Consider the following 65070-nt stretch of genomic DNA (forward strand, 5'->3'; position numbering starts at 1 on the left):
CTTGTCGTTCTTTTCAGAGCTGCCGACCTTTTGCTGGAGTTCCCTTTGTTCTTTCTTTGTGAAGTCTTCGAAGAGTCTCTTTTGGAGTTCACTGGGGTCGCAGTAGTAGTTCTGGATGATCTTGGGAGGTAGATCGTTCAGGACTTCCTCCTTCAGACGACGGAGTAAGAACGGAAGGACTTGCTTGTGGAGGGCTTCGATTGCCAGCGCTCCAGCCTCTTGTTCCTTGGAGGACGATTTGCTGAAACGACTGGCAGAAATAGGCTTCGCGAACCGCTCCAAGAAGACCTTCTCGGTTCCCAAGAACCCAGGCATCAGGAAATCGAACAGCGACCACAATTCCAAGACATTGTTCTGGATCGGAGTTCCGGAAAGAACCAAACGGTGGTTGCTCGTAAGACGCTTCAGCGCCAACGTAACCTTCGCCTTGGGATTTTTGATCAAGTGACCCTCATCCAGAACACAGTAGTTCCAGGTAATCGGATTGAGCACGTCGTTGTCATTCCGGCAGATATCGTAAGAAGTCACAACGACGTCCGATTTTGCGAGTTCGCCTTGCAGTCTCGAGCGTTCCGCGGGAGGTCCAACGTAAGCCACACAGTTAAGGAACGGAGCGTATTGCTTAACCTCCTGCTGCCAGTGACCAGACAGCGACGGAGGACAAATAATCAAAGATGGCAACTTCCTAGCATCATTTGCTTGTGTGCGTTCGAATTCCTCGGCTCTCATGTGGTGATCACTAGCGACGATACAAATGGTCTGCAGAGTCTTGCCAAGACCCATGTCGTCACACAGAATACCGTGGAGGTTGTACCGGTTGAGGAACGCGAGCCAGTTGACACCTTCTTGCTGGTAGGGTCTGAGTTCTGCTTTGATCGCGACAGGGACCTTGAATTCCTCCACCTTCCGGACATCCAGCATCTGTGCCATGAACTTTCTTTCCCGATCACGTCCCTTGAGCATTTCTTCAGAGAAACCTGGGGGGTCGGGGATACCCGCTTCGAGAGGAACGAGCTTGACCAGCGTTGCGAACGATGTTGTAGCCAGCAATCTCACATCATTATCGGAATCGCTCATCCTTCCGAGAACAGGGACAACAAGGAAAATAACATAAGGCAGGATTCCATCTTCCATGACATGGATAAGGTGATAGATGCATTCTACCACTCCTTGTCGGTGGTGTACATCGAACGCATTGTTGATAGATGGAAGAACCTTCTCAACCAACATCGTCATACCGTCGACGTTCATGACACTGCACGCCGTGGCGAAGCACTTGGCAGCAGCATACCGAATAACCGACAATTCACATTGCAGCGCTTTGACAACGATGGGCAGAAGTTCGATAACCCACGGGTAAAGACCAGTATCAAACTTGGGCAGCAGAGCACGAAGAGTAGACAACCCATCGACAACCTCCTGACCAAGTTCGTTCTCCGGATCGCGGATGTTCTGCGGAAATTCCCCAGAAAGAGAATCTCTCAACGGCCGTTCGATCAAAGATGCAAGATTCGGAACCTTCTCCAGAAGTGCAGGACCAAAGTTGACAGTAAGTTGTTCGAGGGCTTCCTTTGCACCTCTGCGCATGACCCTGGCTTCCTTGGCCTCTCTTTCGAACTTGGCTGCATCGGGGTGGTCGCGTCGGTCTTCTTCCTTGCGGAGGGATAGAATGGATTTCTCGAGGTGTGCGTGGTGGTGGAATTCGGGGGTTTCGGAAGTGTCGACGCAGCAGTATTTGACCAAGTTTCCGATGACCTTGTCGACTGGTCCGCGCTTTGCGGCCATTGTATAGTGTTCGACCAGGGATGCGACCGCGGTGGCGGAGCGCTGCTGTAATTCGGCATTTTCTTCCTTCTTCACGCTATCCATCATGCCCTTAATGATATGACCAGGCTTCTTGGGGATATCGCGAAGTGCAACCAGCGCGCCCGCACCCGCAGCCCGGATACGCAGGTCTCTCCGTTCTCTGATCTCCCTGGCCTCGTTGATAGCGGACTCCGTGGTTGCGCGAGTGTCGTTCAAAACCTGGAGAGCCGTAATGCGCTGCGCAGGGGCCAAGCCCTTCTTCAATCGTTCAAATTCAGGGCCGATAACCCGCTCCGCATCAGCCAAAGAGAAAGCACTCGGGCCGGCTTCGGTATCGCCCTGAACGATCACCGCCAGAACAGGCAATTTCGATGACGGAACATGAGCATGGTCTCTGAACGCACTGAGAAGCGAGTGACATTGAGCGCGCGCCACATGAAGGTAGCATGCGACATCACTGTACCACGCCGGGCGATCTCCCTCGACAATCGGGCGGACACGCTCGCATATCGATTCGGTGTACTTGCTGCTCGGTCCCATGAATCGCGCATACTCCTCCACAACCATGGCTGCTGAGAGCTGCGAGGTAGAAGCGGAATTATCCAGGCCTTCTATGACCGGCTGCCACAGACTGAAGAGCTGAGACTTATCCCAGAAGAACAACAGCTCGCCAAGAGCCTTGGAAGCATAGATTTTGGACCGCAGCATCGTATCCGCACCGACCAAGTCGATATCACCCTGCAGCATATGACCATCAACATTGTGGGCTGAAGACGTTGGAGGTGGCGGGGGTGCGTCTTTCTTTTCGAGTTTGCGTTTGCGTCCTTTGCCTGGTTCGGAAGTTGTGTTGTTCGAGCTTGGAGACGATTTGGCGGGAGCGGCAGCACTCATTGGGTAAGGCAAGCCGGAGGGTTTGATGAAGAGCGAGGCGTTCATGGGAATGGGGTATCGAGGAACACCAAATGGTCCCATGGTTAATGTGACGAGGGGCTGAATGCTACTCGACAGCTCTGTCTCTGACTTGAAGCATCCACGGGTTTCAAGGGCCTTGAGCAATTCCGACCAGACCTGGAGAGATTGCTTTAGAACACCCTCGTTGCGCTCGACCAGCAAGTTCTGGAATACCAGGCGGAGTGCCTTGCCGTCTACCCAGTCATTTGTGCCCTCACCTTCCAGCTGCAAGAATGTCATGAGGGCTCGGAGAACAGCGGAACGGACGCTGGTAATCGTGTGGCGGAGGAAGGGATATAGACGGGGAACCAGTTTGCCAAAGGAAGATTCTGGGTTGTCGGCTGCATTTGCTTTCATGGCGTCAAGGACTTCACGGAATGTGCAGAGCTTCGCCAGGAGATCCATCACGGAACCTGTACTGGCGCTAAGATCGTCCTGCAAATTCGAAAGACAGTCCCAGACGATGTTCATCAACAATCCTAGCGAACTTGTGCGGGAGGTGACGAATTCCTCCGCCATCGGGACGAGGGTTGCTGCACTGACGGCACGCACATCGTCATCATAATCGCCCAGTCCTTTCATAACCGCTTGCAAAATGCCATCCATAAGATTGGAATCCTTCACGAGCAGGTCTTTGCGGACGGCCACCAAGTACCTGAGACCAATCATTCCACCGTGGCAGACTTCCCAGATGGGACGTTCGAGGCCCACATCGGTTTGCATAATGATCCGGTACAAGCATTGGTAAACAGCGACGACGGATCGCGGGGGTAATTGGGACAAAAGCGCACCCAGCGTTTGACCAACGGTTTCCCGAATTGGAGCGACGACGTTGTCCGAAATGTAGTCACCAAAGCGGTCGAGCATAAGAACGCAAAGAAGGCGACATGCCAAATCATCCAGCCACTTCCGATTCAGAATATCGTTCTCAACTCGGCTCTTGCCCTGAAAACGCCCGGCACCAGCTCCTTGGACTCGAACAACCTCTCTGAGACCCACAGCTGCACCATGACGGACCTCCCAATTCGGATCAAAGATATCCATCATGAGGAAATCGCACATATGCTCAAACGGCCATCCAACCGGGGTACCCTCCTCTACCAATTCCGGCTCCAATAGAGGCTTCTCCGGTGTTTCGACCCCTTTGAACTCCGTGACGATCTTCGAGTCGTCGTCATCGCCACTTCGATCGAGCGAGAAGTAGTCGGGTTTGGTGTCGCCATTCTTCTCCTCCCCGTTGCTTTCGGACTTGATCGGATGGGGTGTCGACACTGTCGGGGTAGGGGCACTATCTGATGGCTTCCGGGACGACGAAATGTCAACCACACGGACTTTGTTGGCTCCCAATTTGGCACTCTGCTTGTTCTTCCGTTTGAGTTGGTTCAGCTGCCGTTTACTCAGACCGGGCTCTTCACCGTTGGCAGCTTCACTGGGCGATGCGACGGCGCTCTGCAGACTGTTGTCTCTATGGAGGGTAGGGACAGAGGTATCAATCTTGGGAGTCAATGCTGGCTTGTTGACAAGATCATTATCGTCAATCAGGTCCTCCTCGATATACTCGCCCGCGAGTCCCAAACGGGAGGTGAGTGTCTTCTTTTGATGCTGTAACCGCGTTGCCGGATCCATGGACGCCAATGACCACTCGTACTCCTTGCCCGCGCTGCCCAGTAACCGGTGGCCGTATCTGAGAATCGAAGTAAGATCCAACCGTTCTAACCGAAACAACCCATCATCTGTAGGCGACTGATCTTCTGACTTGATCTCAACCTCGTCCACATCCTCATCCACCTTTTTGATCTCCTGGCCGTCGTCTTGGTTAGGGTCGAAGACCTCTGCGTTGGAGACAATCAGGCCGATAGCCTTGGCGGAAGCTGTCCGGGTGTCCCATGACTTGGATCTGAGATATGGCAGGATCCGTCCTAGAAGGTTGAAGAGCTCATCTGGGTGCTGTTTCTGGACATCGGCCAGTTGCTGGGCGGCTGTGTTGCGAATAACCGGCGTGCTGCCAGTCTCGAGTAATCTGTGATCATGTGATTAGTTAACGTTTATTGACTGGCAGTCGCACGGGTTGGCGACGGATACTCACGTGACGAGACGATCGAGTCTAAACGAAAATGGGTTAGCGCGACGTAACGGCAGAACGGGATTGGACGGGCGGAAAAGCCATACCTGGAAGTCATGGTCGTCACTGCGAGTCAAGCATAAAAAACAACAAATAATATTACAGGCACAAAAAGCAACGGGGTATCAACCAGAAAATAAAAAAGACACGAAAAGAACAAAAAAAAAGGCGAAGAGAAAAGTGCCTCCAAACGACCGTCGACAGTCAAGTCAAAGGGATTAAGTAAGAGACACTAAAGCAGTAGGAGGTAAGCGTATGTATGGTATGAAAGTATGTATACCGGGGATGTTACACCCACGACGCAGCCATCGGAAACGGGGGAGGAAGGAATAAAATAAAATAAGACAAATCAATCAAATCCCCAGATAAGCAATGATAACACGGGAGTAAAATACCACCGTGGAATCACGCAGAGAGCGGGCAGGGATAAGTGTAATAGGGAAACCGGCTAAGAGACGCGCGCGCAGGTCAACAACGACTGATGCTCCGTTCGAGGTCACGCCGCCGGGTTTATATCATTGGGGCCTGTGTCGGCGCCATGTTTGGGCCCTGTGCGCTAGTCTGGAAGGGGTAAGGTGTGACCCACGCCCCGTAAAGGTTTTCCTACGGCACGTGACTATCCCTGCCCGCCGTGATCGACGAAATTATGCCACCTCTCTTATTCATGAAGAAGTAGTTAGTTAATGAGAGTACTCTATATACAGAGTAGAGTATTATTCTTCTTCACTATTTATGTATAGAGAGAATGAGGCATGACATGCCAAGATACCAGAATACTATCTGCCGGTCATCAGCACGGGCGCATACTTGAAGATCATTCTGCAGAATGGAGAGTAAACTGTCTAAAATTGCACTGGATTTATGCACATAGAATATGGCAGCTATCATTAGCTTCGATCATTATTCTCAATTCAAGCTCAGCCGCATGGAGCTCTAGTTGTACGCATCCAGTATGTCGCTGCCTTAGGTGTGAGTCATTTATGCCTCAGTAACAAGGCATAAACAAAGTCCCAATCAGGTCTCGCGTATTTCTGATGCCGTCATGATGTTTACAGACTGCGCCGAATACTTGTACATTGTCCATGCTGCGAGCATATAGAAACAAATCCTAACAGTTATCGCAGTCGTGTTATTGAAATTTCCAGTGCGCAGGTGGTTATCCGGGAGTCTTAGTCTACCCAGATATATATATATATATGCAGTCCTGACCCAGAGTACTCCGTAAAGCTCCAATTGAATAGTCCATTCTATACAGTCCCATAATCCATGGCATGGAGTAAAAAACAAAGACGCGCAAACGTAAAGTAACAAAATCACCGTATCCTGGGTATGCGCATCCTCCTTCATGACGCCTTCGCCAATACATCTGCCGACTGTTCCTCATTCCCTAACAACCCCAGACTGCGAATCTGTTCCGCCTTGGGAGCGTTCTCGCGGGGGTGTGCGGCTTCGGCCTTGCGGTAGGCGGCCTGCATCTTCATTGTGCGGAGAGCCTGTTGTCATGATATCGCTTGTCAGAATCCGTTCCGTGCAAATTGTCCATTTCCCCGCGTTCCCCGGATGTTCCATCCTGAACCATCCACGGGCATTGTATCCATTCACTCGTATCTACTCATCCGAGCCAGATATCGGAGCGTACCTCTTTTCTGTGGTGCAGACACTCGTAGTAGTCCTCCAATGCGGGCATGCACTTCTTCTTGCCGGTCTCGCCCTCACCGGAATTGACGACGTAGCAACCGAGGACTTCCTGCCAGAAACCGTAGCAGCGGGAAGGACCTAGAGAATCGTACCGTTAGCCTCCAGGACGTTTATCGGAGAGGAACAGAAGCCGGCACGGCGCCACACCCGGCCATTATGACCGGCTGAAAAAAGAAAATCGACCGCTAAAAAGGCAAACTGAGAAACACATACCGCCATTGAGACCGTAACCAGACGCCATTATGAATGAACCTGAGGAGAAGCACGTAGAGCTGTCAAAAACGGAGGGGTCTTTTTAGCGTGGGAAGCGTAAGAGAGGGAGTTGAGGTTGGATTGCGGACGGAGGTTCGGCTGTTGATTGGTCCGAGCGTCGGCCGCTTGACGTCTCCGGCCACATCGCCCTCTACAGGCAATTAACTCAAATGTCTACGATTTAATTCAACATGGCCGTGCTCGCGGGCCTGTCTGGTGCTCACGCGATTCTTCTGGCCTCGCATCTCTGTGCCAGTGGCCAGATTGCTGCCCTTCCGCAACTCCAGGCGCAGTTTCCCGGTTACCTTCCTTTAGAGCGTGTTCTACGCCTCCTTCTGACCTTCCTTCCCGAAAGTATAGAGCCACAGTACTATACGCCTGTACTTCAGGAGCTTGTTGATACCTCTTCGTCTTTGTCTGTGCTGTCGGAGGACGATATTGATTTGTCGTCCGTCAAGGATTTGTCAGAAGCAGCTGCGAGGAAACGTGTACGGAAGCTCCGTTTACTGCCGCTGAAATATCGCGACGACGACGACAGTGACGATACGACCGACCTTCTGACCCAATTCCTCATCCATCGCGCGCATAGAATCGATGCCGAAACTTCCCTTCAACCCTTTATCCTCGATCTCCTACTGCCTTTCTACGAACGCTCGCCGGTCTTACGCACGTGGCTCATCTCCAGCCTGATACCCCTACTCCGCTTGAACTACGAATACTACCCCGACCAAGATGGGACCTTCACGCTGGATGTGATTGAGTCTATGGATGATCAGACGGCCGTCAATGTGCTCCTTTCGATGACAGGATCGCATAGCGACAACATGGATTTAGTCAAAAATTTGCGCGGACTCATCGGTCCTTGGATTCACGGCAGTCATCGATCGAAACGACGGAGGCTCAACGAAGCGGCGCAGCGTGAATCCGTCACGGTTACTCAAGAACCGTATCGACCGCGAACAGCTTCGCGTGCTGCATGGGGTCCGGTGAATGAATGGCTATTGTCGCGGAGTCTGGTAGACCTGGAGAGTGTTGTGGGTGCCTATACAGACTGGAACGGGCCTCAAGATATCGATCTTGGAGGTTATGGGGATGCAAATGGGCAATACCAGGGTGATGAACTAGCGGATTTGCAAGCCCGACATGGCCAAAGTGGTCTTGCCGTGGTTTACGCGAACTCTGATACCAGTGGGCAGACTTTGGAGGGTTGCGCACAGATTGTCACGCGAATCGCCCAGCAACTGGGTCTTGAAGGATCTATACCCAACGACTCGCCACTTCCTACGGTTACCTATGATACGAATACGATCTCGTCGACGTCGAGAGCGTCGCTATTACAGAACGCCTTATTAGGGTACTCGAATCCCCTGACTCGCCCCTCTGCCACCTCGATATCATTCATCAGCGCCATCCTTTCTTCTCTTGGGATTTTGAGCGAATTGGATCACCCTGTGACCTGTCGCGCAGCCGCAAACATGTGCCTTCATAACAGTGAGGACGTGCAGCTGTTGGATCTGCGCAGCGTCATAGCTTCAACCACAAGAAACGCGAGGTCGGGTCGCGATTGGACGAACATCCGCCAGCAGTTGCTCTGGCTTCACAACTGGCAGGCGGAAGCGCAAACGGAGCGACCATCTTACCACGGTCTTTTCTGGAGAGTCCCGCGGGATGTTGTAGAGACGGAAATCTTGAAGGCGTTGCTGGAGGTCAAGGGTAAGCATGGCTCACAGAATTTGGAACTCTCGGTGCTAATCCCCGCAGAATACAAGTTGGCTGTGAACATTTACACGGATATGAGGGCACCCCTGCAAGCGTCGCAGGTTGAAGCCGCTGTCAAGGACGCTATCACCACAGCTTACGACAATGCTAGTAATGGTAACAGAACACGAGGAGGAATGAAAAAGGCATACGATATCCTGCAAACTTTCCAGCCACACTTCCCCGACTCTGTATCATTCAAGCAGATTCAGGCTCTCATCTCGGCAACACATGCCTTGTCATTCTACTCGCTCACACTACAACACGGGGTTCCGTTCCAACCCGTCAGCATCCGCGTTCACCAAGATCCCCTTTCTCTGATTGAAAAGGTACTCGATCAGAATCCTAAGGGGTATACGAATCTGGATGATCTTCTTTCTATTGGGCGAAACCTGGTTGCAGCAGGGTTTCCGCCCATACTACCGGACAGTGACTCGCACGAGCACACTCCAATTCCTGAAGAGGACGCACCTATCATTGCCGAACGACGGGTAATTTCCCTAGCTATATCCTCCGCCCTCGCTTCCGATGATCTTGACACCGCATACTCCTACATTTTCACACGTCTTGCTACTCAAACACCCTCATCCACCTCCGTCAAGGACGACATCTCCTGGCGTGCGGTCTACAATGCAGGCCGCTACCGCTCCCCCGCCACCTCATCACCTCCCAGCCTCCAATCCCAAATCAACCAGCTCTCCCAACGCATGGAGATCCTTTCCCTTGCATTAGTCCTCGTCCCATACGCCGACCCTCTCCCCGAAATCCTCGGCGCCTGGCGCCGCTGCGACGAGGAAATGAGCGTGCTCCGTTCCCAAGAAAGCGAAGAAGAAGAAATCTGGGACACAAAAGGCGACACCGTCTCCATGGTCCCAGGTGGATTCGGCCCCAGCGACAGCGAACAAGACGCACTCGAAACGAAACAACAGCACGCCAGACGTGCCCGAGCGTACCAACAACAGCAACAGCAAAATCGCTCCCACGAAGAAGCACCCATGGGACTCTTCGAGGTCGCTCGTGGCGCCGCCATGGCCCTTCACAAGAACACGCTTCCTCTCCGCGGGATGGCGGCGGCTGGCTCGTCGACATCTCGTCCTGCGGGACATGATTGGGTGGACGGCGATGACGACCACGAAGCAGACAGCGAAGACCGGATGCGCAAGAGAGATGTTGTTAGTAACATGGTTACTGGCGGGTTGGCTAGTGGAATTGGTTGGGTTTTGGGTGCTCAGCCGGTTAACCGGTGATATCTCCGTCTTTGTTTCCGTCTCTTTTCTTTTTGGTTTGGTTTATGAGGATCATGATGTGGTAAGCGGGCGAATTGGATCTTACGTACTCTGGCTATGGAGTGGCTTTTATGTGCTATGTATACATGCTGTATTTTATTGATGAGGCTTAATAGGCACGAATATGTGTTAAGACATTCTCAACTTTTGATGTCCAATTTTTTCTCAATTATAATGGTTGCTTTTTTATTGATCTGTAAACGCCGACTGAGCTGTCACCTCGTCTATCAGTATACGAAGACAGAAACTGTCTCTCCCAGAGAACGAGGATAATGGAGAATGCCCCGAACATGCCAGCCGTATCCTACGATTCCATTTATTATGGAAGTTTAGCACCCTTTCGACGTTGGTTCCGCCAGTGGTCCTGCTTTTTGTGATATTCATATTATCACACAGCCTAGACGTACCACACACACACACACACACACACACACACACACACACACACACACACAAATATGGCACCGGATAACTGTTAAATAAAACCAGCAGGATCAAATGTATGATGAAAGACAAACATCGAGAGTGCAAAGGCATACTTTTCATCCATACATGATACACGCATGCCCTTGATCTACTCCCCCAAGACCAACGAAACTGGGGAGCTAAATCCATCCAAAAAGAAAGCATAGCTTTTTGCTTCGAACCATGGTACCTTGCCACAATGATTTTCGGGGTCGCACTACGCCCAAAGGTACTAATCCGTACTCCGGCGCATTCTACTGGCCTAAACCATGCCACGCTCCTCATCACCCAGAGGCGTGTTTTCGTCGGGATCCTAGACTCCCTTGATGATCTTTGTCCGATCGGCTAGAAGACCAGGAGACAGTTTTGTGTGTGAAATTCATGATTCAAGCGCTATCAAGTGAGCTGTGGAGGCTTCACACGGCTTGTCTCGTTCGGTGAAACTCATTTCTCGTCGAGAAATTAATGTGACAAATCCTAAAAAAAAAAAAAAAAAAAGAAAAAATTGAATATGAAAGCAGATGTCAGATGAAGCCATTTGAACACACGAACGGAGTCATTGAACCAGTCGGGAAAAGCTTTTAAAATTGTTCATACCGACGCAAAACTCCCCACAGTGAACGCAGCTGTAAACCCCGACTTTTACAAGCCTGCGATAGCAAAAGCCGCCACGGCTATCACCGACTACAACTCCAGTCAGACGTATGTTGTCCGGTGTACCGGACTTTGTCATTGAGACCAGCGCGTTGTCCGCGAAATTAAGGTCTGGTGTCAGAATTTGGAGATTGCTTGGTAGGTGATCTGTCTCTTGATTGCATTTTTTTAAAGTCATTCAGACTAATATTAGCTTCAAGGTAGATTGCAACTTACATGAAAGCTGCGGGAACCTGCTATGGATTCCTTCCTAAGTACAAGTAGACTGTTTTCCTTCAACAGACTCGATTCAATCGGCAGTCTAGATTGGCACGGAGCAAGGGCTTCCGGCCTTGTGACAATGCAGCAGTGATGCTTACTGCATAGAGCTAAACTTCAAGAGGCTGAACGTCTCTGTCCGCATTACTGAGCTTTTTGCCTGCTAACACACTAGTCTGGAACGCTGATCGAACGAAACGCAGTTAGTTTTGCTCCTCGGGATATCTGTCCACCTGGTATGCCTTTAAATATCACAAATCATACTACTAGGATGCTCTTAAACTGTTTCGAGGTTCAATGGTCTACAGATATTGAAAATTGCCCTACGACAGGATCACTCGTGGTTGGATATGCCGTGGCCTCTTGGAATGAAGAAAAGCCTTGAGACCGACCAAGCTATAGCACAACGAATTTTATGCGTTTATTCATTCTTGGAGACATGCTATTCCGGTGTGTCCGCCACACTACCGCCCTAGTGTTGCGCTGACCGTGTCCGGCATTGAACGAAAGCTCTGGGTATGGCTATCTGAGAAATATGGACTCGGAGGCATCTGCAACATTTGGACAATGGTCAAAGTAAGCCGGTACTTGCTGAGTGCACCTATATGGACCCATTGGGATGATGCTCAATGTTGGATGTACAGATCCTGCTGCTGTTAATCTTGCCGTGGAGATGCACGGTTGGATAAAGGCCACTGAGAGCACCTTCATGGCTGTGATTCGTCTCCTTGATTCTTATGCTCAACAAAATCAACGTATATCTGTGGCTCTTGGTACTCTTCTGGGCTCTTCGGTGTTTTTTGTGTACTTTTCAAGTGACAGTCCCTGCCTGTCGCTATGCAGGCAAAGGCTAGATCCAAGCTTTGGATATGAAAACCAGAGCATTGAAGACGTCGTGCCGCTGTTGGGCCTACTAAATGGGAAATTCGGATGGCTCAAGAGGCATCCCGAATCAAGATGAAGGACAGAGGGAGAATAATCTCTACAGTTCCCGCTTTCCACCTTGAAGGCGTTCCGAATCGGGAACGAGGTATGTCAAAAGTCATCAATGCAATGGCATACTTTTCATCCATTGATATGCCGTTATTTATACAGCCTGATCCAATAAGCAAGTGGTCGATATGTAAACCACAACGCTACAGAGTGTTGTAGACACCCTTCAGAATGTCTTTCATCCAGGGACACGGCGACATGTTTCTGACAAACCGAGAAGTATATCGGAAAATTACCCCGAAATACAAAGTTCATGTTATAATAACGTCACAACGTACACGACGCTCATCAAAGCTGGCTAAAGAGCTCAGGATTTTACACAGTGAGAGAACCGCCCTCCTAGTTTGCGTGATAGAGGAACCATCGACAAGCATCACAGCCGATTCGATATCCAGTGGTCGTATGCGCAGAAGAAAGCGGCTGTCTCAAGCTGATTGCCATACTTGAGCTAAATAACACGCACACAATATACGAGAAAGATTTTCGAAGAGAATTACCACCATCAGGAGCCGATAGCCCTGATAGTGTGGGAAGTGCGCTCCGAATGTGTTGTTTAATACATATTCAGTCTTTCATGACAATCCAGCTACCAATGCGCCCCCACCAAAGCGCGCCAAATTAGTCAGCTCCAGCAAGACTGGTAGCAAGAAAAGAAAAAAAGAAAATCCGTCCATGAGGACGAGGCGTATTGCCCTAAAATGGGCCGTAATGGCACGATTAACAGAGATACATTCAACGAACTGGCCCATCATTGAAAACAGTTCAAATGAAACGTCCCGAAAATGCCCAAATGCCCATTGTGAGAGCAGAAAGACTGCCCATCTCCGGACAGGGAATGGATTAAGCATGCACAGCCCACTGAGCATCTTCGAAAGATTCATCAGAAGAGGCTATCAGCGTGCAACAAATTGAATCCTAGTCCAAATAAGTGGCGCTCAAAGATGCTCCGGAATGATACTCGTTTATGGCACCGATATAGACTTCTGGCAAATCTCAAGCAGACGCATTCATGACTCCCGAATTAACCGCAATTCGTTGCTCCAAGTAGTTAGTTTATGCGAAATGCCGTCACCTATTCACGACGCCTACCAGCATTGGCCAAGATGATCTCAATCGTTCTTCAGGTCTGTACCTTGATGGTGGTACAGACACTACAGGGAAACGTAACCAAGTTGATATCCACTGGTCTTTATATTCGGGAAAAAATGTGATTTTCTAAAGCTGACAGCTATTTTTGAATTGAAAAATACCCAGACAGCCTACGAGGAGGACTTTCGAGAAACGCTACCATCCTGAGCCCGATAGACCTGATGCCGGGACGATATGGAATTTTTTTAGGACATGCGAAGCCCTGTCAGCAACAAAAGTGGTTCGACAACACACTATGGACAAGAACGTAATATCATGGCATATCACACTCGAGATCAGAAGACTTCGAGGATTCAGGAATTTCACGCATGATTGGACACAGTACAGAATTCCCTCAGTTGAACCCCCCCCCCCCTCCCCCACGAGCATTCTCCCATATCTCGGTTGATAGCAGATGACCTGTAGCTTACCAGCCAACGATTCTGTTTTCAACCTTCGATGATCTCCGTGCTAGTAGGAGTTGCAAGTTCTGGGTTACCGCTTATGGAGATCACATTCAACCACTATTGAATCCAGGTTGTTCCCCAAACTAAAAGGGGACAATTAACTATTAGTAGTAGACAGAAGCTCTCGCCTTGCTCATTTCGCCTCCCTCCCGCCTCCTCTCCTCCTGTTATGCAGCCCATGAACGCTCAGCACAGCTTTGTTGGCCGTCGCTTCTAACTGGTACAAGATTGGGGAAAGCCAAGCAACAACGGGTGATGTCACTGGGCATTGGTTGAGCTATTCGTCAACTTGGTCACTGAACAGTACTAGAACACCACAAGAGCAGGCTTGTCTGTCCTGTACACCCCCACCAATATCCCTTTAAATTTTAAATAAAGTGCTCGTCATTGCGACTCAGTTGTAACCAGCTATTTCATCTTTAGAGATCGATGTGGAGAGTGAGAACACTCAACTACACAGAAGAGATCCATGAAAGCAATTTTCACCAAACAACCAACACAGCAATCGTGGCTGGCTTGGACGATACCCAGGATGCTGCTTCTGTTTGCGTTTGTTGCAAGGGCTATGAAGAGGTATGTGACCTTTGGAGCATTTGTTGAATTGAGGGAGGGTACATGCATGTGCTGTGCATATAGGATGGAGCAGAAAGAAATGCTGTTGTTATATGGTCCAGCTGGTTTATCTCTCTATTGTAGTGATACTACCACCAGAAACATGTTCTGGGGGTCAGGGTTGTGACGATGATAACAGCTCAGTCATAGGCAACAGGTTCTAAGAATGGATTTACATTCATGGTCACTCAAATGCGCTGAAGTTATGAGAAAAGCACAACTCGACACAGCCTCTGAAATACACATGCTCCTGCTCCTGGCAAGAAAGCCCGAACTCGATGAATGGCTAAAAGCAAGCTAAAACGTTTATGCTCTGCTCGCAGAATCAGGTCTTAACAGCTGCTCTGTAACACACGCAGTATGGAAGAATGAGGTGGAGTGACTTGGTAGTTTAATCAAGTGACGAGAGTATCAATCATGGTTTGCCGTATATGGGATGTACAGAATATTGTTGTCCAGCACACATGTCATCTGCGAGAAAGATCCCGATGCCCATTCATCAACAACTACTTGCCCGTGCCCTCCAGCCATAAATATCGAGAAACCATGGAGCACTTAAGTATAATACAACTAGCCTGTCAAATCAGTCAGCAAGTGCTGCGCCAAGCTAAAGCGTTAGACCTAAAGACACAGAGCAGAATTGATATGCTCTTTGCTTGTGGATACTCCCTGAGATGCGAAAATAGAGAGACGCACACCATAGCTGCAATCTTATGAGAAAATACTAAGCGCACCGTTCAAGCATAGGAGTATTCGATTAGAATACATTGTTCGTTGTCGATTTCCATAAGCGCAAACATCCAGGTTAAAGAAACATACATCAGCGAATCCGAAGGTTCGATACGGCCCGTCGACGTCTGCGGCTGCTTTCGCCGACTCACGGTATAGAGTTGGCAACTATTCCAACCAGACATGTATGGAACCATCCGCACAATGGTGTCCGTTGGACAGACGTCCAGTTGAACAGAGACATAGAATTCTGCGACAATAAACTTGTCGCTCTTCCGGCAGCCAGATCTTGATTGAGGTGGTGGTCGTGAAAGCAAGTTGCTAGGTCTAGTCCATTCCCGGATCAGAAATTGGCTGGATGGTATGATCTGGTAGCTTAGGATCCTTCTCGCTGCGGAGTTCTGCAGCATTCCACCATTGGAATGATCTGATGCGCAGTGCCCAATCGTGAGAATTGGGCAAATTTTGCCCCGAGGAAACACATCTGTGTCTCTGCTCGTGTGAGTCTTTTGAGATTATCCATAGTCGCGTAGTGGTTTAACTTGCGATTGAACTTCAGGGATAGGACGTGTTCTTCTGATTACATGTCCGTGACTACTGGCACCGTCATGAATGGCAGGAAAGCCGCTAATCTTTTCTGTATTAGGGAGATTTCTGTGCTTGCCAGAGAGTGTGTACACCCAACACACACAGCATGAAAGAATGAGGTGGTTGGGTTGACTTGACAGTTAAGTTTAATCAAGCGGCCGTCGTATCAATTATGCTTCGCTGTATATGGGATATAACATCTGTTGCGTTTGTTGCACAGACCATGGACCGTAGAGAATCTGTGACTCAAGGGCACATTTGACATACGTTATGCATACAGGATGGAGTGGGGAGTCCGAATTTTGGCAGAAAGAAATGCTGTTGTTGTGTGAGGTGGCTTACGGAAACAGTAGCTTTCTATCGCAGCGAGTCTGTCGTGGTCAATAGATAATATACGAAAGGGGATATTCTTATTATCAGTATTATTGTTATCTGGTATAAAGGCACATCATCTCTTGGAGATAAAATTTCTAGAACAGAGGTTCATCAGGACCCGGAAATGCCCTCCGAATCTCAGGCGTAATACTCGCAGCAGTATGCGCATACTCAGCCGCAATCCACTCATCCCAATCCCAATCCTCGAACCAATCCTGAAACTTCAACGCTTGGCCCTCATCCCATCTCAGAAGAGGCGAGATGTACTGCCCATGACACCTATTACCTATGATCGACTCCACGTCCTCCTCGGGATTCGCACTGTCCCACATGCGTTTAAAGAGAGCGTGGGCGAGGTCCACAAAGACGAGTCTTTTGGGATTGAGACCACGGAAAGGACCGGGATTAGAGAAAGAATCAACGTCGGGATCTTGTGCGATGATGATGTTTCGAGGACACACGTCGCGGAGCCATATATCGCGTTCGAAGAGGTAGCTTTCAAAGTCGACGATCGATTTCATCATCTGTTGGCGGGTGTGCTGAGGGAAGGCGAACACGTCCTGATTCGCATCTAACATGTTCATTCCGCCTATATGTTCAAGCAGGATCAGTCGAACGGTGCGACTCCCAGTTGCTTCTGTGATATCCAATGAATAAGACCCACAGTAACGAGGAACAGGCAGATCATCTCCCCGAAACCTATGGTCAAACGAAAGTAGCTCATACGCGCGAGCCTCATGGGTGTAGCACCGATCCATGCTACGAAACGGATTCACGCAGTTTTCTTCATCGTCAACGTAGAGCGGGTCATAGATCTTAGCCACCACCGTTCGACTGGCAGGGAAACGACCGTCAAGATCAGGGCTGGCATCTAGAACCTGTACCGCCATGACCTGAGAATTGCGACCGTCTCCGGCTCTGATCAATGCCTCGATCTTCAGGGCCACAATACCTGGTCCTAACGGTCCGCCGGGTAAGGGGGGATATTTCAGGCATCGTTCGACTGGGCTCACTTCTCGCCGTTCCTGACATTCGGGACTGGTGGTTCCCAAGCCACTGAATGTCACTCGCGTTGGGGGGAGGGGGGGTGTGTGTGTGTTCGAACTGTGAGCCTGCAGCCCCTTCGATAAGGGTTCAGGGGTTTTGGAAGAGATGTGGATGGTTTATCCATGTTTTGATCGTGGGTCAAGATGGATAGCGAAGTATATGATAAGGACAACCGAGTGTATGTTGGAACAAGGTGTCATGTGATTGCTGTCTGGCGATTTGGGTGTTTGCATACCAAAGCTCGATCCGCTTGGCACTAGTTAACTAGTTAGTTGCTAGATCCACAAAGTTGAGGAGCCATTCTCTGGGAGTATTATGATTCTCCGAGATTCTCTGAACCTGGATTAGGGTATGTATGTACTCCGTATGCAAGAGATATAGAAGCAATAAATTCATATATATGTACCTGTCCTGCACCTCAACACATAACAAAATGATACATTCAAATCAAAAGAAATCAACAACACCACAGAATGTACCAGTTCCAGAACCTTAATGTACCCAACAAAATCAAAAGAAAACAAACAATAAATGCATCAGCACGGCAGCACTGCTGACCACTGATCGTTTCCTGCTTTTAAACCATGCCCTGAACATGAGGTCGCAGTGCAAGAGATATGTGTAAAAGTCGCCCAATATAATCAAGGAAAGACGTGAAAGAGATGATAAATAATGATGATCCTAAAACACCGTCCTCAAAAGGAATGGCAAGAAACAGACGCTGTTATGGTAAAAGGAGTGTCGTCGTATCACGATTCATGCTGGGTTGACGACCGGGTCAACCATGGGGCCTGCCATTTGTCGTGAGGTATAAGCATCAGAGGAGAGGCCGTGGCATATGCAGAGAGTATTATAGGAAGGATCGAGATAAGAAACAAGTTTCATCGCTGGGATGAAACGTAAATCGGGCGCAGGGTTGAAAGAAAAGTGATGCGGTAAAGCTGAGACGGGCAGAGCGGACATGTCGAATCTCTACTCTTTCCAGTCCCACACTTGTTTCAGGAAGTTGGCCATGTTGACTTTCTTCTTGCCCTTCATGTCCACCATCCAGGGATGTTCCAGCATCCGCCAAGGAGTGGCTCTGCGGGGAGGCTCTTTCTCAAGACTGAAACCGGTCAGACTTTATATATTCAACCAGCGGGATTGCACAATACATACCAGCACTCAATAAAGTATTTGAAACTATCAGACCAGCGGATGCCGTTTTGCGGCTCATCCTTCAACTTGGGGATCGGTTGGCGGACAATATAGGTCAGGAGGTCGATCAAACCGGCGCGAGGCTGCATCTCGGTACCGTCGGCAGGGAAGGGGAAGCGATGTTGTGCGACTTCAAGCAGGGTTACACCGAGCGACCAAACGTCGGATGTGATGGTGTATGATTGACCTGTGATTCGCTCCGGTGCCATATAGTACGAGGTTCCGATGAACGTGTTGGCATCACCCTTGGTTCCGAATTCACCGCTAACTCCAAAGTCGCACAGCTTCACCTGACCATTTCGGCATAGAAGGATGTTGGATGGTTTGATATCTGTGCGGATTAGTCATGGCCAATATTGTCTCTGGAGACGAGAAGACCCACCTCGATGGATGATTTTCCTCCCATGAAGATATGTCAAACCATTCAAGACACCTTCAGCCACCTTGCCCAGCACCTTTTCACCAGTGCGACCACCCAACTTCCTAACCTCCTTGTAGATGCTGTCCAAGCTCCCACCTTCACAGAATTCCATAGAGATCGAAATGGTACCAGTCGACTTGTCCATGAATGCACCATAGTAGCGACAGATGTGATCCGAAGCGCAATGTTTGTTGAAATTGAGTTCGCGAACGATTTGCTTTTTGACGTCGGGATTGGGGTCCGTGGTGATAATCTGATGTTATTAGCTTGCGCGCGCAGAAACCAAGCGATCGTATTCAACCAACCTTCAATGCAAACACAGTCTTCCCTTCCTTGAGTCTGCACCTTGTTACTGCACCACCAGCACCTTCGCCCAGACTCCCCAGTTCGACAATCTTCTTTTGTTCACTAGCGGCCAGCCACCCTTCATCATCCAAGTCATCAGCATCAAGGGGCCTGCCCTTCTCCAGACTCAACTTGTCCAAATCGGGGATGAGCCCATTGACACTGCTGTTGTCGCGCTCCGGTACCCCATTTTCGCGATCAGAGTAAACGGAGCTTATGGCGGACGAAGGATCTGGTGTGCCGCCAGGCGGTTGACGGAGACCCATAGCGAATGAAAGGGTCGAGTAATTCGACGATGAAGCGGAAGCGGGGCCACTGGCTTTCCCGTCGAGGTAGGTATAATTGCCGGAATGATTGTTCGCATCGTTCACGTTGGTAGTCACGAGGGGCGGCGGCGCAGGTCTCCCGTTGACCATTCGAGGCATTTCTTGTGGTACTTCAGAGCTGCTACCCATGGGGGTTGCGAGTCGCAGTTGCGGAGGCGCCGGGCGGTTTGCGGGACGAGGAGGTTGGATTTGCGGCGGGGCGGCCTGGGTGGCAGGGACAGGATTGCCATTAACGAGCGGACGAGTATTAGGAGAAGGCGGAATGCCCAATGTCAACTTGGGCTTGGGAGCATTGCTGTTGTTGCGATTCCTTCCCGGTACGGGCGGTCGGAGGAGAGGGACAGGTGCGGCGGCGGCGGTTGAGGAAGACATATTATCAACGAGGTTGTTCTGCCTGTCACCAGGCAAAAACAACTCGTTGGGATCAGCGGCAGTAGCCAGATCGGCGGTGTTGTTGGAGGACACTTTGGCGATGGTTTTTGGGATAACGACTGAATAAGAAAGGGAGGGGAAGAGTGAGAGAGAGAGAGAGAGAGAGAGAGAGGAGATCTGTAGCCGTGGGGTCAGGCTGAACACGCGGCAGCTGTGAGATGTCAGAATCGCATTTAAGAAACCTCGCTAAAAACGCACCTTTAGAGATGGGATTTAAATACAAACGAAGGCACCAAACGAGAGAAATCTCGAAAGTCAAGTTGAATGAAAAGAGAAGGAAAAAAAAGTTGGTTGTTGACGGTGGATGGCGTGTTCAATGGTCACGGGGTGGATCCGGCGGTTTGTAGGCGCCTAAAGACTGGCAGGCATCACATTTATGTACTTCAACAAGAAGAGTAACTGAATATACAAGTAGTAGTTATATATACAGAGTACAAGAACACAAAATGGCGATGCATCAGCATGCGATCATATTCTATCTTCAAATACAGATTTGACATGTTCAGCACAGCTTTGACCCACTGTTAACAAAAATAGTGACAGTTTGGACGGTTGAGGCTGTGAAGCGCCACACTCGCTTCCAGAGTGATGGATATCAGATGAATGTTGCTATGTACGGCACATTGATTGTGATCATATGCTAAAGAAAGAAACAGATTAAAACATGGACTCAGCATTAGGACTGACATTAGTGTTATGCAGGGAAAGATCTTGAGCATATCTTAGCACATCTTAGGGGGTACGGGGGATGCCCCGATATGGTTCAACGGGGATAAACGGAGGACTCTACGGAGTTCATAATCTACACTGTGCTCTGTACAACATGCAAACTCTATACTGCTTATCCCGTACATCTACCGAGTCCAGTTCTTTATGCTGGATATGCATCTACAGGATCCTCTGCTGCTCTTGTACAGTTCCCCTGTTGATCGGTGGACCGAGACTCTGGTCTTCAGTCTCTCGGAGGCGAATATTTCTCCGTATTCTGTACACCTCAGGACGAAAGAGTCAATCTGAAAGGTTAAGACAAGGTTCGCAAAGTTCAACCTATTAGATACAGTGACATAGTCGGGATACTCCGTACTCTGGAGTCCTCCCGAAGAAGCTCCTATCTCCATACAGTGCAGAGCTCCGAAAAGGAGAGGTTAAGAATAGCATCGAAGACCGAGACCCTGACGGTATTTATAGTACGAAATTGATATGTACTTCTAAGTCAAGTCATCAAAGAAGCCCCATAGAATATAATGTTTAATAGTTGAAGGGTCGATAATCAGAGACCTGATAGTCTGGACCTGTTCTACTGTGTACTCCTGAATATCGACATGAACTCTGTATGTAGTTACTCTGTACTCCGGAGTGCTATGGACTCCGTAGGGTATCCCGTATGACACGAGCCCACAGATCATCCCTCAGTGAGACTCAAAAGATACTAGCCACAGTGGCTCGGACCCTGCGGAGGAATTCCCCTCGGAAAGTTGGACGTTCACAGTAGTCTCAGCGATGCAGAATTGCCGTGGTTCTTCCGTGTCGGATAGTTAGCATGTGTTTGTGCAGTATGTATTATATCCCGTACTCGAAGTTACAACAACAATACGAACAGACAGAACTTGGCAGTGTCAAGACTGGACAAGCATTACAGTAGTCTAGAAATAGAACTCCTTACTCTGGAATAATCAATGAATCTGTTCGATGCATAAAGTTTGATAAAGAGATAACATTGGCATGTTCAGGACTCTGTTTGGCCGGTAAAAACAGCATGGAATCATCCTGAATAATTAATCAAAGAAGCCGAAAACATGAAAGAGGCTAAAGTTGGTATCACGCCAATGTTACAAGTGGGTCGTAACCCACTGTATAATTTATCATTGGTTTAAAAAGTAAAGGAAAATACCCACCGCGGGACTTCTAAAGGCTTGAGTGGTCCAACTCTTCAGGAACAGTCCCACAGCCCCACAGCCAAGAAACCGCGCGCATATACTTAATGTCTCTGATTGGTGGGGGAGTGTGGTGGTCAGGAACTGAAACAACAACGGTGTGGCTTGGGCAGGGGTACTTGGGATACTACTTGTAGAGTAAGTAGTAGTCCACAGTAGGTACATTATGAGTGTATGGAGTACAAAGAAGTACAAGTACATCTACATAGACAAACACATAACTGTACAAGTAGTTGTACAATACATGTACCTACGTGTACAGTACGCAGACTCAGGGGTTCCAGGCGAAAGTTGTCAGCCCGGATTCCTAAAACAGTAAGCGAATGACGGGATCAACCCACACTATGAATATAGTGTATTGTATTACATTCGCCACAGACCTACAGAGTCTCCGTACGGTGTCTCACCGTATTACCGACTACACGGCTCCACTTCTCCTTTTTTTGAGGATATTTTTGTCGACTGCCGATCCTCAGGGCTAATCTCCCAACCCATACAAAGAGGGCCCCGGATCCCGTTTCCTCATCGTTTCTTTTTGTTCTCTCCCAAGCTCAATAAACCAAAGTCTTTCTCTCTCCGTTCTCTCTTCGTTCGACTTCGGTCAGTCACTCTTTTATATATCAATCCTTTGATATCCCAACTATCTTCCACTCTCTTTACATTCTATTTTTGAGAAAACCACAAAACTCCCAAATCAATCAATATGCGTTTCACTGCTGCTTCCGTTGCCCTCTTCGCCGGCATTGCTGTCGCTCTCCCCAACGGTGACCTCGAGACCGTCTACTCCACTGAGGATGTGACCATCACCTCGTGTGGCCCCACCGTCACCGACTGCCCCAGCCGTCAGACTTCCACCCCCCAGGCTGTTGAGGCTATCACCTCTTCCGTCCCCGCGGTGGCCAGCTCTGCTCCTGCTTCCAGCAGCAGCCCCGTCGCTCCCGTCGAGGCTCCTTCCAGCAGCCCTGTCGCTCCCGTTGAGACTCCCTCCAGCAGCCCCGCCCCGGCTCCTTCCAGCCCTGCTGCCGGTCCCTCCAGCCCCGTTGTGCCTGTCCAGGTCCCCACCAGCAGCGCCTCGGTTATCCCTGTGACCACCTGCATTCCCACCGTCACCTACTCGACTGTCCAGGTGCCCGTCACCCCCTCCGGCCCCGCCGGTCAGCGTCCCTCTGGCGCTGCTGCCAAGGGTACCAGCTCGGTCCCCGTGATCCCCGCTCCCTCTGGCCAGGGCGCCGCCGGTGACAGCCCTAGGTAAGATTTTTATTCCCTCTATCAATTAATCTACATTGAATATATGCTAACTGAAACAGCGGCTCTGCTTCCGCCTCCACCTCTGCTCCCTCTTCCCTCTTCACCGGTGCCGCCAGCTCCGTCAGCAACTCTTTCGGTTTCGCTGGTGCCGCCGCCGCCATGGCCTTCTTCTTGGCTTAAATTATTCCCTTCTTGTGTATAATGTAGCCCCGGTCGCTCTGGCTGCCTGGGTGGGTTCCTCTTGATCCCCGGTGGACTGGTGTGAATGGTTGAAGCGTCGTGGGGTTTGTCATTTAGTTTTGTGGTTTTTTCGGGAGAGTTAATCATTATATCCCCTTTTTTTATTCTTCTATACCTATTTTTGTTATTCTTGGGCTTCCTGGATCGCTTCGGAGTTTATATTAATGTGAAGCGCTTGGTGGCTGAGTACGATTTAATGTAACTCATGAAAGCTTTCACATCTGGTGCAATCTTCGAAGTAATCCAGTTTTTTTTTTTATTTCCTTTGTGATGTTCCCGTGTTTTAGTATATCATCTTTAGTTTATGCATTGTAATTATTTACGAGTCTAGTTGTGCGACCAGTTCGTAGACTGCTCCGTAAACTGTACTCCGTACTCGTACAAGTAAGCCTGTTGGGTCTGTAGGGAACGCCTCGTCCGCCGCTGGGCTGACCAGCGAACACCGTGGAGCAGAGCATCCTTCCATGGGGCAGAACGAACCTATATATTGCTCACACCGTACATTTGGCCCCCGTGATTCAGCCCTACTGATGGTATAGCTGATCTTAGTATCCATTAGCGAGTACGATCTCGAGGCTTGGACGATGACGAGGATATCGTGTGGCAGTGTCAAGGGTTTTTGCCCGAATCTTCAATAAAAACTCCCCCACGATTTCTTGTTTGATCGTCATTTGTTGGTTAGGCGCATTTAATTTGTCCCTTGTATGTATGATAATTTTCTTGCAGTAGTGTTCTTCAAAGAATAGAGCCTCACAAAGGTGTAAGGTGTGACCTTTTACCAATTACCAAGTTGGGTAACTCAGCAACCCGCTTCAGGCCCGATAAAGGATGAAAGGATTATAAGCACCGCCTTCGATACGGTGTCGGTCTTTATGTTTATAATTATTTTTATCCTTCTTTCTGGAATACGGTGTCGCTTACCTTACTCCACGCAGTTCCATTTATCATCGTTCTTATATATATGTGACACCCGGCGATTGCGCAGGTCGGTCCCATGGTTCGCGAACATACATATTTCCACTTTCAATTTTTCATACCATAAAGACATATACTATGGATCTTTCCTCGCTTGAAGGTCCTCCGATCCCAGATTCCAGTTTTAATGTCCGTACCTCCACCTGGGTTCCGCGTGGCACGGAGATTCCTCGGATACACCTCGACCCTACCCCATCGACATCGTCACCGGCATCATGGGCGCAAACACCGTGCCAGAGTTCGTTCGATTATGACGACTACCCGCCTAGACCGGCGTCTTCGGGATCCACAGCGCTGCGCAGATACTATCAAAATCAAGACCAGAATGCAGAGATATACCAAATCAGACGGAGGAGTTACAACGATGAGTCCTCAGGGCTCCTGCATCCACCTTCGTCGAACGGACGCGTCTCAGAGTCGGATTTATTAAATCATCACGCGCATGACCGCGTCCAAAGCAGAGGCAACCTCGTCTGGTGCGAGACCCAAAGAACATGGCTTGCTTTTGATCGATACGCACCGAGGAACACAGCACCCGCGCTTTCAATCCCGCAGTCCCAGTCTGCAGAACCATACCATACAGCTTCGCGGGGGTTAGGGCAGAGCCAGAGACAGACACAGACACAGAGCCGTGATTGGTATATGGATGGTGATGACCTGCCACCTCCATACGGAAACCATTATTATGATCGCATCCTTGCGGCGCAGCCGATGTCAACGTCGAATAGTCAATATCCATATCAGAATCGTCGTCCGAGACAGGTATCGAGATGGGGTGCTATCGCGAGACGGATGAATCAGTCGCCTGGTCCTTAGGCTTGTTCTATTTGGGATTTTTGTTTTTTATGCATAGAAATGGCGTTTGTTTGGGTTGTATTACATTGCATTTGTATTGGTGGTCTTTTGTTTTAGCCTTTGTCTTGATTCTGTATTATATTCTAATGAAGTTTAGTTGAGATACCTCTTTGCAATATTCATATTCATGTTTGTTCTTGCTTCCATCACTCACCCACCATATCTTCACCACTATACACACCTCCATCGACAAGCCTTGTCTATACTGATTCAATACCAAACCAGGCACCTGAATTGAGCAAATAAACAACAATGCCCCTCTTCTATCTACTACTCCTCTCATTCCTCTTTTCCCTCTATTTCTCTTCCTCTCCTACTTACTCCTTCCTCTACACCTTGCTCGTTGGATACAGAACGATATATGCCTCCATCAGAGATTGATCCTCATTTGGATCCTGGATTTTTTTTTTTTTTTTTTTTTTTTTTTTTTTTTTTTTTTTTTTTTTTTGAGCTCCAGGTACGCGATATCTACATCAAGCGGACGAAGTATCTGGGTAGTTTGGCGGAGCATTGGATGCTGGTTGATGGGTCGCTGTATGAGAATTTCTTTGTGGAAGTTTATACGGGGCATTATCAGGGGAGGGGAGTGGGTAGTGGTGTTGGTGGGCTGGGGGAGGAGGCTATGTCGTGTATGTCTTGCCTCTGCTATTATGAAGATGCGAGTGGTGGGTGAATGGCGTGCTAACGAAGACAGTGACTACACTCGGCGCCTTGTTGGGCGAGCGCATCGGACGAAGAGTGAATGGCGATGTCAACTCGCTCGAGACGCAGGATAGCGACCAAGACATCGACACAGACACCAAGCCAGCATCTACAGAAGAAATTCTATTCCGTATCCAGCATGAAAGCACAAAAAACCCCATGCTATCCCGCCTCGAAACCGCCGTCGCCAAAGGCGTCCAAGCCCTAACCCACTTGCACACCTTCCTCACCAAATCAAAACCCAAAATCGAAAGCACCACCGACGTCACCGACTGGCTCTCCGAAATCACCAAGATAAAACAATACGCGGCACCCCCCAAAGTCATCATCGGGATAGTCGGTAGCACGGGCGCGGGCAAGTCCTCGCTGATCAACGCGATAATCGATGAGGAGAATCTGCTTGGGACGAACTGCATGCGCGCTTCTACGGCTATTGCGACGGAGATTGCGTATAAGTATCACTCCGGGAAGAAGTATCGCGCGGAGGTGGAGTTTGTTGACAGGAGGGAGTGGGAGAGGGAGCTTCGGGCGCTGGTTGGGGATTTGAAGGATGATGGTGAGAATTCGTTTTCGGGGGTTCGTGGTGAAACGATGGCTAGAAACTCTGAGGCTGCGGTGGCTATGGAGAAGATTCGTGCTGTGTATCCGGTATTGAGTGTGAAAGAGATTAAAGAGTTGGATGTCGAGGGGCTTTTGAAGAAGGGTGGTGTTTGTGATGTTCTTGGGCAGACTGTCGTTGTGGAGAGTGATGATCCCAAGGCATTTGCGAGAGACCTTGCCGTGTACATCGACAGTAAAGGTAAACGTCCCAAGACCTCTGCCCCTGTCAACGATAAAAGCAAAGGCAAAGCACCCATGCAAACCATCTTCGACAACAAACCCACAACCACAACCACCACAGCGACAACCCACTGGCCCCTCGTCCGCGTCATCCGAATCTACACCAAAGCCCCCGCCCTTTCCACTGGCGCAACCCTAGTCGACCTCCCCGGCATCTTCGACTCCAACGCCGCGCGCATCGCTGTCGCAGAGGAATACATGAAGAAATGCAGCGCGCACTGGGTCGTCGCGCCGATCAACCGCGCCGTCGACGATAAAGTCGCGCAGGACCTGTTGGGACAGAACATGCGGGTGCAGTTGCATATGGACGGCGCTGCGAATGATTTGACGTTTATTTGTACCAAGACGGATGATGTTTCTGTGAGTGAGGTACAGGAGTCGTTGCTGAAGAGGGATTTGGTGTCGCCGAGTTTGAGGGAGGAGGGATTGAGTAGGTTGGAGGAGGAAATTGGGGAGCTTGAGGGGTGGTTGGTGGGTGTTAAGAGTGAGATTCTGGATGTTGCAGAGCGGTTGGAGGAGTTGGAGGTTTGTTCTGAGGGTGGTGGTTCGCAGGGTAGTTCGCCTGGTAAGCGCAAGAGGGACAGTTCTGTTTCTGCACAGCGGCCTGCTCTTGACAATACCTCTAAGACGCAGTCGAATTCAGGTTCTGCTTCAGGCTCAGTCTCTGAAGACGACATTCGCACCCGCCGCAAAGAACTAACCAACCACCACCGAACCCTCTCCACCGAGCGCCACGCCAAAGAAACCCAAAAAGAAGCCCTGAAGCTCGAACTCCAAACCTTCCAAACCCTCCAAGCCAACCTCCTTCACGAATGCATCCAAGCCCGCAACACCTACTCCAAAAGAGAACTCAAACATGACTTCGCCCGCGGAATCCACTCCTTCCACAACACATCCCAGCACCCATCCACTCCCACCCAAGACCCTAATTATTACCACGCCCTCGAACAAGACCTCCCCGTCTTCTGCGCCTCAACGCGCGCGTACCAGAAACTCCAGGGCCGCCTGCGTCGCGAAGCGCCCGTTTCTGGGTTCAGTGCTCTCGAGCAGACGGAGATCCCGCAGTTGCAGGCGCATTGTATCGCGGTGACGGAGCAGGCGAGGGAGGCGTCTGCGTTGAGGTTCTTGTTTCATTTGCGGCGGGTGTTGGGTTCGATTGGGTTGTGGGCTGCGGCAGAGGATGGGGTGCGGGTGCTTTCGCAGGGGAAGAAGGTTGAGATTGAGGTGAGGTATTATATTGCTGAGGAGAGTTTTAAGAGGGTGTGTTTCTTTTCTTTTCTTTTCTTTTCTTTTGTTCTTGATGGTTGGTGGCTGATGCGTTGTAGGAGGTTGAGAGGACGTGCGAGGGATTGATGCAGGGGATTTGTGATATTTTGACTCTGAACGTTATTCGCAGTTTTGGTAAGTGATGAGCATATCGACGAAGCTGGGTGAAGTGCAATAATTGACGTCGCAGGCGATGCTTCGATTCTGGCGAGCGAGAAATGTACCAAGACCGTCAAGGATTGGAACGACCTCAACTACAACACGTACAAAGCCGTTTGTTGCCGACAGGGTGTTTTTAGATTCCATGTTAGTGCATTATGTTTTTGTTTATGAGTATCCAAGCTAACTGCCATAGAACTGGAACCAGGAGTTGTAAGTAGCATCCTTATCTGGTGTGTTCAATTCTGACAGTATAGGGCCAATCTTGTTATCGAACCGTTGCTTCACGATTGGAAGAAGTGAGTTATCTTGAGCTGCCATCTCTGCAAAAGCTAACCTGTAAAGTGCTTTTGAAAATGAGATGCCCCTGGAAGTCGACTGGTTCACCCAGTTGATGAAGACTCATCTGCAAGCGTTCCATACCCAGGCAATCTCAGCCGCTGAGATTGTCCTCTCCGACAAAATCATGAACGAGCTCAAAGATATTTGGAAGGTTCAGTACAAGGTAATGAAGAGAGATGTGATTCACACGGTCAACCGAGCGAGACGCAAGCAACGCGGAATCAACCGAGAATTTGCCGTTGGCGTGGAAGAATACTTGCATCCCGCGTACCTGAAATGCGCCTATGAAAATGGTAATATTATTATCCCCCATAATGTTAAAGTTAAAGTGATTAAAAACCAGTTAAAACAAAACAGGCTCCGACATGTTCCACCGTATGCGAGAACACATCCGCACCCAAAGCACCGGAATCGATCTCTTCCAGCACAGCACCGACCGAGTTAAATCCGAATTGATCAAGCTGCTGGACAAGATCGAGCACGATCTGATCTCCATCACCACGCGACTTATGGAACGGACAACACGTGACTACACCACTTGCATCATCACCCCGCTGGCCCAGCAGTTCGCGTCTTCGAGTCAGAGTCAGGCTCGGCTCAAGCGGGAGGCGGCGGATATGGTCCGGGGAGCTGAGATGGAGCTTGGGCTTGATGAGCTGTTGGATGATGTTACTACTGCTACTACTGGTACTAGTCATGGGCGTGGCCCGTGGGAAGGCTATGGACGTGATGATGGGCAACGCGAGCGACACGCGCTGGAGACTATTAAAGAGGAAGATGAGAGCGAGTAATAGGGGGGACAGATGTGACAGATGGATTAATTGCTGGACTTTTGGCTGGAGCAAACATCGGTACAGATGTCCTTTCGGAACCCCGTACTCTGGTACAGACTCGGATAGCCACATAATCTACAGGATTCCGTACTTTAAAACTACTACTACTGGATACTGTAAAAAAGCAGAATAATCATCCAAATAGTTTCCTCTGTAAAATACCAAAAACCAGTACTTACACGGCCCGGCAATCCCACTGTGACTGCGCTAAACACAGACCAGCAGCTCGTCCAGCCTCCATGATTTTTTTCCATCTGCTGCACTTCTTTTCTTCCCCTTCTTCGTCACTCGTGGTTTCTTATTGATTTCTTAATTCTGGCCTGTCAGAATAGATCGACGGGCCAGCGAACAGTTCAGATTGGTATTTCCCTGTTATATATCAGCTGTCTTCCGGGTTTTTATATGAGCGGTCTGGTTTTTCATCTCTTTCCACTGCCACTGTCACCAAGATACAACCACCAAATATACAACTATTTACCACCGAATTGTATCCGAATTTTGACTGGATCATGGATTAATGTGTTCTAACTGCTTCCACCGTCTCTTTTGAGCTCTTTTGCTATACAACCTGCTATACACAGCGTATATCTCTCTGTATACCGACTCCGGCCAATCCGCACAATTCCACCGCCTTCGTCCCGATTCGATCGAAAAAAAGAAGAAAAAAAAAAGTTTCCAATGGTTCTCCCTCACTTCTTCTCACGAGACAAATTCAAGGCCAAAGATAAGGGAAAAGACGAGAAGAAGAGCAAGAGCAAACCCAAACATACTGTTATCCCTCCGGTTAATCCCATTAAACAACCTTCCTCTCCTCCGCCGGTGAATCATATCCAACGCAAACCTCATCCTCAGCAGCCTACACCACAGGCTTCAGCTCCTCCACACCCACAACCACAACCTCAGTCTCACCCGCAATCTCGTCCCCCTCCATACTCCCCTCCGCCACCACCTCCGAAATCCTTTGATAGAGCGACCAGTCTTAGTACCTCGTCTCGCCACCCTCCGTCGTCTACCTCTGGTACGACTGCGACTGCGACTGCGGAACCTGAAATACCTCCGCCGCCGCCGCTACATCGTCTTCCTCCCAGGCACAAGACCGTCTCTCACCACGCCCACTCGCGTTCTCATAACTCCGCCACCTCAGTCTCTCCTTCGTCCGCTACTCCCTCGCCGGCGTCCTCCCCTCCGACGTCGACATCGACAACAACCTCTTCTCCCCGCCATAGGTCGTCGCCTACTAAACCTACCGCCGCATCTCGCTCTCGATCTCTACACGCGCATAGTCGCTCTTCCTCATATCCGCCTAAAAAAGCTCCACCACCTTCCTTTTCGTCCTCGAGGTTCAGCTTTTCGCCTCGGTCCTCGGCTTCCAATCGCCATTCCAAACACCAGGATACTCATCCGTTGAACCTTCCACCCGACGAGCTCCGTCGTCTGTCGGCCATGGCTGCTGCCCGCGACGAATCTGTAAACGCAATGGACATCGACAACAAGAACGGGGCCAATGGCTCCGCAGCGAAGAGCCCTACTCCCCCGCCGCACCGCTCTGGTGGTGAGGCGGAAACGTTCAAGTTGGCCGGCAACAAGTTCTTCAAGGAGAAGAACTATAGCCGTTCCGTTGAGGAATTCACCAAGGGTGTGTATTGTCTTATGCTCTGAGATTGGTGTGTCGTGCTGACTCTTTAGCCCTTGAAATTGAGCCCAACTCCCCCGTCTTCCTTTCGAACCGTGCTGCTGCTTACATGGCAGCAAACCGTTTCCTCGAGGCCCTGGAAGATGCTGAACGTGCCAAGCAGTTAGATCCGGCAAACGCCAAGGTCATGTACCGTATGGCTCGTATCTTGACCAGCTTGGGTCGTCCCGCTGAGTCTCTGAATGTCCTTTCGCAAATCCAACCCCCTGCTTCGGCTGCCGACCGTGCACCCGCAGAGAAGATGCTGCGTTTCATCAACCAGGCCGAAGAGATCCTCACCCAGGACCGCGGGGTATCTATGATGGTTTTCTGTCTCGACCAAGCCCGCCAGATGCTTGGTGCTGGTGTCAAGGAGCCCCGGAAGTGGACTTTGCTCACCGCAGAGGCACAGCTGAAGATGGCCAACGACAACGCATATGGCAAGGCACAAGATATTGCCATCAACATGCTCCGGGAGAACAACCAGGACCCCGATGCTCTGCTCATCCGCGCCCGGGCTTTCTACGGCATGGGTGATACCGACCAGGCTCTCAAGTACCTCAAGATCTGTCTGGGCTTGGATCCCGACATGAAGAAGGCCATGGTCATGCTGCGTATGGTGCAGAAACTGACCCGGACCAAGGAAGAAGGAAACGCCGCCTTCAAGGCCAAGGACTACCGCAAGGCCATTGACCTCTGGTCGCAAGCCCTGTCCGTTGACTCGAAGAACAAGGACGTGAACTCCAAGATCTTGCAGAACCGTGCTCAGGCATACATCAACTTGAAGGATTACGACAGCGCCGTCAATGACTGCAACGAAGCCCTGCAGCTCGACCCCGGGTACATCAAGGCCCAGAAGATGCGTGCCAAGGCTCACGGTGCCTCTGGTAACTGGGAGAAGGCTCTCCAGGACTACAAGTCCGTTGCGGAAGTCAACCCGGGCGAGAAGGGCATCCACGAGGAGATCCGTCGTGCTGAGCTCGAGCTCAAGAAGTCGCAGCGCAAGGACTACTACAAGATCCTTGGTATTGAGAAGGATGCCTCGGAACAGGATATCAAGAAGGCCTACCGTAAGCTGGCCGTCAGGTACCACCCTGACAAGAACCGTGACGGTGAGGCCGGTGATGAGAAGTTCAAGGAGATTGGTGAAGCCTACGAGACCCTGAGCGATCCTCAGTATGTGATTCTTACTCTGCCCTATTTTATGATTCAACTTGCTAACACTCTTCTACAGAAAACGTGCCTCCTACGACAACGGTGACGACCTCATCGACCCTGCTGACATGTTCGGTGGTGGTATGGGTGGTGGCATGGGCGGTATGGGAGGAATGGGAGGAATGGGAGGAATGGGCGGAATGGGTGGAATGGGTGGAATGGGAGGCATGGGTGGTATGGGCGGCGGTGGTACCCATATCAACATCGACCCCAACATCTTGTTCAACATGATGAACGGTGGTGGTGGTGGTGGTGGTGGTGGATTCAGCGGTGGCCAGCCTCGTGGTGGATTCGGTGGATTCCCATTCTAAGCCCAACGGTCAGACAGTACGATTGGGTGACCGTCTTCTCACTGTCCACCAACGACAAAAAACATTATAAAAAAGACGGAAAAAAAAAAAAAAAAAAAAAAAAAAAAAAAAAGGACATGACAGACATGGGTATGAAAAAGTCTGTTTATCCTTTGGTTTATTCGACTTTGTGTGTTTCTCTATGATTCTGTGATTGTGATTGATTGGATGATGGTGCCATGTCCTGCGATGATTCCCCCCGGGTGTGCATTGCATGTTTTGCGACTGCTTTGCGGCTGATTTTTATAGACTGGGCGTTGTCTTCTCTTCTCTTTTCCTTTCCTCTTTTTCTTTTTAATTCTTTATTTCATATGTCTATTTTCCCCTTTATTTTTTCGTTCTTCCCTCCAAGCAGCAGTATAGGCGGGATGTGTTATTTTTCTTCCCTTCCATTTCCTTTCTTCTACTTCTGTTCCCTTCGCGTCATTGCCATTGCATGGGAAAAGAGATTTATTGGAACGAGAAAAAGAGGGTTCCGTTTGCTTTTCCCCATTTGGATTATGATAAAGACATTGCTACGGCGTTTATATACTCATTGAAACGGGATGATATTGATATTGATAACTGATTGTGTCGTCTGCTATTTACCGGGCATAAGCTAGTTCTTCGGTTTTAACATTGAGTAGAACGATGTAATGGTGCATATTTTGCTTGTAATATGTATTCCCAGGTAGTTCAGTCCTTGTAGTCTATCTGCAATTTCCACAGAGCAGCTTTTAAGACCTGGGCTACGGCTGTAGGCAGCAATCACATGACAATACGATGGTTTTCTCTTTCTTTCATCATTCATCATTGATCTTGATATTCGAGGCAACCTCCAAGCCTCACCAACGCGCAGTGAAATTAATAGTAAACACTACTCGAAACTCAGAACATGAAGCCTCTAAACCCTTACCTAAGGGGCTTCGGGCTTACCGTTCAATCACACACCCCTCCTTCCACATACACGGAATATGATCATTGGAAATATACTAACTCGGAGAAAACGAACGAAAAGAACTAAGCCCGGAGGAATGGTGTCTGAAGAATCCACCCTTGTCCGGAGGATCCCTGGGACCAAGCACAGTTACGTTAAGAATCGAAGAGCCGATCAAAGCAGGACACGACCACAACTCGCAAGTCATGGTCGTTCAGGTTCTAAATGCAAGTTCTGATCTTGATGATGTATTTCCTGCGAGCCAAAGAAGAATAGTGGTCGCCAAGATCTGTGATCCGCTTTACTTTGATGATGAAGGGTATCTGAGCCCGTTTCGTTTCATGGATAGGTTCTATACTCATGAAGCGCATGTGTATACGCTGTTTTGCTCTGATGAAAAGCTCAAGCAAGTAGAGCTAACAGTCCCCAAGTTCTACGGGTCTTATTCATTGGATATTGCGACGAAGAGCGGGGGAGGGTTTGCACTGTGTGGCTGATTCTACTTGAGCATATCGAGGGCATGTCAATGCTAGACATGGAGCCAAAGATGTTCCTCCAGCACATCCAGGAGCAGATGCTGAAGTCATTGATTGATTTTGAAAGTCTCTTGTTCTCGCGGAACATACAACTCAAGGACATGAGTCCTCGGAATACCATCATCGCGCAAGATCCGGGTGTCAATCCTTTTACTAGCCCTGATCCCTTTTCTGGTCTTGATACGAAAAGGATTGTCTTTGTGGACTTTGCTGGAACGGGCTTTATCTGCGCTAGAAAGTATATGAGTCCGGAGAGAAAGAAGTGTCTTGGGAAGTATTACTCTCATCTTCTACGGTATAACCAGCCGTCTGAGTTTATGGGATGGTTTCTTTGGTACGAAGATGACTGGTTAGAGGCTGAGTATGCGCATACCGTGGTGAGTATCACGCCTGAGATTCGGGAGGCGTTTGATGGGTGTCGACGTTGATTTTTTTGAGATATTTCTGCTTTGCTGTTTTCTGGTCTGTTATTACGATAATGAAGTGACGAGAGGAGCTATTGAGCAGAAGTTCTTGTAACTGCTGCTCACGGTACTTCTTTATGATATCTTAATCCACCACAGGGCTTGCTTTTAAGAATGAACGACGTGCTATGTACCTTTAAAATCTCTCATCTCCCCGTATATCAATCATGTGTAGTGGAAAATGACAGACTCGCTGCAATAGAGAGAAACCATCCCTTAACTTATAAACCGACCACACAACATCATCTCTCCTGCCAGACCTGTGTGCAGCAATAAGCAAACCGAATACTTTCTCAACTCCCGCAACAAACACAACCAGGGTCCAGAAATCTGAATATTCGTCGACATAAGCTTCGAGCTATTGCTGGCGACGGTTTCTCGGACAACTGTTTCTTAAGAAGACCTAGAATCGTTTTCTGCTGCTTTAGCAGCTCATCGTTGCTTTCGAAGCTGCTCCTGTAAAATTTTCAAATCTTTCGCCGAGAAACTCCGTTGCAATTTGGCGATTGAGTGGTAAAGGCTGAGATATTCCCGATCTTCACCTTTGGTTCTGTTATAGTCATCGGAGTCTTTCAATTTCACTTCGATATGCGGGAAGTGAGAGAGGAATCCTTTACCGGTGACTGGTGACTGGTGACTGGGGAAATTTCTGACCCCTGAAAAAACAAATTTGCTTGATTCCATCTTATGAGAGGAAACTATGCTATAAAAAGTCGGCGCAGCGTAGTATACCTTCGCAGTAAAAAAAGGGAAAGGATGACTCCCTATCTCATCTCGTCTGATCCTTGGTGCTCTACCAGTTGCCATTGTAAGCTTGATTGTCACGTCCATTAAGGAGTACGAGACATCATGAAGATATCTTCAACAACTGAGTCTTCGAGTTTGTTTTCTCTCAACATTGCTTGCTCCATATCGAATTTGTCAAGGCTCGCGAGTGAAGTCAAATCCGAACACTGTATTCCAGTCAAAGATTAGATCGTCTGGGCAGATATGTATTTTGCTTCTTGCTTTGAGATAGTGACGGCATTGTGCTTTGGCAGGTTTTGTGAATCCACACTGGCTCTCCCTCCAAATTTTAACCACGCAAGACCTTGGGGTCTTGGTTATGTGGCATGGCAAAAGTTGTTGTGTCTGCCTGGGATTCACGGGCAATACGACCACTTTATATCGAATTGGCTAGAGGAAAGCCAGTAACCGGCGGAAGGAGGTCGGAAAACGCTGGAGCGGGCGTCTCGGCAGCTGACCATGGTGGTAGCCATGTTTCGCAAATATTTTGAACATACTATACCGTGAGATAGAGATTTTTACGGGGGAAGGTAGTCCTAGCCCCTCCCTTTCCGCCTACCCAGTAAAAAGAGGACTGGAAAAGCCCAAAATAACAGCAGAGATGGATGATGGACGTTGGCTGTGGCGATATCTGGTAAGCGTCGACTCGAATGATGGTGTAAGTCCTTCAACCTTTGGATATTTTATTACCACAATTGGGAATAAAAGGAGTGTGATATCCGGTCTCCAAGCGTACGACTGGATTGGCAATTTCAGATCCGGAGAATTTTCAAACAAGTGAATAGCTGCTTCTTTCCAGTATGTCTTTCTTGTGGAGCTGCAGGTTACTCGTCAGACCGAAACCTGTTCGCGCACGCTGTTTCCACGTAAATGTCGTTTCCTCGTGCGGCGTGTGATTACTTATATGAAGGTAGTCATTCGATCTTCGACCATTAGTTTTGGCTGCGACATGCTCTCCCCGGGGGTCCGGCTTCTTCTGTTTGGTGACATAGATCCAACCGTGGAAGCTCTTCCGAATGAACACCTTTTTGCACATCTAAGTCCAACAAAGAAATGCTTTGGAGGACAAGGGAGGTTAGGAGCTCGAAGGAAGAGCTTGTCAAACTCGTTGATTAGAGGAACATTCATCCTAGGCTTGAATGTCTCGCGTCTTGAAGATTTGTTTCATTATTTTCTTGACTCTCTTATCTGCTAATCCTGTCATGGAACCAACATGTGCAAGGGTTTCTTTGGGGATCGTTGTATGCGAATCCATCGCTCGGTCTTGTCTGTAGCCTTTGACCCTTGCGCAGAATGAGACTCGATCCCGAAAAGGCCTTGCCCCACCTCTAGTCAATGATAGAGGGTCTGTCGGTTTTCGATTTTCTGACGTTTATTCCCAAGCGTGACCACCTTTAAAGACACGGTGGAAAAGACAAAACGAGGGTGTTGCATCTTTATGGGCTGTTGCCGGTTGTATAGGCTTGACTCTTGCCAAGTACTTGTTGACTGGCTGGGAAGATGGCACTGGAGTTCAATATATTGTCCAAGGTGTGAACTCCAACTTAGTACGGCCTCCTAACTGTCGACAAGAGCCACGCCGTGAATCAGATCATAGCACCACGCCACACTTGATCTGCAAAGTCGACTTGGGATGCAAGGACTGAGGCCATAATCTAACGGATTTGCTGTTTAACGCGTCATTCAGGCCCGGTGCTATTCGCCAACCTTCACGTGTTCAATCTCGAGATAGTACAGTGGCTGATATCCATACGTGCCACCGCTGATCGGCTCCCACGTCCCATGGCATGGTAGATAGTAAAGGGCGGTTCACTCAGTAACTCATGCATCCTAGCGGATGGCATTTTGACCAGGAGGAAATTGTCTCATGGATAACGACATCGAAGCTTCCAAAAATGCTTCTTGGTCGAGCGGCAGATGTCCCTGAAAATAAGAGAAATGTTGGACCTGGTACTGTGTCCTCAACAAACACGTACAGCGAGATCCAGGGCACGATTTTCTCTATTGGGCCCAGACATCATGAGCCATTGGAGAGTTGTAGCCAGCCGCCATGTATCACTCGTAGAGGGATGTGACAATTTCATGTCTCCAACGTATGTTGTGCTATTTTTCTAGTAAATGTGATAATACTGTTGAATTTTGTCGTATACGAGGGAATCGGCAGAAGCCTTACACCCCTTCGCTCAAAATGCCTCCTTCACTGGCGCTGCTAGAAGATGCCGCGTGATCCTCTGGGGGGGGGAGGGGGAGGGGGGTTCATAAAGTATCCTCTTCGAAACTATGGCCATTCGCAATGGATCGACAATCTCCAAAGGCGAGTCGCGTCTCTTTTTGCCTCCTCAATGGTATGTTAAGATATAGACATCTTCGATTATCTCGCTTAGCGATCCATTCAGTATGGAAATCCTCCTCTCCAGGTGATGGTAAGCTTTGCGTTTGTTTGTCAGCATTTGCATCGAAACATGCTGTGAGACAGTGGTAGTTAGCCCCCATTCTCGCTCTCTAGGATTGCCTTTCAAACGGACTGGGAAATAATGAACCAGACCTCTTTTTGTTGGTTTTTTAGGTCTGTTGGACATGTGGGTTGGGGCTGGTTTAAATCTTGACAACGCAACCAAAATATTGGGCCAAAGATGTCAATTCTAGACCAGCCAACCTAAGACATCTATCCCTCCGTACCGGAAAGATAATCCGTTTTTTGTGTGTATATAGCGTATAAACCGAGCCGGCAAGAGTATAACAGTCCCGCCGTGGTTGTTTGCCTTGGGTATTCGAAGGACGTTGTGGGAATCTTTGTCGCACAGCTTGCTCAGAATAGCGTAGTATTTCGTTTGGTACGCATATATTGCCATGTTCTGTTGGCCGACAACTCTGATTGTCTGATACCGTCCTTCAATTCAAGTGCTCGAATCATGAGAGTACACAACACATTTCATGTTCATACAAATCTTTCAAGGGTTCCGGTTCTAAATCATGAGGCACATCCCCATGGCCTGCAAAACAAAGGGATGTGTAGGCGTCGATGCAGAACGACGGTTTTCGTTATTTGAAATCGAATGTCGTCACGGATCTATTGGAGGCACCAAGCCGGAAATTCAAGATCATAGTAGCCGTTGTCTGGTAGCCGATGTTGGTAATGGCAGCGATTTCCATGCGTGGTTTCGGATGCTCTGCCGCTTCAACCAAGCTTTCAGACTGCAGTGGAAGTATATACATAGTATATTCTCATGCGTTGTAAGGCGACTAGTAGAAACAGATTGCAGTGATTCGTCTTCAAAAGTAAATGCCCGTGTGTGGTCACTTTGCCGGGCATAAGTTCGCACAGTGTATGCTTTGAGCGATGGCGAAGCCTTGGGAGTCGGGTCGTCACCTGGTTCCAAGAAAAAGATCTCCTAGGGGACGACTCACACGAATCGCAAGCAGCGATGTTATGGCGTTGGACTTATAGATCCCCAAGGCGATCGAACTTGAGGGCAACATTGTTACCAACCATAGCCGAACAGCCTAAGACAGATCTCAACATGCATCGTCAAGAGAATTCTCTTGTTGTATATAGACGGTGTATATATCAAGCCCACAAAGGTAGGACAGTCCCACCATCGTTCGCCGTGAGACGTAAAAATCGTACAAAAAACGTCGGCAAGCCAAGTTATCGTTTGCAAAAGGAGGCTCTTTTCCAGCGGGAAACCATATAGCGGCGGGGGAAGTTTCACTAGAGACAAAAACTGTTAGTTCTAATATTTAAACAGATAGAACAGGGTAAAGGCAAAGCTTACCGAGACTATTTTGTGCTAGGGCAACCCATGATTAGCGATAAATTGGGCCCAGCATCATTGTAGCTCTGAGTGGTTGTTCTGTTTGGAAAATTGGTGCTTCAGGATAAAATATATAGTGGAATAGTTGATCATGAGAAGAGGAGTCAACAAGGGAGAATGTATATATATAGAAGCAGTCAGGTGACCTAGTTGGAACGTTCAATAGAACCAGAAAACCATTGAATATGAATTGAGGAAGATGGCATTTATGAACGGTACCGCAGTGAATGTCTGATCCTAAAACCAGAGACATGCAAACGACTATTTCGGAAAAACACAGATAACTATAGACAAAACATACAGTCAGACATGGCCTGCGAAATGACATAATACTTGGCAATGAATAGTTATATAAGAATTGATAAGGTGGGTATCCATTCTAGACAAAACTAACTATTAAGAATAATGCATAACAGAATTGCTTGCACTTGAACAGTGACTACACCGTTCAAGAGATAAGCAAAAACATATGAATAGTCGCCAAGCACAGCAAACAAAATTCGTTACGGCGTAATCTTCCATGTCTCCCAATCATGTCCACGAAGAAGCCATGTCGAGTGTTCCATCAATGGACAGTCGTAGCCAACATCAAGTGGTCGTCGTATCATATCGTCAGGCGGCACGGTCTATCTAGCTTCGCACTCCTCGTACCGAATAGAAATTGTTCTGGTTGATATGCTTTGCTTTGCCGGTTTTCTCATCAAAGATGGAGCAACCGTGTAAAGCAGCGTAAGGTGGTGTATACACTGCAACCATCAGTACCAGACAGATAATGAATGGGGAAACAAGACTTACAGTGTAATGAGACGGCAAAGTTGTTCGGATCAGGGTTGGAGATTTTGTGAAGACCCAACTAGACAAGAGTTAGTTATCCATTTAAAATACCAGTACTGCAGGGATACGTACTTCATCGGACATGTAGGTGACCTGGTCTTTGCCATAAGAAGTCTCCCTCCTCACCTGTGGAGGCGATACTTGTCCATGCTCGACCTTCTCCTGATCTGGCCACGAATAGAGGGTCTCTTGGAGGGTGCCTTTGAGGATCTACACAAGTCAGTTAGGTCACGGTGTTTCGACTTCGAGAAGCGATGCCTACCTTCATGACACAGTGCGCATTGGCATGATCGTGGATCACACTGCTCTTCCCGGGACTCCAAACTAGGATAAGCTGGTAAAAGCGAGGCGTAAGCATGTGATCCAGTGGTACAGCTGACCCAATCACTTGGTTCTCGGGTCGTCAAGCGCCACTCACCAAGTTACTCTTCCCATTCCCCTCGTCAATGAGGTTCCTTGTATACGGCCGACTGCTATCCCCCAAAGCATATTGTGCCCATTCCTCCGAATTGGAGACATAGTCCCCCATCAGGCACTGGATATCGAGTGGGTCGACGTCATCCGAATCAAGCCCCGAGCTTGGCCCTAATGCGGCACTAAGATCGTGGATGAGCTTCTCGAAAGCAGTGTCTGGGGGAGGAGTAGGGTTCTGGTTCGGGATGACCGGAGAAGAGGCGGATCTGTTGCTGATGTAGGGCATGTTGATAGACGATAACGGTTTCTGTAGGGGTTTGGTAGGTTCGGTTGTTTCACGCAAGGTGGTATAGATGTTCGAGGTATTTATGGTTATCGATAGAGTAGTACTTAAGGACTGAGATCGCCGATAAACGCGGTCCGGGGTATATCGACGGAAGGAAAGAAGGATTGCGAAGCCAGACCACAAGGTCAATTGCGCTTTATATCGAGGATCGAATTGTACATACGTCACACCGGTCCTTCCTCAGCAGTGATACAGACAAATGAATGCGGTGTAGGTACTCCTGATAGTATACAGATAAAAGAATGTAGGAGATGTAGCAGCAAGTAAATCGCAAAAGTCCGGTCGGGTCGGCGTCTTCAGGAGAGAACGGCGACTTCGCACGCCATCCGAAGATAAGCGATAGTTAGGGTGCCTGACGCCGCCTGAGGCGACAAGGCATGCACGCCACTCCGCCTGACTAAACCGGCGAATGAAAGTGGCGGCCACAATCAAAGTCTCCATATCCTTTTTGAAAACTGACGTACGGGTTCTGCGCAGCATTGCAAGCCAGCTTTTTCGAAGACTTCAGACTTATCGCATCTTTTTATACGAGAGACAGAGGGTAACCCTCGTATCATACCGTCAAGATGTCGACCACCGTGGATAAGGTAGGTTGCTCACGCTTTTTTACCTCGTCTTTTTTTTCAGTCGCCCGAATGTCGAAAAGCAATTGCAGAACGAATTTGACTAACACCATGTTCTCCTATAGATCAAGCAAATCGAGGACGAGGTTCGTGCCGAATCGATTCGACCCTTGCGCGCACAAGAATTTGCATACTGATTATCATGCAGATGGCTCGGACTCAGAAGAACAAGAACACCTCCTTCCACTTGGGTATGCGCGCACAGACGAAAAGGAACAAAACCGGATTATAACTGACGGGATGGTATAGGACAGTTGAAGGCTAAGCTGGCGAAGCTAAAGAGAGAACTCTTGACCCCGTCCGGAGGCGGTGGTGGAGGTGGCGGTACGTGCTTTTCCATCGTGCATATTTGATATCATGTGCTAACGGGCGCCATGTTCAGCTGGTTTCGATGTTGCCCGTACCGGTGTCGCGAGTGTGTACGTCATATCTGAAACTCCCATGTTAGTCGAACGAACAATATTGACCTGGACAGTGGTTTCATCGGTTTCCCGTCCGTCGGAAAGAGTACTCTGATGAGTAGATTAACAGGCCAGCATTCCGAAGGTTCGTGCGAAACAACGGTACTTTTTGAGTGAAGTAGGGTTAGCTAACTAGGTCTTGCAGCTGCCGCCTATGAATTCACAACTTTGACCACCGTGCCCGGACAAGTGATGTACAACGGCGCCAAGATCCAGATTCTCGATCTTCCGGGTATTATTCAGGGTGCCAAGGATGGTAAAGGTCGTGGTCGTCAGGTTATTGCCGTGTCGAAGACGTGCAACCTGATCTTCATCGTCCTCGATGTCAACAAGCCTCTGGTCGACAAGAAGGTCATCGAAAACGAATTGGAAGGGTTCGGTATCCGTATCAACAAGCAGCCTCCCAACATCGTTTTCAAGAAGAAGGACAAGGGTGGTATCGCCATCACGAGCACCGTTCCATTGTCTCATATCGATCACGACGTAAGTGTTTCATCTCTTGCGGGTTTTGCGGATTTTGCGGATTTTGCGGGTTTTGCAGCGGCTAATTCGCGTCCTTACAGGAAATCAAAGCTGTCATGAACGAATATAAGATTTCCTCTGCCGATATCTCTATCCGTTGCGATGCCACCATTGACGACCTGATTGACATCCTGGAAGCAAAGAGCCGAAGCTACATCCCCGTCATTTATGCGTTGAACAAGATTGACTCCATCACAATCGAGGAGCTGGATCTTCTTTACCGTATTCCGAACGCCTGCCCCATCAGTTCCGAGCACGGCTGGAACGTCGATGAATTGTTGGAACAGATGTGGGAGAAGCTCAACCTGCGGAGAATTTACACCAAGCCCAAGGGCAGGGCGCCGGATTACACGGCACCCGTTGTGCTTCGGGCCAATGCTTGCACGATCGAAGATTTCGTACGTATATTGTGGTTTAGGAATCTCGTGATGAGTAATACTGAATACGTGCTAGTGTAATTCCATCCATCGGTCGATCAAGGAACAGTTCAAGCAAGCTATTGTGTACGGACGCTCGGTCAAGCACCAACCGCAACGCGTCGGACTTACGCACGAGCTCGCTGATGAGGATATCGGTGGGTAGACCCATGCATGAGAACTAAGAAGAGACGACACTAACTGGCCACAGTGTCGATTATCAAGCGGTAAAAGGAGACCCCGAAATCGACCTTTCAAAGCCCGGAGAGAGCCGCGGGCCAATCGCGCTCTAGGGAGATTCCCCGGGAACCCGTGCTGGTGTGTCTCGCGGGATATATTCTTCTACCAACCTCAGCACCCAGCAGGCCCGGCTCTTGTGCGATTGATCTCGGCGAGAAAAATATGCGATAGAGTTTGATGAGAGGGGAACAGGGAGAGTTATCTGTGCAGCCAGTAACAAGCTGGTATGGCATGGTTACTTGTTCGGGATAGGGATGATTTGAAATGATGATGAGTTAGTATGTACTTATGTCCAGTCGTCTTTTATTCGTAACGTCCCATTTTTTTGTCTGAGGGACTGGCGTGTTTTCCTTTGAGGTCATCTGAAGAACCAAATGACTTCTATTTCCATATATAGCTTCCAAACGAAAACAAGAAACAAAAGTTCTGAAAGTCAATCGGACTCATCTTCTACTCCGTACAATCCCTCCTTATCCAGACTCAGCCTCGTCCACGCAAGAAAAGAAAGGGGCCCTAAATCTAGACCGGGTCCATCATCAACGGTTGTATTGGCATGTCTGATCCTGACGCGTAGGTTTTCGATTTCTCGATCGGGATTCGGGGCAGGTCCGGACGTCGTGCCCTGGGCGTCCATATTACAATAACACCTAGGATACTCGAAATCTGTGCGAGGATCGAGGACGCGATTGGATCTTGTGTAATCCTTGTGTAATACACGACTTGTCAATGGTAGTAATACTTGATAGGTTGTAGTACTCCGTACTCTATTAGTAGTAATATCTATGCAGAAAAGCAGCAGGGTTAGTTAGGGGTCAATGATAACATGGCATAACTCCTTTGATCGAATTGAATCCTACTATACTCGCCCGGGTAAGTCCTTGTAAAGATCAATGGCCTGCCTTGATTAACACGGCACATCATTAAGAAGCGGCCTATGCGGGCTTGAGAGCTGTCAGGAAGTGAACTATTGGCGGTTTAGTAGGTTATCTAGATGATCCTATTCTTAACAGGCAGTACTTGTTCTGGTACCAGTGTGTAATTGGTATATATCAGTACTTGTATGTACTTGTATCAGTACCGTACGAGTAGTTACAAGTTACTGTACAGACGGAGCTGTGCGGAGATATCACTGAGCATCATCCGCAATACGCCGATCTACCCGAAGGATAATCGTACGGAGTTCCTGTACTTGTACAAGCACATGTACAGGCTGGTAGTGATCCTGGTGAGTACTTGTATGTACTCGTCTCGTATGAATACAAGTTGTATTATGCTAATGCACAGCCTCTTTACCTGGATTAATGCAATGCACTGCAATGCAATGCACCTCCATTGACCTATACCAAACCATGCTTGATTTAATATAATAACACGCACTAATATATTAAGCCGGAATCGATCAATCAGATTTCATTCCCAAGAAGGAATTTCCCCCCAGAGTCCTGCAGAATTGGAATTATGAAAATTCTTTCTTGTCAGGTGACTGTCATGGCACCGATGCCGGGTGCTTGCGAAATTGCATTGCCATTTATGGATTCGGCGGCTGCGGATGCAATCATAGTGCTTACCAAGTTACTTGTCTGGTCTGTTACTTGTATGTACATAGTACTTGTATTTGTCTTCCTCCGTCCTCGGCCTTTGTTCTTCAGCTCTCTAGCAACTGTAATTCGCTTAGTTGGTGCTATGTACTACTGTTAGTTTGCCGGCTAAGAGATTTGAGAAAACTTTCTTTTTCGGCATACCCGTGACTTTACGCATCGGCAGTATGGACAGCTCCGCGAAGATCGTCCAGCAAAGACCACCAGATACACAGTGCGACTGAATCTTCATCTTAAAACTCAGTAAGTACGGGTACGGTGTGCGTATGGTACGGGTACTCGATTTGAGATTCACTCTGCAGTGTCTCAAGATTGAGACGGGGCTAATCTGTCCGGATATCGTGATCTGATCCCTCGTCGTTCATGGTTTGTTTTTGTTATTTATGCCCGTCGATACGTAGAAAAGGAAGGAGGTAGATGAATATCGCAAGTCCGAGACTGCCGACAGAAGAAGCAATACTATTATAATAACCCTGATACTCTGCTGATACAGAGCAGAGCAGGGTATGTGGCTATTTTACCCTAACCGACGACCGACGACCGACGTGACCATGCATGCCAGCCTACCCAACTTCAAAGAAAGATTCTGCAGTAAGCCTAGTGTACCTGACAGCTGTGCTTGAATAAATGCCAAATGTGGTATCGCTATACTACATATTTGTTGATTCTGCGCTCTGTGGACCTGCTTGTTTGGGGAATTGGTATTTGCATTTGCATTGCGTATGGTGGATTTGGAATACATCAAAAGAGCGGAAAGAGTGCGATTTTTGATATGGACTGGACGGCACCTCCATTTTTCAGTTGTAAATAGGAAAGGATCCTCAATTGTCGATGTCATTTTGAAAAGAAAAGATTGATCATGTCAATAACGGGGCAAGGATGAGAAAAAATAAAAAATAAAAATAAAATAAAATGCATCATCCGACATTCTTCCTTCTGGCGCTCCCGGCGGATAAGACAGCTATTCTTTCCTACAATTCCACTCCTGATGCTTGCTTTTCTCTCTCTCTCTCTTTTTTTTTTTTTTTTTTGGTTATCATTGCTAACCTCCGTATTCTTATCGATCAACTACAAAGCAGCTCAGAAGTTCTCAATTCTAGTCGATCAATTGAACCAAATCATACCATCTTAATATCTGGTCAGTAAGTTTTAGATACGTAATACGCTAGAGGGCCTCGTGGCAGTCCGAACAGCGGGGCGATCACGTTTTCGCGTATTACCCGACTGGTACTAGTGTTATTTTGAGTAAGGCTGTACATGCATGATGAGCGTGCAGGGTACAGAGTAGCTGGGGATACCTCAAGTGTGCGCATCGCAATGAATACTCTCTTTGCTTGACTAGGAATATGTACAGAGCAGAACTCCTACAAACTCCTTCCATATACAGCGCAGCACAAATACTGACCAATTCCTCTAGCCAATAAAACCCCAAACACGATCTGCTTAAGTTGCGGGCAGAGTCAAAGTAAATCTCTCCTTTCTCGATATTAACCGGACTTATACATACATACAGACTATGACTGGGTTAGGGTACCGGGCCGTGCTGTGGGCCGCTGGTGGGGTCTGCGCAAGTGGGGTGGGGCACTGGTACCCGGGGGTCCTAGCTTCTCTAGTCTCTGTATTTTTACCGCTATGTATTACAGTTATAGCCCCTTCTGGGCGATGATTGGTGGTGTGTGTCTATGCCAATGTAACAAAAACGAAAATGAAATCATGATGGAGGCTGTGATTGGTTGGAGGCTATCTGCAACTGTCATTTGCGTTACGAAGTACATGCAGATCAGCTGACGAGTGGTGAGTCTTTTGCTCATGTACAAGTATTCAGTGAATATGCTCTGTACTGAGTAGGAGTATTCTACAGTGTACTCTGTACTTGTTGCTCAATGTCAGATTCAACGTATCCAAGTTATTGTAAGCTCATCTCCGATACAGATCCGGAAAATAAAGATCTATATATGATGCTGGATTCATTCATTCCAGTACGGATATCCTCCGTTCTCCTTCCCCTGATCCTTTTCACATGGTAGCTACTCCGTAGTAACAGTATGTACTTGTAAGTACGGCAACCGTTGTGGCTGGCTAGATCAGAATGTCATGCGCCTTTAGGTTCAGCGGGTTCATCGATCCGCTCTCCGTCCGTCCATCCAACAGCATCTTGGCTTACTGGAGATTTCCCCGTCCGGCCACGGAGGATCGCGGCTTGAACGGATTTATTGGTTCATTTGTGAAGAATCTGTCAGTAGCCCCAAGTTACTTAGTAGCTAATAAAAAAAAATAAAGAAATAAAAAAAATAAAAAAAATACTCGGACCTCAACGCTTTACTTGACTCGTTGTTTTTTTTCTTTGAAGAGTTTTCAAGGTTCCGCTCCACTAAGATCGAGTATCCATTGACTATTGAGTCGCCTATACTCCGTACTCTCCGTACCCAATTCATTCCGTTCATTTCATTATTCCGTTCATTATCTCATTCTCTTTGCTCTTAATACTGTACTAGGACAGGGTCTTCCAGATCCCGATAATATCAGACTAGTCCATCTCAGTCAAGTATGCAATTCGCGCTCTTATTGGACTAGACCTCTCCAACCTAAAAAAGACCCCGGTCCTCTCCCCAATCTACGCCGTGACCAATCAGTGCCCGTATCGCTCACCTTTTCTGCTCCCCTCGATTTTGTTTTTTTTTGTTTTTTTCTTTCTTGTCTCATGCTGTCATGTACAGTACCTGTTTTGTATTCCTCCATGTATCTCCGTATGTATTTAACACCGTAAGCATTGACTGCAGACATTCCTTCATCTGTGTCTTGTGCCTACTTCTATTTACCTTTCCGGGCCTCTGATCATCCGTACATAATACCATACACCATACTCGTATAGATACATACAGATACAGATACGTACCGCACGCCCCGCCGAGTCGTGCTGCTTGCTCCCCTTCTTTTTCGCCTCCGATTTCTTTTCCTGCAGGCCCTTTTGTATAGTTACATCCTTCCTCCGCTCTTATTCTCCTTCCCTCTCTCAATTTCTCTCTCAGCTGCAGTAGACTATTCTCACGGGATTCAATCCATCTGCAATCCTTCCAAGATCAGTGGACTCTGTGGATTCCTTCCTGCATCTTTTCCCTCTCATTGCTTGCTTGAATATGCATCTTGGTCTGTCCGCTGCAGCATAAAGCTTTACATCAATCTTTTTTTTTTTTTTTTCATCCTACTCACTGGGCTTGAATAACCCCCTTTTCTCCTCGATTGTTCCCAGCCCTTTGTTCGACCTTTTCACAACCCTTCCCGGCGAATCCTCTTTCAAAGGAAAAAGCACAAACAATGGACACAGACCACCACCAAGGGTCAAATTCCAACGACAACAGCAACAATAACAACTTCAGCCCTCCCTCATGGATGGAAGTCGGAGACATGAATTCCTCCCAGCACTCGCCCACCCTCCCCGATTTCCACAGCATGGGCTATGGCTCTCATCCCATCATGCCCTTGGACTCGTCCTACGGCCTGTCAATACCTCCGCCCTACGCCTCGCTGCCATTGACCGTCCCGTCGCACCAATGGCCCAGCTTGATCGCAACGCAATCGCATTTCCCGGATTCTGGTCTGTCGTCGCATACTCAGCTTCCTGGTGTTTCTCAGGTTGCGCCTCAGCAGTCGGGACGGAAGTCGTCGACTAGTAGTGCTGCGCCGCGGAGGACGCTTACGGATGAGGACCGTCGACGGATGTGTCTTTACCATGAGGAGCATAAGACGGCGAAGCAGACGGATATTGGAGGTAAGCTTGTCATATTTCCTGTCTCTGGACTTTGGCTAACATGATAATCAGCTTTGTTTGGTGTAGAAAGAAGGTATAGTCATCTCCGCTTACAAGAGAGAAGCACATGATCTAACATTAGGTTAAGTACGGTTTCAAAGGTTTTGCGCCAAAAGGAGAAGTATCTAAATGCCGAGGACACAACGCGATCTCCCATTAAGCGCGCCAAAGGGAGGGTCCCCGACATCGAGAAAGCCCTATCCAACTGGGCTCGCAATTATCAAAAACAAGGTTTTCCTTTGACTGATGCGCAAATCCGGGAGAAAGCTATGTTCTTCGCAAGCACCTGCGGTAGCCCTGATGGGAAAGAGAAGGTCTTGACCACGCGATGGCTGGAGAAATTCAAGCAAAAGCATACTCTCGGTTCCAAGTCTCGAAAGAGCTCTTTTGCTAGCGCCAAAAGTGACTCGACCAGTCCAACCCGTCTTAGTATCAACTCTGCGTTGGCTTCTGCCGTGCAGTCTCCTACTCTGATCTCTCCCACCTCGCCCACCGGGTTCATTTCACCAACGTCCTTGTCTCCCACTCAGAGTCACGAGAACATCAAGACGAACCTGGCAGAGAGCCTCGCTGATTTGGCAGAATACCAAAGAAACAACAAAGCCATGACTTCCCCGGATACTACTGCTTCTTCCCTTTCGCCTGGTGTGACTAGTCCAACATCGTTGATGTCGGACCCATTTCCCCCTGCCACGGATGCCAACAAACCAAGGAACGAAGCGTTCCCGTTCGGCACGGTTGATCCCAACATGATATCCGAGCAGCAGCAGCACCAACAGTCACCTCTCGAACAACCTCAGCCTCATCCGCTGTCCCTTCCGATTCTTGAATCGCCTTTCGAAGAGCACCACAACACCAACACCGTCCCAGATCTATCAAATACTGTTAAGCGCAATCGCAGTCATCCCGAGATCAAGGCTCGACCGATTTATCCAGCCATCTATTCCAAGTCAGCCACCGTTTCGCCAATCAGCCCTCCCGGGTCTCCCACACAGGATGAAGCGCGTCAGGCTTTGGAACTAGTCATGAACTACTTCCAACAACAACCGACAGGGCTATGTGCGCAGGAATACTTTACTATGGGGAAGTTGATGGAGCGACTGGACTTGGCTAAGAACCAGTCCCATATGCTTCCCGGTGGATTCACTCGGATTGAAGAACACGACGATCCGTCCTCCCAAATGAATAGGAAGAGGAGCATCCATGGTCTCGTTTAGGGCTGGTACCTACCATTGCATTTTCTCTTTCTCATGTTTACTGGTGTTCGTTTTGATGTTTTCTGGTTTTGTTCGGTTCGGTTTATTATTCCCCATTCCCGTTCTGTTCTGTGTACGCGTATATACATACGCCTTCTGCGAAGGCCTTTCATTTGTTACATTCTCTCCACCCTGTTTCTTACCATACTTTACACACTTCAATTCTCCTATTACGTCTCTGTCTCTATACATATGCAGCCCCGTCTTGTTAAAACCAATCAACAAAACAGACAGCCGTTGAAATTAACCTTTCGGGGAACCGCAGAAAAAACAGCCCGAAACCCGATCTTCCCGTGCTAATGCAAATGCGATATTTTCCCCAAAGCGCGCAACTGAGTCATGCTTGCCGATAATGCTATATGTATGGATTGGGACTACATACGGGGCGGCGCGACGACGACTCGAATATGATATTCGATTTGTTCTTGAGACATTCTGACATTCTGCCGGTGTTCTGCCTGTTAATTGGGGCTGGTTTGAGTTGATTTTGCATATACGTGTCCTTACAATCTTTTTTTTTTTTTTTTTTGAAATCGCATTTTGGCTTTCTGTTCGGGGTTTGAACCATGGATGGACCCGATAATCGTGTACGGGTATGGAATATGGATGGATACCCTGGATGGGGACGAAAATGAAAAGCAAAAGCAATCAATCGATCGATATGGATTACCAAATTTTTTTTTTTTTTTTTTTTTTGCACCCTTGTCATTCTGTTCAATTTCATCATCATATTAATTTTTATTTCACACCGCTTGTTTGTCTATGTTGATAAACGAGAGCGCAAGCGCAAAGCGAAGCGAAAGGAATAATTTCTTTTTGTCGTGTCGTTCTTTTTGCCCCTCATGTCGGCCACCGAGTCTACTTATTATTATGTACTAGTTATGGAATGCGAGCACTTAGTTAGCATTTAATCTTCACATAATCAATATCGATTTATTTAAATTGAATTCTTTACTCAAGTATATCATAATCCTCCGGATCCGAACGTGCCCCGAGTATGAAGATTATTGCCCTAAGCACCGCACTGCATCTCACCCTCAATAAACCGCACTCTGCTAGCTTCATCCTTATGCATTCCTTCAAATCCACCCCGCAGATACCTAATATATGCCCCTGCGTTAGGCCTTGGGCACTGAGAAAGATTTTTTTTATTTTTTTATTTTTTTATTTTTAAATTTTTTTTTTTTTTTTTTTAGATTGTGATAATGTACAAGTACGGAGTACGTACAAAGGATCTGTTGATTATCTAGAGGGGTGAGAAGAGCGATTTCATCATCGCGATCCTCTGCAGTGTTCGAAAATTGACTAGTTTAGCCCTTATCTAATAGCATTTCTGGGCATTTGAAGACAAGCTGGTGCTAGTCCAGCTTTGAGTTCATTAGGGTGGTGTCATCGTCTAAGCTTTCGCATTATGGTGTCGTAGATTAGATCCTCATGAACGATTGTTGTTTTAGTTCTCGTGCTGTGGCATTTTTAAGCTGCCACTGAACGAAGGTTCAATAAGGTAGATAAGCCATTGTGTTTTCCATTCATTGACTGTACTGTTGATCACGCGTTCCATGTTTAGATATTCTTTGAGCACAATGTCTCTCCAGATGTCTTCAACTATGCTCTCTTGACGCCTTTATCAAGCTCCGCGGAATGCATTGGATGTCGATGCATCCTAGTTAACCAAAAAGAATGCTAGACCGGCGTTTCGGCGTGATCTTCCTCGGGACGATTGCCATTATGGCTTCGGCCGTGACCACAGAATTGTTTGAAGCAACATCCATTCACTGAGCTGTAACGTTGAACAGCCCTTTGGCTTTGCGGTATGGGTCCTGCAATATTTCACGAACGATGCGTTTGAGTATTCTCTGTTATGACTGTTTGATGGGCTCCGGTATCAAATAGCATCTGAATGTCTTCAGGCCCGCAAACGGGTTCGTAAATGATGGGAATATGTGTTTCCCATCGCGTTCTCCGAGCAAGAGACGTCCGTCCTCTACACGCTCGCATCTCAGTATCTCGTGCGGACAGCTTCGATTGATGGTTAGCAATGTGGTTCAATTGTTGCTAGGCGAATTCTCGTGCGTATTGGCTGTTCATACTTCCGACAAGGGTGGCCCAGAGACCAGCTCAGATCGTAAGGCACTTCCAGCCCCTTGTTGGTTCTCAGTTCTGGATGGCCTTGCAAGAACTGTCCCGCCTTGTATATACTACTAAGTGCTTCTTGAAATGCGTCCCCGCTCTCCTTTCGTCTGAAAAATGGTGATGGACATAGTCCATGTGTTATCGGTTCGTTGAAGACAGAATCCATCGCAACTCTGGTGAACTCATAATTTGTCCCTCTTCGTATACGTCCGTGTTTGCTTACACTAGAAAGCAATAAAGTCATATTAGTCCAAGTCCTCGGTCTCGTGGGGGAATGAATACCGGTTAGACTTCGCAGATTCCGTTTGCACTCGACCGCCGGGCTTGAAGAACGTCCAAAACAATTTGACCAGCTGACTTCTCCTTTCCGCAAGCCTTTCGCAGTATTCTGGACAGATGAGAGCTTGTCCATTTAGACGTAGCACTTCATTGCCCTATCTTATCTCTTCCATGAACTAGAAGGTATCATTCTAGTTGGTAAGGATTGTCAAAGACTGGGAAAGGAAAAGAAGGACCTCGAGAGTGATATTGTATCTATCTTCTAGGGCTTCTTGAGGGAATCATGACAGACAGTTAATGGAGGACAACCTGAACAGATGCCCTAGTAGGTGATTAGGTAAGCCCGGAGCAGGAGTTGCATGAATCATTCACTGAGCAGAAGGGTCTATTTCTCACTGTTTGAGCTATGCACATTCGTAACTCGTTATCTATGGACATGTCTAGGATCAAAAGGTACTCCGTACTCAAGAAAAAGAAACCCCCCGATCCTCCAACAACTCCCCAACAGACCGCTCAGCCAACTCAGGCACAAGCCTCACCAGAACAGTCTCAATAATCGAATACACAAGATGCTTATTACAATACTCATCCGCCAGCAGACCAAGAAGTTCGTTCTCAATGGCCACAATGAGAACCGCTTCTTCGTCTTCTTCTGCCCCGTGTTCTCGATCATCAGCGGATCCACCAGCTGTTGGCCCTGACTCTTGCCGCTTCTGCGAGTCATTCGTAGTGTTATTGTGCCCACTATAACCGTTATTATAGCCGTGGCCGTTAAGTTGATCGTTATTATCGATCGAGATGGTATGACGGTTGTTATTATTACTACTATTGTGCGCAGCACCAAATAATCGCCGCGCAACCGGCCGCGGAATCAGTGCCAAGATACTGACCGCACAATGTCGCCTGATAGCAGCAATTTCCGGTGCTGATGGTCCAGTGTTCTCGGCCGATGACGTATTCGCATTCCCTTTGTTAGTAATGTTGGCTTTGCCGCCCTCCGCTGCAAATGACGTAGGGGTATGCATTGATAACGGGGTTTGCACTGCTCGACCAGGCTCCGCCCCCTGCGGCGCAGGAACATTTACTGGGAAAAGTGCCGTCCTGGACGCGAGAAGCAGACGGGGCAACAGAGCGGGGGTCAACACATAGTCTTGAATGGTCTCGTACAGGAACCTAATTTGTATTGGTAGGATTAGCAAGCGAAGAAAAAGAAAACATGGAAAGTAAATCAACGGTGAAAATGAACTGCGCCAATGAGGACGGTGTGGTCAATCGATCGAGAGCGGTACTTTAGCCCCAAGCGGTGGAGACGGCGAGAGCGGCTCGACATGCATCTTTCTGACTCGAGCATGAGTGAAAAAAGATTTTTGCGAGCGTGGAGCTAATGAGATCTGCTTGGCCAGACCTCCACGAACTCTTAATCCAATCATAACGGCGAGAGCGGATGCTCTAATAACTGGAGATGACGAAATCCAGGCGGGTCGACTGCATTGTTTGTTATGTATGGCCCGGAAACTCTTCGGCCAGAAGAGGAGACAGGGCGATAGCGAGAGTAAGAAGCATCAATAGTAGTGGTGCATATAGCCGAAGATGGTTTAGTGAGCCTTGACGGGGCTTCAGGTCAGACCGGAATTGCAAAAAGCCCTGTACGGCAAGAATTTCGCTGATTGGCTGGTTCGTGCGAAAAGGCCATTTTCGGCCCTATCACGGCGAAAATTTTGCAAGTTGCATGGCCGTTTGCCCGCTGATGCGTGGGTGATCGTCGCCAGTCATTTTATGTATCATCCTGGCCTGTGCTGACCGTATGGATGTCCGTGTGTATGTGTACCAGGGTTGAGAAAGAGAGGGATTTTCCATTCGTTTTTGTGTGTGGATTCCGGCCACCTATTGTGCGCCAATCGAAGCCCTGAAGACCAGTAAGCGAGATTTACCCAGGGAGAGTTGCACTGGGGGGAGACAAAGCGAAAGGGAGTCTGGAGAAAGAGACGGCGAGGACCAGTCCAGGCCAGGTATGACCGCATTATCCACACAGACCAAAAGAGCGACAATCGGGGAAAGGTTGGAGAAAGTCGAAATGGGTTGATTGACAGGGGCCCCATCTTTGTGCTCAAACTGGAGTTCGGTCTGTCCGACACAATCAGGGAGCAGAAAAGACAATGACGGAAAGCCCGAACGGTAATTACTGGTATCGTGACCAGTAAGTTACTGGCCATACAGGTACCGTATCATAACCGTACGCGCCGGTCACAAACGGTATGGCCAATAAGCGTGCTCACATCCCTGACGCTCGGGATGAACCGTGCAGTCATGGTCAGATCAAGTGACCGACGCCATATGCGAGCAATGCAGCCATCTCTGCAGCCGTCTGGGATGTCTTCTTGCTCGGAGGAGATAAAGGGCGCACTTGACAGCGCTGTGTAGATCATGGGTTCGGATGACGAACCGTACCGCTGCTCCACCGCCGCCGGGTGAGGGGAATGAAAGGGAGACAAAAAGAAGAGGCAATGGTTGGTTGAGAGGGACTGGACAAAACACGGAAGGTCACTAGGGCAAAAAAAATTACTCACCTATCAAGGACACTGTCAGCATCTCCTAATCTCCTTGGACCCGCCAGTACCAGATGTTGAAAGAGCGCCAAAAGTCCTCCCAACCATGGCATTCGTTGGGGCACCGCCAATAGTTCCGATACCATGCTAAACAGCCGGAAGTCCAGTACCGGACGTTGATTGACTGGACTAGCAGTCGCGTTTGGAGGATAGGTCTTCGTTACTCGCGAAGTAGTGGATTGAGGTCGTGATGCAACGCGAAATAACCCCGTCGCAATAAAACGTAGAGCAAGAAAAGTTACGTAGACGTATTGAAGGACACCCCAGATCCACACGGAGATTCGCGATTGAGACGTATATGACAAATCCCGGTCTTCTTCCTCGGTCGAGAGTAAGCCGAATTTCCTCAGTCGGTCCTCTGGCTGTCCCTGAGACTTGTTATTGTCGTCATAGCGCGGCTTCTGCTGACTGACTTCAACAAGTTTTGCAATTGTCTCCCACAAGAACCATCCCTCGCATATTCTTCCACTGACTTCTTTTCCCAAGATGAGATCCGCCAGAATGTCGCCTAGCAAGGTGCGCAAACAGCTATTCTCAAGGTCTTCCGTCGGGAGGAGAACGGCCAGCATTCCGTACACCAGTAATTGTCGGTATGATGATTCATTTTCACGCTGCTCAGCAATACTCTGGGGGTCAGCAGGGTCCGGAATGGGCGAAAGACCCGGGTGTGGGTTTAATGCATGATATATCGCGCGAGTCGATGTTGGCAATCCAGAAAGGGTCGATTGTTGTTTAGCCAGCCGGTATGCTACAGGTTTTAAGCGCCAGTTAGTATTGTGTTCATTTAAACCTTATAGGCCGAGCAATCAATTAACAAGTCAATGTTATCCTTACAGGTTATATGTGCTTCGATAAGAGCAGGAATCTCATCCAGAACCAGCTGGGAAACATCAGTCTGTCGCAACCGTTGCTCGAGCGCACGCGTACAATGCGCAATGACCTGCAGAAGCTCATTGACGAAAATCTGATCGGACGTGATCTTGGAATACCACGAATGAACGAATTCTTTGACAATGATAGCGATCAGGGCGTAGAGCTGATGGTCTACATCGTTGGAGCTCGTGAGGGGAGGTAGCAGCTCCTCTAGGGACGAAGAGCTGTTCGCCTGAGGACAAAGAACGCGACGGATAAGTGTTGTTGTCGCCTTGTTGCTGAATGTATCTATATCTTCATCACGACTAGAGTTATACTTTGAAAGACGTGATCGGGAGGATGTTTGAGGAGATGGCTGCGCCGTTGAGGAAGCAGGTCGGGCTGTTGATTTGGAGCTAGAGGTTGTCGGGCCAGCTTTGAGATGCGACAGCGGGTGTAGACCGGGGCGATGAAAGTCGCTCGTCATCTCATCGTAGTATAAACAACTCTCAGAAGAAAAATCACATACGGTGAGGAATGTTTGAGACAAGAAAGAGTTGGAGTTGATCAACCGCGACGGATAGGATGACAATGGTGTCCAGATACGGTAATTAGGGCATAGGGCTGTGAGCTGGCAATCGATAAGGCTTATCAGGACCTCCCCTCATAATGCATACATACATAAGTCAAAGGCCATCCCTCCTTCAAGAAGTCAGAAAGAAAATACTGCTCATTAAGGACTTTAATATTAATATGGCAAAGGCACCTACTCCGATTCCCCTGTGGTTGGATTGCGATCCTGGTTCGTACGGCTTTCTCCCTTATATCTAACCGCGGTATTGACAGTCGTTCTAGGTCACGATGTGAGTGTCCTGGCGTTATGGCATATAAGATACGGTTAGTTTCTAAACGACATTCTATAGGACGCATTTGCAATCCTTATCGCCGCTCATCACCCGTATTTGAACCTCCTGGGCATCACGACCATCCATGGCAATGCATCTTTGGAGAACACCACGGCCAACGCCGGCAGCATTCTCGAAGCCATTGGCCGTCCAGAAATCCCCGTCTACCCAGGCAATAAGAAGCCTTTCTGTCGACCTGCCATTCATGCTCCAAACATTCACGGTAGGAATTCAGTATATCCTATCTCGTAAACCCATTGGGTTAACTGACACCGTTAGGCGACTCTGGCCTCGATGGCACGGATCTCTTGCCCAAAGCTACGGTGCCACCGATCACGGACAAGAATCCCATACTTGCCATGCGTGATGCGCTTCTCGCGCAGCCAAAAGGCACTCCCTGGGTGGTCGCAACTGGGACCCTTACTAACGTCGCCCTTCTTTTTGCGACATTTCCCGAAGTGGCAGAGCATATTCAAGGTCTGACTATTATGGGAGGTGGGGTTGGAAATGGATTCACTAGTGCTCCCATGAGCAGGTTGCCGGGGGAGCATACAAGAATCGGGAACATCACTCCGTATGCAGAGTTTAACATCTACGTACGTACTGCTCTTACCGCCCCCTCCCGCCAGTCACTAACGTCGCCAATGTAGTGCGATCCGGAGGCTTCCCAGTCCATTTTCAGCAACCCCATCGTGGCCCCGAAGACCGCAATCATGGCTCTCGACCTGACACATCAGGTCCTTGCTTCTCCCACCGTGCAATCGCGCGTTCTTCACGGATCGTCCGATCCGTCGGCGCCTCCAACCGTCCTTCGTCGACTTTACTATGATCTCCTTGTCTTCTTCGCCACGACTTACGATACCGTGTTCGGTCTGAGCTCAGGACCACCACTACACGATCCTCTTGCTGTTGCTGCAGTCTTGTCAAACTTCAACCCTGTCTTTGCAAGCCTGCATCCAGAAAAGGCTATCAAATTTGACGATAACGGTGGAGAGCGGTTTTCCGTTCAAATTGTGACGGATGAACTTCATGGGACGGATGTGGCTATCACGGGAGAACTAGGCCGCTCTATTGCTGCGCGCGCGGAAGTCAAGGGAGTTGCTATCCCAAGGGGAGTGGACTTGGATGCTTTCTGGAATTTGATTCTGGAGTGTCTCCAGCGGGCAGATGACCACAATGCTGCCCGGAAGGCATGATTTATTACCCAGTACATAAAACCTCTCTTGTCAATATCTGATCACGATTACTATAACTATACTAGTCTACCACTCTCGGATACTACCATCAGGACCGTAAAATTCCTTGCACGGCCAAGGCTGCGTAGACTGCGCAACACGCCGCACCGCCTCCTCATCAACCTCAATACCCAACCCAGGCGCCGTCAACGCCTCAACATACCCATCCTTGACCTCGAACACTGTGGCATCCTTCACATAACTCGTGATATCATACTCACCCGCCTCGAGATTATAGTGCATACCAACACTCATCTCCTGAATGACAAAGTTCGGCGTATTCAGATCGCACTGAATACACGCCGCCAACGCAATAGGCCCCAATGGACAATGCGGCGCAATAGCAACATCATACGTCTCCGCCATAGACGCAATTCGCCGCATCTCCGAAATCCCACCACAGTGACTGATATCCGGCTGCAGGACGTCCACACTCGCATCCTCCAGGAACCGCTTCACATCCCAGCGGCTGTACAACCGCTCACCCAGGGCAATGGGACACGAAACCTGAGAACTCAACTGTTTGATCGCCTCAGGGTGTTCAGAAAGCAACGGCTCCTCGATAAACAGCGGCCGGTGCGGCTCAAGCGCCTTCGCCAACTGCTTCGCCATGGGTTTATGCAAACGCCCGTGGAAATCCAGCGCGGCGTCCAGGCCCAGCGCTTTCACAGTCTTTAGACGCTCAACGCTGGCATCCAGCGCGTGCGGCGAGTCCAGCCAGTTGATGTCCTCGGTGGCGTTCATCTTGATTGCTTTGAAACCCTGCGCTAAGCGGGCCTTTCCCGCGGCCTCCACGTCGGCTGGCCGGTCCCCGCCTATCCACGAGTAGACGGAGACTTTGGTGCGGAGTTTACCGCCTAGCAGCTGGTGGATCGGGACGCCCAGGCGACGGCCCTTGAGGTCCCAGAGGGCAATGTCGATGCCGGAGATGGCGGACATGAAGACCGGACCACCGCGGTAGAAACCGAGACGCCAGACCACTTGCCAGATGTGTTCGATGTCGCTAATGCCCATTAGATTCTGTTCTGGTCGAAGTTGGTATTGAGGCTTACTCCGCTTCATAGCCTTGGAAGCGCTTGCTCAACGAGTCGAGGGTTCCCTCAATGGCCTCTGTGTGTCCTTCGAGAGTACTCTCGCCCCATCCATACTGGCCCTCATCATCGGTGATTTTAACAAAGAGCCATCGGGGGAGGACACGGAAGTATTCAATGGACTTGATCTTAGCCATGTTGGATATTCTCCGGAGTATAGTATAGTAGTATGAGTGATGCGGGTGACGGAGATGAAGTCCGGGGCAAGAGGAATATGGGGTACCTTATATAGTACTCCGTATGTTAATATCGAAGGACCGGCAGAATGTCGGAGTTGCTCCGTTTCATGCGTGCATTCAGCCGAATAACCGACGTCTTCTAATTGTATTCGTATAGAGTAGAGAATCCCCGGTGCGTGGGATATCAGGGAGATGATAGTCACCGCACATAAAGTCCAGTAATGATGACGAGTCTAGTCAGGAATTACCCGTAAAAATGCAATGGCCATGTTATAGCAGGTCCCTTATACAACGACGGAGTGTACTTTGAATAGCTTCAAAACATCCTATTCTGGCCATGTCTGTTCTTGGCGCGGTCTCTCGCATTGCCACTCGGCCTCAACTCCAGTTCTTCTCTTCTCCATCTCTTTTGAGCCGAGACTACTCAATTCCAAATACAACCAGGAGCTTAGCGACATCTCAAGTCATGGTTTTCACGACTGCGGTGTGTGTTTGTTATTATCAATCCGGCTGAGAGGAACTGTTCAGTCGCCCACTTCCCATCAGCCGCCGTTCATCTGATCTTTCGAATTTCTCCTCAATCTTTCTCTAACCTCTTCTACTTCTCTAGCTCTCTGTTTCCATCTTTTTATACCAGTTATCGTCGCAAACACCTATTTCTAATCGCATATCTTCTATCGTCGTCGCCATCGCCATCGCCATCGCATGCCTCCGTCGCCACCAGACTCTCTCCGCTGGTTTACCTCCGCAGGAACAACATCGTATGAGAAGAAGATCATGCCTCCTGCCAACTCTCCATCGGTAAGGGCGCTTCAAGATCCATACCCTTGCTCTGTTACTGTCTAGGCGACTTCTTTTTTTCTGTTTGCCTGCGCGTTTATACATCGTTTCTGTGCCTTGCCCCTGACCATCTCCACAAAATGCAGCAAGATACCCCCGCTCTATCGCCCGCGGCTCCAGCATCCTCGTCGTTGTCGTCCCAGCCATCAAGCGCCGTTCCGGTCCCTATCTCGACCCTCCCTGCCCCGGCCATCGATAACGGTGCCCACGATGATAACGTGAGTTTCCTCCGGTCTCGCGTGCGCTCCTCCCCGGACTCTTCTTCCTCGCTAAGTCGCCAACGCCGACGGCGACAGCAACATCAACAACAACAACAGCAAAATATCTCCGAGTTTGATCCAGACCCGATGGATGTGGATGGTCCACAAGGATTGCGCACATCAGAGTTTAGCCGCCGGATACCTATCGTGCGACGCCAACGGGACGAGTCGAACCATATGCCGAACTACGAAGGACGGAGTACGAACATACGGTCGCTATACGGATGGGCCCCTGGGTCGGAGGAGGATGAGCAGGAAGATGAACCGGCCTACGATCCGCTACCAGAAGGCTTTTCGTCGTGGTTTGGCCGGTTATCAGATCGCCAACCTGGGCATAGACATCATGCGCGAGAGCGAGAGCGAGATGCGGTCGTCGCTCGAACGTTTGCCGAGGGCGTTGCAGAAGGGGATCGTCACCGGTTCGATTCCTCTACGTCGATGGCGGAGGCTTTACTACAGTCTGTTAGACGACAGCCACGCTTCTCACGGACTCGCACGCTTCAAAATTATCTTCTTGATCGGGAACGAGCAGATCGGGATGCGGAGGAGAGTCGAGAACGCCAGGGACCGGCGCCGAGGGCATATCGATTTCTCCCCACTAGTCGCGAAACACATCGAATACTTACACACAATGATCTGCGTGCGCGGATCAGTGCCCACCGGCAAATGCATCTAGATAATCCACCCAGCCTGCGGTTAACAGAGACGATCGAGTACCTTGAGCGCCTGCGTGATTCGAGCTCGCTCGAAGAGAGCGTTACCTCTGCTGCCGGGGGAGGGTTCACTCAGTGGGCACTAGATGATGACGACTTCATTCTGGACACAGGGTCAATACACCCGCCCCCGCATTGTTCATGGTTAAGACCGGGAATGGTATTCTCGGGATCGCAAAAAGCAGCCGCCACTGGTCCCGGCACTCTCCTTCCACAACGCATATCCAGTCCTCTGCAATCCTCTGCGAATGACCCAATCATTGTCAACGGTAGCAGCCAAAACAGCGACCGGGTAAACGTGTATACCACCAGCGGTCGTCGATATCTAGCAAACACCGTGTACGGTCTTGGGAATAGTAGAGATGAAAACTGGCCGGTGCGAGTCACCATCCATGATATCAATCACGAGGACATGACCTTGTCCGGGACAATGGAAGCCTACAATATTCCCGACAAGACCTCACCTTCTCAGGACGCACACATTGTCACCTTCCTAGAAGGCGAAATCATCGACTTCAACAAGCACACCCTCGAAACCAAAAACTTCAAAGCGGACGCAGAAATCGACAGCACATACTGGCGAGAACTAGAGCCATTCAAAAACCTCACAGATGAAGAAATGACCAAAAACCTCGTGAGCCGGAAGTGGATCACTGAAGAGTTGTCCAAGGGGTGGATCTTGATGCGCTGGAAGGGTATGTCTCCGTCTCCCTTTTCGTCCTCCTACCTAAGATCTTCAACGCTAACTATGTCTTCCAGAACGCTGCTTCATCACCCCCACCGACTCCCGACAAGGCCTCACGATCTTCGGATTCTACTACATCTCCCTCTGTCGAGAGACAGGCCACATAGAGGGCCTCTACTATGACCCCGGAAGCTCACCGTATCAACAATTATCTTTGAAACCAGACACCAAGATGGTGTTTCCGTCATATCAGTTTCGATAACCACAATCTTATACACATCTCTTCTATTTGTTCATATTTAGGCGTTCGTTACATGTCAGGGACAGGCAGGGATTGGAGTTAGCCATTTTGCATATATCGGTGTTTTGTGTTATAGGTTCGTTCTTTTACATATTTGGTCGCCTGGTAAAATAGTGTACTTTACGTTAGAATATAAGATCACTCTTTCTACTTTTACGATCATAGAACAATAGTTCGTTCATGAAAAAAAATCTTGTTTGTAAACATGCAATGCCACTCATCATGACACGCACAAACCCAATGTTCGATAGACGGGCTACAGACAGACAATCCAAATAAATCGTCGACAAGATAAAAACAGGACCGAGCCTGAAAACTAATCCATCCCAGTCCCATTCAACCCCATCATATATATCCATAACCCATCACATCATAATCCACCGAGTCACCGCCGAGCAAGCGAGGCGCTTACTGCTCAGTCTGGAAGTAGTTGAGGAGGACAGAGCGCTCCTGCGACTCCTCACCCCAGTCCTTGACGACAACGCAAGAGCAGTTGACGACCTTGCGGGCGTTACCCTCACGGTCGAGCTGGCCTACACAGCAAAACCTGTTAGCATCATACTTCCCCACTAATTCAAGCCAATCCTCCGGAGGTACAGGGGAAAACATACAAAGACCAACCCACTCGCCGAGCATCTTGCCATCAGGAACCTTGATCAAGGGGATCTTGTGCTCCGAGCAAAGCGCAACAACCAGCTTCTTGTAAGCCTCCTCCTCGCAGCCCTCGTTGAGCACACACATGTGCGCCTCGCGACGGTCAAGAGTCTTGGCGGCCTCACGGAGACCACGGGCAAGACCGTCGTGGATCAGCGAGATGCGGAGGACGCCCTTGAGAGCGTCGAGGACGGACATCTGGCCGGAGGTGCCGGCATCAGCGCTGACCTCGACCTCGTCGGCGGCGACGGGGGGGTTAGATTGGGTCTCTTCTCCGTCCGACTGTTCATTCTCGTATTAGTTTGTTTCTTTTGACTGAATTGGGATCACGGGGTCGTGGTGGTAGCGCACCATTTTGTCTGTAGTGTTGATTATTGTCGGATTTTCCTCAAAGAGTCGTGGTGGACAATGCTGAGGCTTTTGAGTCTGGTAGGCTGGAGAGTCGAAGCTATTTTTCTGGCGATTTTTCCTCCGCTCGCTAAAATTCCGCCGCAATCGTGTGCCCTACTTATGTAATCAGCACGTGACTATTTTTTTTTGGTAATACGAGTGCTAGGACTACGAAACATACAAACAAGTCGATAGCAAATATTATGGATTGTCCTGAATCAAAAGCTATCCAATAATCGCTAGCCAAGAATCATCATCACATCAACAGCAGAGGTATCATAGTCATACAATCAAGGAAAGCAATCCAGCTGTACACCACGCAAAGCTATGCTCCATCACCGTCAATAAGATACTCAATAAGAAAGCAAACGCCGAAGAATTAAACGTATGTACTTGGTCGTGCATGACCAAAACCGTTAGGTAGGTTTCCGGTGCCGGCGGAAAGACCATTAACGTGCGGAGATTCCAAAACATGATGCCCATTAGGCTGCGACTTGGGCACTGGCTCTTCGGCCGAGGGCTCCGTGTCAATATGCATCCGGAGAAACTGGATGTTGAGTCCGTGCAGGTGCGGAATATGAGGAACGAGGTCCATGAAGTCAGAAAGCTGGAGAATGTTAGCATCCAACATCTAAACGCCATATATAAAAGGAAACATACCTTAACCCAGAATACATGTTCCATTTCGAAGTACTTGGGTCGTGTCGCGCAATCCTTCTGCATGACCTGTCCCATGGAGCCAGCTAGCTCGGTGTCATCCGCTGGAACCAGCATTCGTCGCGTGACACGCCAGAGGTTGTCCTTTTGGGTCGGAGTCACGATACGTCTCTCCCAGCTGACGTATTGAGATAGCTGAAGGTCGTTCGTAGCCAACAAAGGGGCGACCAAATAGTTCGGAATCCATTTCTCGTTCGCCACGTCAGCCTCGCAGTTTGGATTGAGCTGCTTTGTTTGAGCTGTGACCAAGGGCATAAACCGCTTTAACCAAGCATGGCTCTTTGCGCGTGGATCGTTGGACCCAACCAGATCAGCTGCAACCCGAAGCCTGTTGGGAAGAGCGTTTCGACGTCGTTGTTCCTGTTCCTCTTGTTCTCTGCGCAGTTTAACCATACGCAGTCGTTCATGTTCGAGTCGTTTTTGGCGATCATCTTCCGCTTGTTTGAGCCGTCTGTGCTCAGCCTCTTTTCGTTGACGATCCTCTTCGGCCTTCTCGTGGGCGAGGGAAGCAGCACGTTCATCTTCTTCCACCCTGGCTTGATGAGCCTGTTCCGCTTCGGCAGCACGTTGCTTTCCAGTTGCAACGCGCTCTTCTTCGGCTTTGATCTTTTCTGCCTGGCGACGTTCGTCTTCCGCTTTGGCTTCTGTCTTCCTTAATTTGCTGACCGAGTCCTCCATGGGAATGTCCTCCAAGTCACGAACGTCACGCCTGTCTCGTTCTTCCTTTACAACATTGCCGGGCGTTCTAGGAATAGCGACACCCTTTTGCGAGGCTGTACCTAGTTTTTGGGGTGCAGCACGTCCATGTTCACGAGACAGATCATCGTCCTTTTCCTCAATACTCCTTGGGGGAGCATGAGACTTGGATACATCCGATGGGACGTCGTGGCTTCTCTTGACGCCTCCATTAGTGACGTTTGGCGCACCATCTTCCGACAAAACGCGACGCTTTTTCTTTTGCGTTTCAGGAGAATGGATTTCAACGTCTGTGGTATCTCGGGATCGGGGAGGGCTTTCGCTGGAGCGAATGCGCTTCAATGTCGGACCTCGCTTAGACGGCACAGCCTCAGAAGGCTTTGTGCCTTCCGGCCCAGAAGACACGGAATCTGATGAAAGCACGCTGAGCCGTCTCTGGGGTGGCCGTCCGGGGATAAGTCGTCTCCTTTTAGGCTGTTCGTCTCCGCGGGATGTAGTTCCAGATTCACCGTCCGTGGTTGATGATGTTCGCGGTTTTCGTCTGGGTGACTCTAACCGTCCATCGGTCTCGTTGTCGCTGCTATCTCTCCGAGAGGTCTTGGAACGAGCAGTGGATGATTTTTCTTTGGGATGAGCAACACCGTCACGTCGCTTTTCCTTGAGAGCAGAATCCCGGCGGGTTGGGCTTCCGGCTGGTCTCTTGGACCGGGGAACAGGGGAACGTGATTCCCTGCGCGCGGGTCGTTTGTTCTCTTTCCGTCGTGGCGACGAAAGATCAGGTTTGCGTGCCTTTCTTCTAGAGTATTCATCAAAAGCGTCCTTCAAGAGATCATACTCATCCTCCCAGTTTTCTCCTTTGCGCTCTCGGGAAAGGTCGAAATAAGTACTGTCCCGAAACAGGCGACGTGCTGGGTTAAAACCTGGCTGGTCAAGGAGGAGCTTGATGACTTCCAAGTTA

The 65070-nt window shown here is 48.9% G+C and overlaps 19 protein-coding genes across 19 annotated transcripts in view; 9 read left to right on the plus strand and 10 right to left on the minus strand.

Moving 5' to 3' along the window:
* ASPGLDRAFT_44143 (DNA-binding ATPase) overlaps positions 1 to 5360 on the minus strand; it is a 6510-nt gene extending 1150 nt beyond the window's left edge. The window contains exons 1-3 of the mRNA XM_022545964.1: positions 4927 to 5360; positions 4844 to 4861; positions 1 to 4777 (exon numbers count right to left, since the gene is read on the minus strand). The exon at positions 1 to 4777 is cut by the window's left edge and continues 611 nt beyond it. Of these exons, the coding sequence (XP_022403052.1) occupies positions 1 to 4777; positions 4844 to 4861; positions 4927 to 4937 (4806 nt within the window). The 5' untranslated portion in view covers positions 4938 to 5360. The remainder of the gene's footprint in view (positions 4778 to 4843; positions 4862 to 4926) is intronic.
* Positions 5361 to 6157: 797 nt separating this feature from the next.
* Positions 6158 to 6889, minus strand: ASPGLDRAFT_44145 (uncharacterized protein). The gene is made up of 3 exons (XM_022545965.1): positions 6791 to 6889; positions 6519 to 6655; positions 6158 to 6372 (listed from the first exon to the last, which is right to left on the minus strand). The coding sequence occupies exons 1-3, from the start codon at positions 6816 to 6818 to the stop codon at positions 6223 to 6225; spliced, it is 315 nt and encodes a 104-aa protein (XP_022403053.1). The 5' UTR covers positions 6819 to 6889; the 3' UTR covers positions 6158 to 6222.
* Positions 6890 to 7008: 119 nt separating this feature from the next.
* Positions 7009 to 10029, plus strand: ASPGLDRAFT_166467 (secretory pathway Sec39 family protein). The gene is made up of 2 exons (XM_022542626.1): positions 7009 to 8542; positions 8591 to 10029. The coding sequence occupies exons 1-2, from the start codon at positions 7021 to 7023 to the stop codon at positions 9832 to 9834; spliced, it is 2766 nt and encodes a 921-aa protein (XP_022403054.1). The 5' UTR covers positions 7009 to 7020; the 3' UTR covers positions 9835 to 10029.
* A 6208-nt stretch (positions 10030 to 16237) lies between these two features.
* On the minus strand, positions 16238 to 17313 carry ASPGLDRAFT_64664 (uncharacterized protein; the record flags this gene model as incomplete). The annotated part of the gene is made up of 2 exons (XM_022548805.1): positions 16238 to 17180; positions 17210 to 17313. 2 exons carry the CDS (start codon positions 17311 to 17313, stop codon positions 16238 to 16240), a joined length of 1047 nt encoding a protein of 348 aa, XP_022403055.1.
* An 848-nt stretch (positions 17314 to 18161) lies between these two features.
* ASPGLDRAFT_121911 (dual-specificity mitogen-activated protein kinase kinase) lies at positions 18162 to 19850 on the minus strand (the record flags this gene model as incomplete). Its single annotated transcript, XM_022540276.1, has 4 exons — positions 18162 to 18309; positions 18348 to 18717; positions 18769 to 19060; positions 19113 to 19850. The coding sequence occupies 4 exons, from the start codon at positions 19848 to 19850 to the stop codon at positions 18162 to 18164; spliced, it is 1548 nt and encodes a 515-aa protein (XP_022403056.1).
* A 4434-nt stretch (positions 19851 to 24284) lies between these two features.
* ASPGLDRAFT_1218342 (uncharacterized protein) lies at positions 24285 to 25181 on the plus strand. The gene has a single exon (XM_022540269.1). It carries the CDS (start codon positions 24386 to 24388, stop codon positions 25121 to 25123), a length of 738 nt encoding a protein of 245 aa, XP_022403057.1. The 5' UTR covers positions 24285 to 24385; the 3' UTR covers positions 25124 to 25181.
* A 495-nt stretch (positions 25182 to 25676) lies between these two features.
* Positions 25677 to 29262, plus strand: ASPGLDRAFT_23572 (uncharacterized protein; the record flags this gene model as incomplete). Its single annotated transcript, XM_022543300.1, has 8 exons — positions 25677 to 25791; positions 25857 to 27964; positions 28030 to 28105; positions 28161 to 28276; positions 28313 to 28342; positions 28382 to 28428; positions 28475 to 28764; positions 28829 to 29262. 8 exons carry the CDS (start codon positions 25677 to 25679, stop codon positions 29260 to 29262), a joined length of 3216 nt encoding a protein of 1071 aa, XP_022403058.1.
* A 720-nt stretch (positions 29263 to 29982) lies between these two features.
* On the plus strand, positions 29983 to 32502 carry ASPGLDRAFT_23573 (DnaJ and TPR domain protein; the record flags this gene model as incomplete). Its single annotated transcript, XM_022543301.1, has 3 exons — positions 29983 to 30940; positions 30991 to 32152; positions 32211 to 32502. 3 exons carry the CDS (start codon positions 29983 to 29985, stop codon positions 32500 to 32502), a joined length of 2412 nt encoding a protein of 803 aa, XP_022403059.1.
* A 1161-nt stretch (positions 32503 to 33663) lies between these two features.
* On the plus strand, positions 33664 to 34452 carry ASPGLDRAFT_80374 (uncharacterized protein; the record flags this gene model as incomplete). Its single annotated transcript, XM_022550066.1, has 2 exons — positions 33664 to 33776; positions 33881 to 34452. The coding sequence occupies 2 exons, from the start codon at positions 33664 to 33666 to the stop codon at positions 34419 to 34421; spliced, it is 654 nt and encodes a 217-aa protein (XP_022403060.1). The 3' UTR covers positions 34422 to 34452.
* A 4971-nt stretch (positions 34453 to 39423) lies between these two features.
* On the minus strand, positions 39424 to 41057 carry ASPGLDRAFT_44154 (putative cysteine dioxygenase Cdo1). The gene is made up of 5 exons (XM_022545966.1): positions 40311 to 41057; positions 40155 to 40226; positions 39965 to 40102; positions 39854 to 39911; positions 39424 to 39804 (listed from the first exon to the last, which is right to left on the minus strand). Exons 1-5 carry the CDS (start codon positions 40590 to 40592, stop codon positions 39689 to 39691), a joined length of 666 nt encoding a protein of 221 aa, XP_022403061.1. The 5' UTR covers positions 40593 to 41057; the 3' UTR covers positions 39424 to 39688.
* A 55-nt stretch (positions 41058 to 41112) lies between these two features.
* ASPGLDRAFT_44157 (GTP-binding protein RBG1) lies at positions 41113 to 43241 on the plus strand. Its single transcript, XM_022545967.1, has 10 exons — positions 41113 to 41239; positions 41341 to 41361; positions 41424 to 41466; positions 41525 to 41599; positions 41658 to 41694; positions 41751 to 41821; positions 41882 to 42219; positions 42300 to 42656; positions 42712 to 42832; positions 42886 to 43241. The coding sequence occupies exons 1-10, from the start codon at positions 41219 to 41221 to the stop codon at positions 42903 to 42905; spliced, it is 1104 nt and encodes a 367-aa protein (XP_022403062.1). The 5' UTR covers positions 41113 to 41218; the 3' UTR covers positions 42906 to 43241.
* A 4586-nt stretch (positions 43242 to 47827) lies between these two features.
* On the plus strand, positions 47828 to 49537 carry ASPGLDRAFT_120971 (uncharacterized protein; the record flags this gene model as incomplete). The annotated part of the gene is made up of 3 exons (XM_022540192.1): positions 47828 to 48281; positions 48333 to 48354; positions 48409 to 49537. 3 exons carry the CDS (start codon positions 47828 to 47830, stop codon positions 49535 to 49537), a joined length of 1605 nt encoding a protein of 534 aa, XP_022403063.1.
* Positions 49538 to 52372: 2835 nt separating this feature from the next.
* Positions 52373 to 53282, minus strand: ASPGLDRAFT_44161 (uncharacterized protein). Its single transcript, XM_022545968.1, has one exon. It carries the CDS (start codon positions 53011 to 53013, stop codon positions 52453 to 52455), a length of 561 nt encoding a protein of 186 aa, XP_022403064.1. The 5' UTR covers positions 53014 to 53282; the 3' UTR covers positions 52373 to 52452.
* Positions 53283 to 54551: 1269 nt separating this feature from the next.
* Positions 54552 to 55933, minus strand: ASPGLDRAFT_23579 (PXA domain-containing protein; the record flags this gene model as incomplete). Its single annotated transcript, XM_022543302.1, has 2 exons — positions 54552 to 55342; positions 55429 to 55933. 2 exons carry the CDS (start codon positions 55931 to 55933, stop codon positions 54552 to 54554), a joined length of 1296 nt encoding a protein of 431 aa, XP_022403065.1.
* Positions 55934 to 56199: 266 nt separating this feature from the next.
* ASPGLDRAFT_120901 (uridine-cytidine N-ribohydrolase) lies at positions 56200 to 57547 on the plus strand (the record flags this gene model as incomplete). The annotated part of the gene is made up of 5 exons (XM_022540187.1): positions 56200 to 56248; positions 56302 to 56309; positions 56370 to 56574; positions 56631 to 56947; positions 57002 to 57547. The coding sequence occupies 5 exons, from the start codon at positions 56200 to 56202 to the stop codon at positions 57545 to 57547; spliced, it is 1125 nt and encodes a 374-aa protein (XP_022403066.1).
* Positions 57548 to 57613: 66 nt separating this feature from the next.
* Positions 57614 to 58814, minus strand: ASPGLDRAFT_64674 (D-galactonate dehydratase; the record flags this gene model as incomplete). The annotated part of the gene is made up of 2 exons (XM_022548806.1): positions 57614 to 58589; positions 58639 to 58814. The coding sequence occupies 2 exons, from the start codon at positions 58812 to 58814 to the stop codon at positions 57614 to 57616; spliced, it is 1152 nt and encodes a 383-aa protein (XP_022403067.1).
* Positions 58815 to 59274: 460 nt separating this feature from the next.
* Positions 59275 to 61792, plus strand: ASPGLDRAFT_44167 (GID4/VID24 family protein). The gene is made up of 3 exons (XM_022545969.1): positions 59275 to 59657; positions 59783 to 61364; positions 61429 to 61792. Exons 1-3 carry the CDS (start codon positions 59562 to 59564, stop codon positions 61614 to 61616), a joined length of 1866 nt encoding a protein of 621 aa, XP_022403068.1. The 5' UTR covers positions 59275 to 59561; the 3' UTR covers positions 61617 to 61792.
* Positions 61793 to 61809: 17 nt separating this feature from the next.
* ASPGLDRAFT_1220138 (40S ribosomal protein eS12) lies at positions 61810 to 62904 on the minus strand. The gene is made up of 3 exons (XM_022540280.1): positions 62881 to 62904; positions 62661 to 62813; positions 61810 to 62591 (listed from the first exon to the last, which is right to left on the minus strand). The coding sequence occupies exons 2-3, from the start codon at positions 62661 to 62663 to the stop codon at positions 62064 to 62066; spliced, it is 531 nt and encodes a 176-aa protein (XP_022403069.1). The 5' UTR covers positions 62664 to 62813; positions 62881 to 62904; the 3' UTR covers positions 61810 to 62063.
* A 174-nt stretch (positions 62905 to 63078) lies between these two features.
* Positions 63079 to 65070, minus strand: part of ASPGLDRAFT_121655 (putative histone deacetylase complex subunit (Hos4)) — a gene marked incomplete at both ends in the record, with an annotated part of 3758 nt that continues 1766 nt past the window's right edge. The window contains 2 exons of the mRNA XM_022540255.1: positions 63079 to 63306; positions 63360 to 65070. The exon at positions 63360 to 65070 is cut by the window's right edge and continues 1766 nt beyond it. Of these exons, the coding sequence (XP_022403070.1) occupies positions 63079 to 63306; positions 63360 to 65070 (1939 nt within the window). The remainder of the gene's footprint in view (positions 63307 to 63359) is intronic.

The sequence above is a fragment of the Aspergillus glaucus genome, assembly GCF_001890805.1.
Source record: "Aspergillus glaucus CBS 516.65 unplaced genomic scaffold ASPGLscaffold_5, whole genome shotgun sequence".
Taxonomy (NCBI): Eukaryota; Fungi; Ascomycota; class Eurotiomycetes; order Eurotiales; family Aspergillaceae; genus Aspergillus; species Aspergillus glaucus.

Excerpts from the sequence above, each read along its gene's own strand:
- ASPGLDRAFT_44145 (XM_022545965.1), bottom strand. The coding sequence starts at position 6,818 with ATGGCGTCTGGTTACGGTCTCAATGGCG. Across the intron at positions 6,656-6,790 it reads TGGTTACGGTCTCAATGGCG|GTCCTTCCCGCTGCTACGGT; the intron begins GTATGTGTTTCT and ends ACGATTCTCTAG. Across the intron at positions 6,373-6,518 it reads GTCTGCACCACAGAAAAGAG|GCTCTCCGCACAATGAAGAT; the intron begins GTACGCTCCGAT and ends TCATGACAACAG.
- ASPGLDRAFT_166467 (XM_022542626.1), top strand. The coding sequence starts at position 7,021 with ATGGCCGTGCTCGCGGGCCTGTCTGGTGCTCACGCGATTCTTCTGGCC. Across the intron at positions 8,543-8,590 it reads GGCGTTGCTGGAGGTCAAGG|AATACAAGTTGGCTGTGAAC; the intron begins GTAAGCATGGCT and ends TAATCCCCGCAG.
- ASPGLDRAFT_1218342 (XM_022540269.1), top strand. The coding sequence starts at position 24,386 with ATGGATCTTTCCTCGCTTGAAGGTCCTCCGATCCCAGATTCCAGTTTT.
- ASPGLDRAFT_44154 (XM_022545966.1), bottom strand. The coding sequence starts at position 40,592 with ATGCCCTACATCAGCAACAGATCCGCCTCTTCTCCGGTCATCCCGAAC. Across the intron at positions 39,912-39,964 it reads TCACCTACATGTCCGATGAA|TTGGGTCTTCACAAAATCTC; the intron begins GTACGTATCCCT and ends ACTCTTGTCTAG. Across the intron at positions 39,805-39,853 it reads CTTTGCCGTCTCATTACACT|TGTATACACCACCTTACGCT; the intron begins GTAAGTCTTGTT and ends TGATGGTTGCAG.
- ASPGLDRAFT_44157 (XM_022545967.1), top strand. The coding sequence starts at position 41,219 with ATGTCGACCACCGTGGATAAG. Across the intron at positions 41,695-41,750 it reads CGTACCGGTGTCGCGAGTGT|TGGTTTCATCGGTTTCCCGT; the intron begins GTACGTCATATC and ends TGACCTGGACAG. Across the intron at positions 42,833-42,885 it reads GCTCGCTGATGAGGATATCG|TGTCGATTATCAAGCGGTAA; the intron begins GTGGGTAGACCC and ends AACTGGCCACAG.
- ASPGLDRAFT_44161 (XM_022545968.1), bottom strand. The coding sequence starts at position 53,013 with ATGCATACCCCTACGTCATTTGCAGCGGAGGGCGGCAAAGCCAACATT.
- ASPGLDRAFT_44167 (XM_022545969.1), top strand. The coding sequence starts at position 59,562 with ATGCCTCCGTCGCCACCAGACTCTCTCCGCTGGTTTACCTCCGCAGGA. Across the intron at positions 59,658-59,782 it reads CTCCTGCCAACTCTCCATCG|CAAGATACCCCCGCTCTATC; the intron begins GTAAGGGCGCTT and ends CACAAAATGCAG. Across the intron at positions 61,365-61,428 it reads GATCTTGATGCGCTGGAAGG|AACGCTGCTTCATCACCCCC; the intron begins GTATGTCTCCGT and ends TATGTCTTCCAG.